The 68,611-nt window shown below is 37.5% G+C and overlaps 9 non-coding genes across 9 annotated transcripts; all 9 read right to left on the bottom strand.

Annotated features, from left to right (window-relative positions):
• Positions 1-8,542: 8,542 nt before the first annotated feature.
• Trnay-gua (transfer RNA tyrosine (anticodon GUA)) lies at positions 8,543-8,630 on the bottom strand. The gene is given in 2 exon segments: positions 8,543-8,578; positions 8,594-8,630. It is a non-coding gene; the product is annotated as a tRNA-Tyr (tRNA).
• Positions 8,631-17,422: 8,792 nt separating this feature from the next.
• On the bottom strand, positions 17,423-17,510 carry Trnay-gua (transfer RNA tyrosine (anticodon GUA)). Its single transcript is given in 2 exon segments — positions 17,423-17,458; positions 17,474-17,510. It is a non-coding gene; the product is annotated as a tRNA-Tyr (tRNA).
• An 8,788-nt stretch (positions 17,511-26,298) lies between these two features.
• On the bottom strand, positions 26,299-26,386 carry Trnay-gua (transfer RNA tyrosine (anticodon GUA)). The gene is given in 2 exon segments: positions 26,299-26,334; positions 26,350-26,386. It is a non-coding gene; the product is annotated as a tRNA-Tyr (tRNA).
• Positions 26,387-35,161: 8,775 nt separating this feature from the next.
• Trnay-gua (transfer RNA tyrosine (anticodon GUA)) lies at positions 35,162-35,249 on the bottom strand. Its single transcript is given in 2 exon segments — positions 35,162-35,197; positions 35,213-35,249. It is a non-coding gene; the product is annotated as a tRNA-Tyr (tRNA).
• An 8,259-nt stretch (positions 35,250-43,508) lies between these two features.
• On the bottom strand, positions 43,509-43,596 carry Trnay-gua (transfer RNA tyrosine (anticodon GUA)). Its single transcript is given in 2 exon segments — positions 43,509-43,544; positions 43,560-43,596. It is a non-coding gene; the product is annotated as a tRNA-Tyr (tRNA).
• A 3,533-nt stretch (positions 43,597-47,129) lies between these two features.
• Positions 47,130-47,217, bottom strand: Trnay-gua (transfer RNA tyrosine (anticodon GUA)). Its single transcript is given in 2 exon segments — positions 47,130-47,165; positions 47,181-47,217. It is a non-coding gene; the product is annotated as a tRNA-Tyr (tRNA).
• A 7,812-nt stretch (positions 47,218-55,029) lies between these two features.
• Trnay-gua (transfer RNA tyrosine (anticodon GUA)) lies at positions 55,030-55,117 on the bottom strand. The gene is given in 2 exon segments: positions 55,030-55,065; positions 55,081-55,117. It is a non-coding gene; the product is annotated as a tRNA-Tyr (tRNA).
• Positions 55,118-58,674: 3,557 nt separating this feature from the next.
• Positions 58,675-58,762, bottom strand: Trnay-gua (transfer RNA tyrosine (anticodon GUA)). Its single transcript is given in 2 exon segments — positions 58,675-58,710; positions 58,726-58,762. It is a non-coding gene; the product is annotated as a tRNA-Tyr (tRNA).
• A 7,132-nt stretch (positions 58,763-65,894) lies between these two features.
• Positions 65,895-65,982, bottom strand: Trnay-gua (transfer RNA tyrosine (anticodon GUA)). The gene is given in 2 exon segments: positions 65,895-65,930; positions 65,946-65,982. It is a non-coding gene; the product is annotated as a tRNA-Tyr (tRNA).
• Between the last annotated feature and the right edge of the window lie 2,629 nt (positions 65,983-68,611).

The following is a 68,611-nucleotide window of genomic DNA, read 5'->3' as shown; positions in this document are numbered from 1 at the left end:
TAAATAAACTCATGATCTGTCACAGTGTCCATGAAGCGCCATTACAATGTCTTTGCATCAACCGTTCAGAGAGACTCCTAGTAGAGTGGATGACATATTCTCTTGGATGAACTCATTCTGGGTGTTGCAAGTTGGAAATCTCTATTCCGGTTGGAATGAGGACTGATTGGAAATGCATCCTCTTTAACAAAGTCATAAAGGAGTTCATACAATTGGAACATTTGACTGGACATTAGTGGTGCCTGATAAAAACACGAACATATACGTTGGATGGAAAGCAAATGGGCGGCAATTCTCATGGTTAAAGAAGAGGATACATTTTGTCGAACAATATTCCCCCAAGAATCCGACAAATTGAAAACCAGTGACACAAAGGATGCATATGGTGCCTAGTGCTTTATGGCAGTTTATAAAGCTGTATATGACTCCCAATAATGGTATTTGGACCGAAGCAAATCTGGAGTCCATAAGCCTTTTTGAAAGGTCACTGATTGGTCCTTAAATTGCCATTGGGTTTTTCAGTGCCATGCCATAGTTATTATATTAACGGAATGCGATGAATCTATTTTGCAAGGAAGCTTGTTAGTACTGTATAACAGTCTGCAACGAGCATAACGTAATATCATCGTGCAGTTTAACTCTTTAAACATTTCATCAATTGTAAGTCGAATTGCAATCAATTCTCGTGTTACGATTGAATTTTGAGGGAATTTGCACAAAATGTCATTCGTATTGTTAACAGTTAAATTTGTATGATTTTGAATCAATCTGAATTTGTATTACTTCAACAGTACTGAAATTCACATTCTAGAAAAATATTAGTGATTCATACTGTACTACAAGCTAGGTGAGCAGGAGAGTTTCATGACGACAAGGTTAGGGTTAATAAGCTTACGTCAGCAAATCGCTCCACAACATATATAGGATGAAGACATATACCAGAGGGCGCTACCTTTGACGGGAACACTGTTTTGGATAAACGGAATTCGTGATAAAACAAGTCTCGTAACTTTCCATATCTCCGGAAAACGAATCTTGCTTGAAGGGTTAAAACTATGTGCCTTGTTATTGCAGCCTTGAAAATGTGTGTGTGTGTGTGTGTGTGTGTGTATAAGCAAAGAGCTTATAAGAAAAGAGCTTGGTCAAAACGCTATAAAGCATATGAAATTAGACATCATCTTGCAGGTAAGATAAATGAAATGTATCTCATTACAGTCTAAAGACATCCTCTTAGTGCCAGAAAGCATTTATATGTTTTTGGAAAACAAAGCTGGAAAGTATTTTATTCTTTCTTGAAGCATTCATTTTTGTTATACTATAATATAAAGTGTGAACTATAATGTTTTATATATTGTTTGTACTTTATTATGAATTGTAATGGTAGATTATTCTTACCAAAAGGCTTCCTGAAAACTTCATGCTCTTTGATTGCTAGTTTAGAAACAAAATACCTTTAACACATTAAACCCTGGCGACGAGTTAACGTGGCAGGAGGTAGTAGCCTACTTCCGAGCTTTGTAGCGTTAAGGTCATGCATGATACACTAAAGTGGTGGTATTATAGAAAGGTAGTCAGATGTACCTCTACAATGATACCAAATAATCTAACACAACTAGGCAGTAGGTTATTGGAAAATCACCTGGAAGTTGATGTCTTAGCATGCATTCAGAAAAAGCTTTCAAAATGTGTTTCCTACTCGAATTTCATGCGAAAACGATTAAAACCTCAAGGGTTTAATGTTACAAAACGTGATATTTCGGTATTTAAGGTAAAGCTTTTAATCACTTGTCATTACGACCAATGATTCTGGTATTACTACTATTGTAAATATATTTTGAATATCTTTGATTTTTACGCCATAGATTAAAAAGACATACATTTCAGAACCGAATGAGGTTGGTCAGCTTTGTATGAGTATCAAAATAGAATATCATTATTTTGATTTTAAAGAGTAATTCTCCATACTGAGCTCTACTTTAATTCAATAAAAAAGTGTACTATAGAATTCTGACTTTCTCTTGCACTTCGAACCCTTTACCTTGAACACCAGCAATGTAACCATCGAAATCGCAAGGAATGACCCATCCGGAAGCTTAGACCGTAATAATACTACTCTCTCTCTCTCTCTCTCTCTCTCTCTCTCTCTCTCTCTCTCTCGCTCTCTCTGAGAGCAGTCCCACGAATAATTGAGACATGATGGAAACAACTGACCTAAATAATGCTTTACACAAATACCCTTACATAAATAATAACTGGGGAAAACATTCTTATTATTAAAGCATCTTTACACAATAACAATAATTGGCACGATAATTGGAAGATTGGTAGAAAAATTTCATCCATGATAACTAGTGAAAATGTCATTAATAATGACCTTAACCTTTGACGCCTTCCCATAAATACATTATGAAGCGTTCGTAGTTTTCTTCTTTGACAATTTGTGCTGATTCTAATGATGTGTAAAAAGAGAAATAGCCAACAATACTATTTTTCATTCCTCGACAATGATGGGAAAACGCCACAAATGAATCAAGGAAGAGCGATCAATGAACGAAGGAAGTTATCGATACTCCATTGTCCTGAATAGAAAAAGCCATAACGTGCCACATTAATTCAATTACCCATTCATTCAATTATCCATGAAATTATAGACTATTATCTAACCAGTTACATTTAATTGTCTATTTCATATTATATTCAAAACTATTCAATAATCGATTCAACATTATTTCAATATTTTCTGCTTCCAAAGAATCGATTGCTTCCCAGATGAATATAACCAGACTTTAAAGAATTAAAACGTAGCTCCCGCGAGCCGCATTCGAACCAATGACCTAAGGTTAGCCATCAACCTCCTTTATCGTCATGTGCTCTACCAACTGAGTTATCACGTGAACCTATTGCAAAAGTATATCACAAATCATTTCTTAAAATATAGTACTTAATGCTCGTGTCTTGCTTTTTCTAACAATGGATGGATTTGTATTGCATCACTGCCTGTTACACATATACGGTTTGTTGAATAGGCGTTAAATATATTGCTACGACAACGAAGACGAATGTCGCCTTTAATACACTGTTCGCTATATCATGCTGAAGAAATGTCGGTAAGTGTCTGTCCCACGAACACACGTAGGAAGTCGATTCGGGCTGGCCTGGGTGGGTAACGAACCCACAGCTATTGGCTTACGAGTCAAACGCATTGACAACTCAGCTACCACGTCAGTAGTGTATTGCGACTGTTTACGGACAGCGGGAAAATACATTACAAATCCCCTTGGGGATGTTTATGGACAAGGTTTTTCAGATCACCCTGGGGCTGTTTACGGACTGACACCAATGTGGCAAGGATGTAACCTCAATACGCACTAATCGAGAGAGAGAGACAGACAGACAGACAGACAGACAGAGAGAGAGAGAGAGAGAAATACAGTAGACATATAGATATAGACATATATAATATATACATAGATTGATGAACATCAATATATCATACCTTAACTATAAAATCGACAACAAATATTTAGGGAAGACAGCAAATCGTTTTTGTCTTCTTTTTTAGTTTCTTCTTTTACTCCACCATTTTCTTAGTATTGTACTCGCTGTTGTGTTCTTCTTTTTTCATTTTTTCCTCCTCCTGTTTTTGTTTCTTGTCTTTCTCGTTCTTTCTTTAATTTTTTCTTTCTTTTCTATTTAATTATTCCTGTCTCTCATCTTCTGTATGTCTTCTTCATTTTCCTTCTCCTCCTTTTCTTATTTAATCAGCTCTCTTAACATATCCTTAAAAATGTCGTGGGCCACTATAGCGTCAATGGTTATTGAAAGGTCGTGGGTCACTATATCGTCAAGGGGAATTTATCATGGTGAATATGAATGGGCTACTATAGCGTGAATGGGAATTGAACATAGGGAGATTGAATGAACCATTTTGGTGTCATCGGGAATCGAACATGGGAATATTGGGGTTGTATACTCGTTATGTGTTAGCTTAAAATGTACAGCTACAACTGGTGGGAAATTTCTTTGAAAAAACCCCCTATTTCTAGCCTCAACTTGTATGACGTTCCTGTTTAAAAATCCTAGTATCTATCTATAGCTACAACCTGTGGAAAAACCCAAGTCTATATTTATAGTTTCCAAAATTCCAGCTTCAATGCTGTCACTCTACTGGACACTAGGGGAATAATGGCAACAGTGTTGCTATAGGCTGACCTGAATATGCGTTACTGTAGGTAGGTAGGTAGATAAAATAAATTTGATAGATATGAAGGGAGTTTTATAGGGAAAGACAAAGACAAATACACACACACACACAAACAAACGTACGGGCGCACGCATACACATAAAAACAAACACACAAACCAAACGCACGCCTGCATACAAAAACATACATCCACAAACGTATGAGTGCGCTCGAACACACACACTACACAAAGGGAAGAAGAAACACAAACCCAAAATATGCCATCCACACGGGGGTGGGGTTGGGGCCGAGTGGCCGAGTGGTCTAAAGCGCTCTCCGTTACGGATCACTGACATCTCACCTCTCTCTGTGTAGGTTCGAGTCTAGGATTCGGCCAATGTGGGTATGTGAGAAATCTTGCCAGTAGCTTGTCGTGGGTCGGTGGTTCTTCCCGGGGGTTTTCCGGATTCTTCCTCCACCATTAATACTGGCCGCCATGCATAGCCTATCGTGTGCTGAAAAATGGCGTTAAACCCCACAACAACAACAACCATCCACACAGAAGGAAGATGAAGAAAAAAACAAATATACTATCTACTATCCACACAAACGTACGTGAACGCATACAAACCCCAAATATACTATCCACACAAACGTACGCGAACGCATACAAACACTATAATATCCACACAAACGTACGCAAACGCATAGAAAACACAGACTCTACTATCTACACAAATGTACGCAAACGAATAGAAGCACTATAATATCCACACAAACGTACGCAAACGCATAGAAAACACACACTCTACTATTCACACTAAAGTAAAGAAAACAAGCCGAAAATATACTATCCACAAACGGGAAGGAGAAAAAACAACTCCCAAAATATATCTCCACACAGAGAAGAGGAAAAAAAAACCATATAAACTATCCACACAGAAGGATGTAGAAAAACAAAAACCCAAATACACTATCGACACAGAGGGAATATGAGAAAGAAAGTCAAATATACTATCCACACAAACGTTCGCGAACGCATACAAACAAATTATCCACTATCCACACAAACGTACGTGAACGTATTCAAACCCTAAATATACTACCCACACAAACGTAAGCGAACGCATACAAACCCCAAATATACTATCCACACAAACGTACGCGAACGCATACAAACACAATATCTACTATCCACACAAACTGACGCGAACGCATACAAACACAATATCTACTAAGCACACAAACTTACATGAACGAAAACAAACCTCAGATGCACAATCCACAGAAACTTACGTGAACACATACAAACACAATATCTAATATCTACACAAATGTACGTGAAGGCATACACACCCAAATATACTAGGCACATTTACGTACGCGAACGCATACACAATATCTACTATACACACAAACGTACGCGAACGCGTACAAACACAATATCTACTAACCACAGAAACTTACGTGAACGTATACAAACCCCTTATGTACAATCCACACAAGCTTACATGAACACATAAAAACACAATATCTAATATCTACACAAATGTACGTGAAGGCATACACACCCAAATATACTAGGCACATTTACGTACGTGAACGCATACACAATATCTACTATCCACACAAACGTACGCGAACGCGTACAAACACAATATCTACTAACCACAGAAACTTACGTGAACGTATACAAACCTCTTATGTACAATCCACACAAGCTTACATGAACACATAAAAACACAATATCTAATATCTACACAAATGTACGTGAAGGCATACACACCCAAATATACTAGCCACATTTACGTCCGCGAACGCATACACAATATCTACTATCCACACAAACGTACGTGAACGCATACAAACACAATATCTACTAATCACACAAACTTACGTGAACGCACATAATCCCCAGATGTACAATCTGCACAAACTTACGTGAACCCTTACAAACACAATATCTACTATCCACACAGGGAAGAGGAAAACAAATCAAACCCCAAATCTACCATCCGCTCAGAAGTGAGAAATAGAAAACAAACCTCATATCTACTATGCACACAGAGGGAAGAAGAAAAAATAACCCAATATACACTATCCACACAGAGGAAAGAAGAAAACAACAAATAGATACTATCCACACAGAGTGAAGAAATAAACCATTATATATACTTTGCACACAGAGTGAAGGAGAAATAATAACCCAATATATACTATGCACACAGAGGGAAGAAGATAACCCATTATTCGATCAGCACAGAGTGAAGACGAATTGTTTCGGAAAGCACCTAAGCCCTCAGCTACAATGACCAACTCTACCAAACACACACACCGACACAGACACTGCAAAACCCATTTAACCCGTTATTCTATGGCGTCAGTGTGTGACTTTAGAAACATTCCAGACTCAAAATGATGGATGGACAGACTGACTGGTTTGTGCCCACTTGCATGCCTAAAGTGCGTGCGTGAAGGAAAACATCCATTCAAATTTAAAGTCTAGCTAAACGTGATGCAGAGGGATAGAGAGAGGTGAAAGAGCACAAATTCATATATTGTCAATCAAAACAAAATACACCATCCTTATTATAAAAAGTCAAGACCAAGAGACACTAACGTTCTCTTTCTGGTCAGGTCTCTTTTAGAAGTTAGTATGAAATTTCACATCAGGGCAACGCATCAAATTGTCAATTTTTCCATTTCCACCTCTTCACTGGCACAAGTTCTTTCTCATCAATGTTTTCTTCTTCCTAACCCCTCTCTTGTGGCCTGAAGTTCCGAATGTATCGATGTATCTATAAAGATTCAGCTATTTTGCAACATACTCAATGGTCTCCGCACTGTCCTTACCTTTCTATGGCCTTTCCACCCATCCAGAGAAAGAGTTAGAGGGTTACAAAAATATTTTTTAAAAATGTACACTTAGTTCTAGAGGAACCTTCAGAACGATTTGTGATGTGCAAGTTAGTGGCTAAACCATTTAGATTCGCCACTGGGATACGATCAGTTTTGTGCAGGAAGTAACACTAATTGCCTCCAACAAACAGAGGTATAAAAACGGGCTAGCGGGCCACGACTTTTATCAGTAGAGATACAACAGGTTCCATGGAAGGAAATCAATGACAGTATTCAAACTGTGGAGGACTACAAAAACTTATTACAAGAACCATGGATTTCATGTGTTGCCTCCCTTGGTATGTAATGGCAACTAACCATTAGCGTGATGCAATGTACATCGGCCAAAAACTGTGTGGCAATTGACCTACAAAGGATACTTTGTAACTTTAACATCGAAAATATGACTATGTACAAGAGCGAAGCCATTACAGGTGTATGTGAGTGAAAGGTATTTGTGCAGGCAGGGACCGGCACTGGAAAATTCCTTATTTATCAGTGCATTCAGGTTGTGTGCTCCACTTTTCTCGATCATGTAGGAACATCGTTTAAATTTGAACAATATAGACAATAATATAATATTAATCTTAGTGTTACATGTACTTTATTCAAGACTTCTTTCAGCAACGGAAACTTAACATTGGGAGACATGTATCAACGACAGAGTTAATCTGATTACTTACCTTACGTCACGATATGAATTAATTATTGGTTTTGGATACATTTGAAGAAAACAAAATGTGGTAGCTCCTGAGGGGAACATTTTACGTTTTTGTACTAATATGTTGGCCGCTGGTCGCTTTAGAGGGGTGGCCGTTCTTGAAGGGTATTTTCGAATACAAATTCGTCGGTGACAAGGGATTATGGCTGTAAGAGCCGGATGGCCGCTGGTCAGGGGGAGCCGTTCAAGAGGTGGACTACTTTAATTGTATTATACTATATTTAAATAGCTGTCAAACTATTCTGTTGTCGTTCCTTGACATGATGTTTTTGGAATCTCCGCTTCGTACTGATTATTTGCTGCATTTTTGTGGGTGGGTAGGTGGAGGTGGTTTTGTTATAGTCTTTTTAAAATGGCACACAATTTCTCAACTATGGAAGTCGGGATAAGTCTCAAAGTTGATTAAATGAGAACACATTGTCGACGTGTCAACATAATGGAACAAGTTTGACTGGACATTATTAGTGGCTGAGAGAAACATGTAGATATGTGCAGGATGCAAAGTAAATAGGCGACAAAATTCTCATAATTAAAGGCGAAGATACAACGTGTCTAACACTATTTCCAAGAACGTGACAATTAGAGAACCAAAGACACATACGATGCATATTTAAGAAAGACCGAGATCCTTAAGTTAGTTATCCATTTAATAATTTTCGGTTATCGATTCAATATTGTTCTAGTATATTCCAGTATTCCTTGTTTCCAGGTTTGATATTTAAAACTACAAAAAACGTAAATCCCGCGAGCCGGATTTGAACCGGCGACCTAAGGATAGCTTTCAACTTTTTCTACAGTCCTCCGCTCTACCAACTGAGCTATCACGGGATCATATGAGAACAACATATGTCATATGAATTATACCTCATACTATTTCCTGAGTTATGTTACGTATTGCATGTTTCTTGTCTTGTCTCGCGAGAACGATCATTGTTGGCTGGTGACACAACTGTTTGACAGTTGATGGATTGGTTCTGCATCGCTGACTAATTCTAAAAATGCATTGCCGTATAATGGCATTATTAGACTGCGTATCTATATTATAATACAAAATATGTATTACAATCTGTATAAATAAACTCATGATCTGTCACAGTGTCCATGAAGCGCCATTACAATGTCTTTGCATCAACCGTTCAGAGAGACTCCTAGTAGAGTGGATGACATATTCTCTTGGATGAACTCATTCTGGGTGTTGCAAGTTGGAAATCTCTATTCCGGTTGGAATGAGGACTGATTGGAAATGCATCCTCTTTAACAAAGTCATAAAGGAGTTCATACAATTGGAACATTTGACTGGACATTAGTGGTGCCTGATAAAAACACGAACATATACGTTGGATGGAAAGCAAATGGGCGGCAATTCTCATGGTTAAAGAAGAGGATACATTTTGTCGAACAATATTCCCCCAAGAATCCGACAAATTGAAAACCAGTGACACAAAGGATGCATATGGTGCCTAGTGCTTTATGGCAGTTTATAAAGCTGTATATGACTCCCAATAATGGTATTTGGACCGAAGCAAATCTGGAGTCCATAAGCCTTTTTGAAAGGTCACTGATTGGTCCTTAAATTGCCATTGGGTTTTTCAGTGCCATGCCATAGTTATTATATTAACGGAATGCGATGAATCTATTTTGCAAGGAAGCTTGTTAGTACTGTATAACAGTCTGCAACGAGCATAACGTAATATCATCGTGCAGTTTAACTCTTTAAACATTTCATCAATTGTAAGTCGAATTGCAATCAATTCTCGTGTTACGATTGAATTTTGAGGGAATTTGCACAAAATGTCATTCGTATTGTTAACAGTTAAATTTGTATGATTTTGAATCAATCTGAATTTGTATTACTTCAACAGTACTGAAATTCACATTCTAGAAAAATATTAGTGATTCATACTGTACTACAAGCTAGGTGAGCAGGAGAGTTTCATGACGACAAGGTTAGGGTTAATAAGCTTACGTCAGCAAATCGCTCCACAACATATATAGGATGAAGACATATACCAGAGGGCGCTACCTTTGACGGGAACACTGTTTTGGATAAACGGAATTCGTGATAAAACAAGTCTCGTAACTTTCCATATCTCCGGAAAACGAATCTTGCTTGAAGGGTTAAAACTATGTGCCTTGTTATTGCAGCCTTGAAAATGTGTGTGTGTGTGTGTGTGTGTGTGTATAAGCAAAGAGCTTATAAGAAAAGAGCTTGGTCAAAACGCTATAAAGCATATGAAATTAGACATCATCTTGCAGGTAAGATAAATGAAATGTATCTCATTACAGTCTAAAGACATCCTCTTAGTGCCAGAAAGCATTTATATGTTTTTGGAAAACAAAGCTGGAAAGTATTTTATTCTTTCTTGAAGCATTCATTTTTGTTATACTATAATATAAAGTGTGAACTATAATGTTTTATATATTGTTTGTACTTTATTATGAATTGTAATGGTAGATTATTCTTACCAAAAGGCTTCCTGAAAACTTCATGCTCTTTGATTGCTAGTTTAGAAACAAAATACCTTTAACACATTAAACCCTGGCGACGAGTTAACGTGGCAGGAGGTAGTAGCCTACTTCCGAGCTTTGTAGCGTTAAGGTCATGCATGATACACTAAAGTGGTGGTATTATAGAAAGGTAGTCAGATGTACCTCTACAATGATACCAAATAATCTAACACAACTAGGCAGTAGGTTATTGGAAAATCACCTGGAAGTTGATGTCTTAGCATGCATTCAGAAAAAGCTTTCAAAATGTGTTTCCTACTCGAATTTCATGCGAAAACGATTAAAACCTCAAGGGTTTAATGTTACAAAACGTGATATTTCGGTATTTAAGGTAAAGCTTTTAATCACTTGTCATTACGACCAATGATTCTGGTATTACTACTATTGTAAATATATTTTGAATATCTTTGATTTTTACGCCATAGATTAAAAAGACATACATTTCAGAACCGAATGAGGTTGGTCAGCTTTGTATGAGTATCAAAATAGAATATCATTATTTTGATTTTAAAGAGTAATTCTCCATACTGAGCTCTACTTTAATTCAATAAAAAAGTGTACTATAGAATTCTGACTTTCTCTTGCACTTCGAACCCTTTACCTTGAACACCAGCAATGTAACCATCGAAATCGCAAGGAATGACCCATCCGGAAGCTTAGGCCGTAATAATACTACTCTCTCTCTCTCTCTCTCTCTCTCTCTCTCTCTCTCTCTCTCTCTCTCGCTCTCTCTGAGAGCAGTCCCACGAATAATTGAGACATGATGGAAACAACTGACCTAAATAATGCTTTACACAAATACCCTTACATAAATAATAACTGGGGAAAACATTCTTATTATTAAAGCATCTTTACACAATAACAATAATTGGCACGATAATTGGAAGATTGGTAGAAAAATTTCATCCATGATAACTAGTGAAAATGTCATTAATAATGACCTTAACCTTTGACGCCTTCCCATAAATACATTATGAAGCGTTCGTAGTTTTCTTCTTTGACAATTTGTGCTGATTCTAATGATGTGTAAAAAGAGAAATAGCCAACAATACTATTTTTCATTCCTCGACAATGATGGGAAAACGCCACAAATGAATCAAGGAAGAGCGATCAATGAACGAAGGAAGTTATCGATACTCCATTGTCCTGAATAGAAAAAGCCATAACGTGCCACATTAATTCAATTACCCATTCATTCAATTATCCATGAAATTATAGACTATTATCTAACCAGTTACATTTAATTGTCTATTTCATATTATATTCAAAACTATTCAATAATCGATTCAACATTATTTCAATATTTTCTGCTTCCAAAGAATCGATTGCTTCCCAGATGAATATAACCAGACTTTAAAGAATTAAAACGTAGCTCCCGCGAGCCGCATTCGAACCAATGACCTAAGGTTAGCCATCAACCTCCTTTATCGTCATGTGCTCTACCAACTGAGTTATCACGTGAACCTATTGCAAAAGTATATCACAAATCATTTCTTAAAATATAGTACTTAATGCTCGTGTCTTGCTTTTTCTAACAATGGATGGATTTGTATTGCATCACTGCCTGTTACACATATACGGTTTGTTGAATAGGCGTTAAATATATTGCTACGACAACGAAGACGAATGTCGCCTTTAATACACTGTTCGCTATATCATGCTGAAGAAATGTCGGTAAGTGTCTGTCCCACGAACACACGTAGGAAGTCGATTCGGGCTGGCCTGGGTGGGTAACGAACCCACAGCTATTGGCTTACGAGTCAAACGCATTGACAACTCAGCTACCACGTCAGTAGTGTATTGCGACTGTTTACGGACAGCGGGAAAATACATTACAAATCCCCTTGGGGATGTTTATGGACAAGGTTTTTCAGATCACCCTGGGGCTGTTTACGGACTGACACCAATGTGGCAAGGATGTAACCTCAATACGCACTAATCGAGAGAGAGAGACAGACAGACAGACAGACAGACAGAGAGAGAGAGAGAGAGAAATACAGTAGACATATAGATATAGACATATATAATATATACATAGATTGATGAACATCAATATATCATACCTTAACTATAAAATCGACAACAAATATTTAGGGAAGACAGCAAATCGTTTTTGTCTTCTTTTTTAGTTTCTTCTTTTACTCCACCATTTTCTTAGTATTGTACTCGCTGTTGTGTTCTTCTTTTTTCATTTTTTCCTCCTCCTGTTTTTGTTTCTTGTCTTTCTCGTTCTTTCTTTAATTTTTTCTTTCTTTTCTATTTAATTATTCCTGTCTCTCATCTTCTGTATGTCTTCTTCATTTTCCTTCTCCTCCTTTTCTTATTTAATCAGCTCTCTTAACATATCCTTAAAAATGTCGTGGGCCACTATAGCGTCAATGGTTATTGAAAGGTCGTGGGTCACTATATCGTCAAGGGGAATTTATCATGGTGAATATGAATGGGCTACTATAGCGTGAATGGGAATTGAACATAGGGAGATTGAATGAACCATTTTGGTGTCATCGGGAATCGAACATGGGAATATTGGGGTTGTATACTCGTTATGTGTTAGCTTAAAATGTACAGCTACAACTGGTGGGAAATTTCTTTGAAAAAACCCCCTATTTCTAGCCTCAACTTGTATGACGTTCCTGTTTAAAAATCCTAGTATCTATCTATAGCTACAACCTGTGGAAAAACCCAAGTCTATATTTATAGTTTCCAAAATTCCAGCTTCAATGCTGTCACTCTACTGGACACTAGGGGAATAATGGCAACAGTGTTGCTATAGGCTGACCTGAATATGCGTTACTGTAGGTAGGTAGGTAGATAAAATAAATTTGATAGATATGAAGGGAGTTTTATAGGGAAAGACAAAGACAAATACACACACACACACACAAACAAACGTACGGGCGCACGCATACACATAAAAACAAACACACAAACCAAACGCACGCCTGCATACAAAAACATACATCCACAAACGTATGAGTGCGCTCGAACACACACACTACACAAAGGGAAGAAGAAACACAAACCCAAAATATGCCATCCACACGGGGGTGGGGTTGGGGCCGAGTGGCCGAGTGGTCTAAAGCGCTCTCCGTTACGGATCACTGACATCTCACCTCTCTCTGTGTAGGTTCGAGTCTAGGATTCGGCCAATGTGGGTATGTGAGAAATCTTGCCAGTAGCTTGTCGTGGGTCGGTGGTTCTTCCCGGGGGTTTTCCGGATTCTTCCTCCACCATTAATACTGGCCGCCATGCATAGCCTATCGTGTGCTGAAAAATGGCGTTAAACCCCACAACAACAACAACCATCCACACAGAAGGAAGATGAAGAAAAAAACAAATATACTATCTACTATCCACACAAACGTACGTGAACGCATACAAACCCCAAATATACTATCCACACAAACGTACGCGAACGCATACAAACACTATAATATCCACACAAACGTACGCAAACGCATAGAAAACACAGACTCTACTATCTACACAAATGTACGCAAACGAATAGAAGCACTATAATATCCACACAAACGTACGCAAACGCATAGAAAACACACACTCTACTATTCACACTAAAGTAAAGAAAACAAGCCGAAAATATACTATCCACAAACGGGAAGGAGAAAAAACAACTCCCAAAATATATCTCCACACAGAGAAGAGGAAAAAAAAACCATATAAACTATCCACACAGAAGGATGTAGAAAAACAAAAACCCAAATACACTATCGACACAGAGGGAATATGAGAAAGAAAGTCAAATATACTATCCACACAAACGTTCGCGAACGCATACAAACAAATTATCCACTATCCACACAAACGTACGTGAACGTATTCAAACCCCAAATATACTACCCACACAAACGTAAGCGAACGCATACAAACCCCAAATATACTATCCACACAAACGTACGCGAACGCATACAAACACAATATCTACTATCCACACAAACTGACGCGAACGCATACAAACACAATATCTACTAAGCACACAAACTTACATGAACGAAAACAAACCTCAGATGCACAATCCACAGAAACTTACGTGAACACATACAAACACAATATCTAATATCTACACAAATGTACGTGAAGGCATACACACCCAAATATACTAGGCACATTTACGTACGCGAACGCATACACAATATCTACTATACACACAAACGTACGCGAACGCGTACAAACACAATATCTACTAACCACAGAAACTTACGTGAACGTATACAAACCCCTTATGTACAATCCACACAAGCTTACATGAACACATAAAAACACAATATCTAATATCTACACAAATGTACGTGAAGGCATACACACCCAAATATACTAGGCACATTTACGTACGTGAACGCATACACAATATCTACTATCCACACAAACGTACGCGAACGCGTACAAACACAATATCTACTAACCACAGAAACTTACGTGAACGTATACAAACCTCTTATGTACAATCCACACAAGCTTACATGAACACATAAAAACACAATATCTAATATCTACACAAATGTACGTGAAGGCATACACACCCAAATATACTAGCCACATTTACGTCCGCGAACGCATACACAATATCTACTATCCACACAAACGTACGTGAACGCATACAAACACAATATCTACTAATCACACAAACTTACGTGAACGCACATAATCCCCAGATGTACAATCTGCACAAACTTACGTGAACCCTTACAAACACAATATCTACTATCCACACAGGGAAGAGGAAAACAAATCAAACCCCAAATCTACCATCCGCTCAGAAGTGAGAAATAGAAAACAAACCTCATATCTACTATGCACACAGAGGGAAGAAGAAAAAATAACCCAATATACACTATCCACACAGAGGAAAGAAGAAAACAACAAATAGATACTATCCACACAGAGTGAAGAAATAAACCATTATATATACTTTGCACACAGAGTGAAGGAGAAATAATAACCCAATATATACTATGCACACAGAGGGAAGAAGATAACCCATTATTCGATCAGCACAGAGTGAAGACGAATTGTTTCGGAAAGCACCTAAGCCCTCAGCTACAATGACCAACTCTACCAAACACACACACCGACACAGACACTGCAAAACCCATTTAACCCGTTATTCTATGGCGTCAGTGTGTGACTTTAGAAACATTCCAGACTCAAAATGATGGATGGACAGACTGACTGGTTTGTGCCCACTTCCATGCCTAAAAGTGCGTGCGTGAAGGAAAACATCCATTCAAATTTAAAGTCTAGCTAAACGTGATGCAGAGGGATAGAGAGAGGTGAAAGAGCACAAATTCATATATTGTCAATCAAAACAAAATACACCATCCTTATTATAAAAAGTCAAGACCAAGAGACACTAACGTTCTCTTTCTGGTCAGGTCTCTTTTAGAAGTTAGTATGAAATTTCACATCAGGGCAACGCATCAAATTGTCAATTTTTCCATTTCCACCTCTTCACTGGCACAAGTTCTTTCTCATCAATGTTTTCTTCTTCCTAACCCCTCTCTTGTGGCCTGAAGTTCCGAATGTATCGATGTATCTATAAAGATTCAGCTATTTTGCAACATACTCAATGGTCTCCGCACTGTCCTTACCTTTCTATGGCCTTTCCACCCATCCAGAGAAAGAGTTAGAGGGTTACAAAAATATTTTTTAAAAATGTACACTTAGTTCTAGAGGAACCTTCAGAACGATTTGTGATGTGCAAGTTAGTGGCTAAACCATTTAGATTCGCCACTGGGATACGATCAGTTTTGTGCAGGAAGTAACACTAATTGCCTCCAACAAACAGAGGTATAAAAACGGGCTAGCGGGCCACGACTTTTATCAGTAGAGATACAACAGGTTCCATGGAAGGAAATCAATGACAGTATTCAAACTGTGGAGGACTACAAAAACTTATTACAAGAACCATGGATTTCATGTGTTGCCTCCCTTGGTATGTAATGGCAACTAACCATTAGCGTGATGCAATGTACATCGGCCAAAAACTGTGTGGCAATTGACCTACAAAGGATACTTTGTAACTTTAACATCGAAAATATGACTATGTACAAGAGCGAAGCCATTACAGGTGTATGTGAGTGAAAGGTATTTGTGCAGGCAGGGACCGGCACTGGAAAATTCCTTATTTATCAGTGCATTCAGGTTGTGTGCTCCACTTTTCTCGATCATGTAGGAACATCGTTTAAATTTGAACAATATAGACAATAATATAATATTAATCTTAGTGTTACATGTACTTTATTCAAGACTTCTTTCAGCAACGGAAACTTAACATTGGGAGACATGTATCAACGACAGAGTTAATCTGATTACTTACCTTACGTCACGATATGAATTAATTATTGGTTTTGGATACATTTGAAGAAAACAAAATGTGGTGGCTCCTGAGGGGAACATTTTACGTTTTTGTACTAATATGTTGGCCGCTGGTCGCTTTAGAGGGGTGGCCGTTCTTGAAGGGTATTTTCGAATACAAATTCGTCGGTGACAAGGGATTATGGCTGTAAGAGCCGGATGGCCGCTGGTCAGGGGGAGCCGTTCAAGAGGTGGACTACTTTAATTGTATTATACTATATTTAAATAGCTGTCAAACTATTCTGTTGTCGTTCCTTGACATGATGTTTTTGGAATCTCCGCTTCGTACTGATTATTTGCTGCATTTTTGTTGGTGGGTAGGTGGAGGTGGTTTTGTTATAGTCTTTTTAAAATGGCACACAATTTCTCAACTATGGAAGTCGGGATAAGTCTCAAAGTTGATTAAATGAGAACACATTGTCGACGTGTCAACATAATGGAACAAGTTTGACTGGACATTATTAGTGGCTGAGAGAAACATGTAGATATGTGCAGGATGCAAAGTAAATAGGCGACAAAATTCTCATAATTAAAGGCGAAGATACAACGTGTCTAACACTATTTCCAAGAACGTGACAATTAGAGAACCAAAGACACATACGATGCATATTTAAGAAAGACCGAGATCCTTAAGTTAGTTATCCATTTAATAATTTTCGGTTATCGATTCAATATTGTTCTAGTATATTCCAGTATTCCTTGTTTCCAGGTTTGATATTTAAAACTACAAAAAACGTAAATCCCGCGAGCCGGATTTGAACCGGCGACCTAAGGATAGCTTTCAACTTTTTCTACAGTCCTCCGCTCTACCAACTGAGCTATCACGGGATCATATGAGAACAACATATGTCATATGAATTATACCTCATACTATTTCCTGAGTTATGTTACGTATTGCATGTTTCTTGTCTTGTCTCGCGAGAACGATCATTGTTGGCTGGTGACACAACTGTTTGACAGTTGATGGATTGGTTCTGCATCGCTGACTAATCCTAAAAATGCATTGCCGTATAATGGCATTATTAGACTGCGTATCTATATTATAATACAAAATATGTATTACAATCTGTATAAATAAACTCATGATCTGTCACAGTGTCCATGAAGCGCCATTACAATGTCTTTGCATCAACCGTTCAGAGAGACTCCTAGTAGAGTGGATGACATATTCTCTTGGATGAACTCATTCTGGGTGTTGCAAGTTGGAAATCTCTATTCCGGTTGGAATGAGGACTGATTGGAAATGCATCCTCTTTAACAAAGTCATAAAGGAGTTCATACAATTGGAACATTTGACTGGACATTAGTGGTGCCTGATAAAAACACGAACATATACGTTGGATGGAAAGCAAATGGGCGGCAATTCTCATGGTTAAAGAAGAGGATACATTTTGTCGAACAATATTCCCCCAAGAATCCGACAAATTGAAAACCAGTGACACAAAGGATGCATATGGTGCCTAGTGCTTTATGGCAGTTTATAAAGCTGTATATGACTCCCAATAATGGTATTTGGACCGAAGCAAATCTGGAGTCCATAAGCCTTTTTGAAAGGTCACTGATTGGTCCTTAAATTGCCATTGGGTTTTTCAGTGCCATGCCATAGTTATTATATTAACGGAATGCGATGAATCTATTTTGCAAGGAAGCTTGTTAGTACTGTATAACAGTCTGCAACGAGCATAACGTAATATCATCGTGCAGTTTAACTCTTTAAACATTTCATCAATTGTAAGTCGAATTGCAATCAATTCTCGTGTTACGATTGAATTTTGAGGGAATTTGCACAAAATGTCATTCGTATTGTTAACAGTTAAATTTGTATGATTTTGAATCAATCTGAATTTGTATTACTTCAACAGTACTGAAATTCACATTCTAGAAAAATATTAGTGATTCATACTGTACTACAAGCTAGGTGAGCAGGAGAGTTTCATGACGACAAGGTTAGGGTTAATAAGCTTACGTCAGCAAATCGCTCCACAACATATATAGGATGAAGACATATACCAGAGGGCGCTACCTTTGACGGGAACACTGTTTTGGATAAACGGAATTCGTGATAAAACAAGTCTCGTAACTTTCCATATCTCCGGAAAACGAATCTTGCTTGAAGGGTTAAAACTATGTGCCTTGTTATTGCAGCCTTGAAAATGTGTGTGTGTGTGTGTGTGTGTGTGTATAAGCAAAGAGCTTATAAGAAAAGAGCTTGGTCAAAACGCTATAAAGCATATGAAATTAGACATCATCTTGCAGGTAAGATAAATGAAATGTATCTCATTACAGTCTAAAGACATCCTCTTAGTGCCAGAAAGCATTTATATGTTTTTGGAAAACAAAGCTGGAAAGTATTTTATTCTTTCTTGAAGCATTCATTTTTGTTATACTATAATATAAAGTGTGAACTATAATGTTTTATATATTGTTTGTACTTTATTATGAATTGTAATGGTAGATTATTCTTACCAAAAGGCTTCCTGAAAACTTCATGCTCTTTGATTGCTAGTTTAGAAACAAAATACCTTTAACACATTAAACCCTGGCGACGAGTTAACGTGGCAGGAGGTAGTAGCCTACTTCCGAGCTTTGTAGCGTTAAGGTCATGCATGATACACTAAAGTGGTGGTATTATAGAAAGGTAGTCAGATGTACCTCTACAATGATACCAAATAATCTAACACAACTAGGCAGTAGGTTATTGGAAAATCACCTGGAAGTTGATGTCTTAGCATGCATTCAGAAAAAGCTTTCAAAATGTGTTTCCTACTCGAATTTCATGCGAAAACGATTAAAACCTCAAGGGTTTAATGTTACAAAACGTGATATTTCGGTATTTAAGGTAAAGCTTTTAATCACTTGTCATTACGACCAATGATTCTGGTATTACTATTATTGTAAATATATTTTGAATATCTTTGATTTTTACGCCATAGATTAAAAAGACATACATTTCAGAACCGAATGAGGTTGGTCAGCTTTGTATGAGTATCAAAATAGAATATCATTATTTTGATTTTAAAGAGTAATTCTCCATACTGAGCTCTACTTTAATTCAATAAAAAAGTGTACTATAGAATTCTGACTTTCTCTTGCACTTCGAACCCTTTACCTTGAACACCAGCAATGTAACCATCGAAATCGCAAGGAATGACCCATCCGGAAGCTTAGGCCGTAATAATACTACTCTCTCTCTCTCTCTCTCTCTCTCTCTCTCTCTCTCTCTCTCTCTCGCTCTCTCTGAGAGCAGTCCCACGAATAATTGAGACATGATGGAAACAACTGACCTAAATAATGCTTTACACAAATACCCTTACATAAATAATAACTGGGGAAAACATTCTTATTATTAAAGCATCTTTACACAATAACAATAATTGGCACGATAATTGGAAGATTGGTAGAAAAATTTCATCCATGATAACTAGTGAAAATGTCATTAATAATGACCTTAACCTTTGACGCCTTCCCATAAATACATTATGAAGCGTTCGTAGTTTTCTTCTTTGACAATTTGTGCTGATTCTAATGATGTGTAAAAAGAGAAATAGCCAACAATACTATTTTTCATTCCTCGACAATGATGGGAAAACGCCACAAATGAATCAAGGAAGAGCGATCAATGAACGAAGGAAGTTATCGATACTCCATTGTCCTGAATAGAAAAAGCCATAACGTGCCACATTAATTCAATTACCCATTCATTCAATTATCCATGAAATTATAGACTATTATCTAACCAGTTACATTTAATTGTCTATTTCATATTATATTCAAAACTATTCAATAATCGATTCAACATTATTTCAATATTTTCTGCTTCCAAAGAATCGATTGCTTCCCAGATGAATATAACCAGACTTTAAAGAATTAAAACGTAGCTCCCGCGAGCCGCATTCGAACCAATGACCTAAGGTTAGCCATCAACCTCCTTTATCGTCATGTGCTCTACCAACTGAGTTATCACGTGAACCTATTGCAAAAGTATATCACAAATCATTTCTTAAAATATAGTACTTAATGCTCGTGTCTTGCTTTTTCTAACAATGGATGGATTTGTATTGCATCACTGCCTGTTACACATATACGGTTTGTTGAATAGGCGTTAAATATATTGCTACGACAACGAAGACGAATGTCGCCTTTAATACACTGTTCGCTATATCATGCTGAAGAAATGTCGGTAAGTGTCTGTCCCACGAACACACGTAGGAAGTCGATTCGGGCTGGCCTGGGTGGGTAACGAACCCACAGCTATTGGCTTACGAGTCAAACGCATTGACAACTCAGCTACCACGTCAGTAGTGTATTGCGACTGTTTACGGACAGCGGGAAAATACATTACAAATCCCCTTGGGGATGTTTATGGACAAGGTTTTTCAGATCACCCTGGGGCTGTTTACGGACTGACACCAATGTGGCAAGGATGTAACCTCAATACGCACTAATCGAGAGAGACAGACAGACAGACAGACAGACAGACAGAGAGAGAGAGAGAGAGAAATACAGTAGACATATAGATATAGACATATATAATATATACATAGATTGATGAACATCAATATATCATACCTTAACTATAAAATCGACAACAAATATTTAGGGAAGACAGCAAATCGTTTTTGTCTTCTTTTTTAGTTTCTTCTTTTACTCCACCATTTTCTTAGTATTGTACTCGCTGTTGTGTTCTTCTTTTTTCATTTTTTCCTCCTCCTGTTTTTGTTTCTTGTCTTTCTCGTTCTTTCTTTAATTTTTTCTTTCTTTTCTATTTAATTATTCCTGTCTCTCATCTTCTGTATGTCTTCTTCATTTTCCTTCTCCTCCTTTTCTTATTTAATCAGCTCTCTTAACATATCCTTAAAAATGTCGTGGGCCACTATAGCGTCAATGGTTATTGAAAGGTCGTGGGTCACTATATCGTCAAGGGGAATTTATCATGGTGAATATGAATGGGCTACTATAGCGTGAATGGGAATTGAACATAGGGAGATTGAATGAACCATTTTGGTGTCATCGGGAATCGAACATGGGAATATTGGGGTTGTATACTCGTTATGTGTTAGCTTAAAATGTACAGCTACAACTGGTGGGAAATTTCTTTGAAAAAACCCCCTATTTCTAGCCTCAACTTGTATGACGTTCCTGTTTAAAAATCCTAGTATCTATCTATAGCTACAACCTGTGGAAAAACCCAAGTCTATATTTATAGTTTCCAAAATTCCAGCTTCAATGCTGTCACTCTACTGGACACTAGGGGAATAATGGCAACAGTGTTGCTATAGGCTGACCTGAATATGCGTTACTGTAGGTAGGTAGGTAGATAAAATAAATTTGATAGATATGAAGGGAGTTTTATAGGGAAAGACAAAGACAAATACACACACACACACAAACAAACGTACGGGCGCACGCATACACATAAAAACAAACACACAAACCAAACGCACGCCTGCATACAAAAACATACATCCACAAACGTATGAGTGCGCTCGAACACACACACTACACAAAGGGAAGAAGAAACACAAACCCAAAATATGCCATCCACACGGGGGTGGGGTTGGGGCCGAGTGGCCGAGTGGTCTAAAGCGCTCTCCGTTACGGATCACTGACATCTCACCTCTCTCTGTGTAGGTTCGAGTCTAGGATTCGGCCAATGTGGGTATGTGAGAAATCTTGCCAGTAGCTTGTCGTGGGTCGGTGGTTCTTCCCGGGGGTTTTCCGGATTCTTCCTCCACCATTAATACTGGCCGCCATGCATAGCCTATCGTGTGCTGAAAAATGGCGTTAAACCCCACAACAACAACAACCATCCACACAGAAGGAAGATGAAGAAAAAAACAAATATACTATCTACTATCCACACAAACGTACGTGAACGCATACAAACCCCAAATATACTATCCACACAAACGTACGCGAACGCATACAAACACTATAATATCCACACAAACGTACGCAAACGCATAGAAAACACAGACTCTACTATCTACACAAATGTACGCAAACGAATAGAAGCACTATAATATCCACACAAACGTACGCAAACGCATAGAAAACACACACTCTACTATTCACACTAAAGTAAAGAAAACAAGCCGAAAATATACTATCCACAAACGGGAAGGAGAAAAAACAACTCCCAAAATATATCTCCACACAGAGAAGAGGGAAAAAAAACCATATAAACTATCCACACAGAAGGATGTAGAAAAACAAAAACCCAAATACACTATCGACACAGAGGGAATATGAGAAAGAAAGTCAAATATACTATCCACACAAACGTTCGCGAACGCATACAAACAAATTATCCACTATCCACACAAACGTACGTGAACGTATTCAAACCCCAAATATACTACCCACACAAACGTAAGCGAACGCATACAAACCCCAAATATACTATCCACACAAACGTACGCGAACGCATACAAACACAATATCTACTATCCACACAAACTGACGCGAACGCATACAAACACAATATCTACTAAGCACACAAACTTACATGAACGAAAACAAACCTCAGATGCACAATCCACAGAAACTTACGTGAACACATACAAACACAATATCTAATATCTACACAAATGTACGTGAAGGCATACACACCCAAATATACTAGGCACATTTACGTACGCGAACGCATACACAATATCTACTATCCACACAAACGTACGCGAACGCGTACAAACACAATATCTACTAACCACAGAAACTTACGTGAACGTATACAAACCCCTTATGTACAATCCACACAAGCTTACATGAACACATAAAAACACAATATCTAATATCTACACAAATGTACGTGAAGGCATACACACCCAAATATACTAGGCACATTTACGTACGTGAACGCATACACAATATCTACTATCCACACAAACGTACGCGAACGCGTACAAACACAATATCTACTAACCACAGAAACTTACGTGAACGTATACAAACCTCTTATGTACAATCCACACAAGCTTACATGAACACATAAAAACACAATATCTAATATCTACACAAATGTACGTGAAGGCATACACACCCAAATATACTAGCCACATTTACGTCCGCGAACGCATACACAATATCTACTATCCACACAAACGTACGTGAACGCATACAAACACAATATCTACTAATCACACAAACTTACGTGAACGCACATAATCCCCAGATGTACAATCTGCACAAACTTACGTGAACCCTTACAAACACAATATCTACTATCCACACAGGGAAGAGGAAAACAAATCAAACCCCAAATCTACCATCCGCTCAGAAGTGAGAAATAGAAAACAAACCTCATATCTACTATGCACACAGAGGGAAGAAGAAAAAATAACCCAATATACACTATCCACACAGAGGAAAGAAGAAAACAACAAATAGATACTATCCACACAGAGTGAAGAAATAAACCATTATATATACTTTGCACACAGAGTGAAGGAGAAATAATAACCCAATATATACTATGCACACAGAGGGAAGAAGATAACCCATTATTCGATCAGCACAGAGTGAAGACGAATTGTTTCGGAAAGCACCTAAGCCCTCAGCTACAATGACCAACTCTACCAAACACACACACCGACACAGACACTGCAAAACCCATTTAACCCGTTATTCTATGGCGTCAGTGTGTGACTTTAGAAACATTCCAGACTCAAAATGATGGATGGACAGACTGACTGGTTTGTGCCCACTTCCATGCCTAAAAGTGCGTGCGTGAAGGAAAACATCCATTCAAATTTAAAGTCTAGCTAAACGTGATGCAGAGGGATAGAGAGAGGTGAAAGAGCACAAATTCATATATTGTCAATCAAAACAAAATACACCATCCTTATTATAAAAAGTCAAGACCAAGAGACACTAACGTTCTCTTTCTGGTCAGGTCTCTTTTAGAAGTTAGTATGAAATTTCACATCAGGGCAACGCATCAAATTGTCAATTTTTCCATTTCCACCTCTTCACTGGCACAAGTTCTTTCTCATCAATGTTTTCTTCTTCCTAACCCCTCTCTTGTGGCCTGAAGTTCCGAATGTATCGATGTATCTATAAAGATTCAGCTATTTTGCAACATACTCAATGGTCTCCGCACTGTCCTTACCTTTCTATGGCCTTTCCACCCATCCAGAGAAAGAGTTAGAGGGTTACAAAAATATTTTTTAAAAATGTACACTTAGTTCTAGAGGAACCTTCAGAACGATATGTCATGTGCAAGTTAGTGGCTAAACCATTTAGATTCGCCACTGGGATACGATCAGTTTTGTGCAGGAAGTAACACTAATTGCCTCCAACAAACAGAGGTATAAAAACGGGCTAGCGGGCCACGACTTTTATCAGTAGAGATACAACAGGTTCCATGGAAGGAAATCAATGACAGTATTCAAACTGTGGAGGACTACAAAAACTTATTACAAGAACCATGGATTTCATGTGTTGCCTCCCTTGGTATGTAATGGCAACTAACCATTAGCGTGATGCAATGTACATCGGCCAAAAACTGTGTGGCAATTGACCTACAAAGGATACTTTGTAACTTTAACATCGAAAATATGACTATGTACAAGAGCGAAGCCATTACAGGTGTATGTGAGTGAAAGGTATTTGTGCAGGCAGGGACCGGCACTGGAAAATTCCTTATTTATCAGTGCATTCAGGTTGTGTGCTCCACTTTTCTCGATCATGTAGGAACATCGTTTAAATTTGAACAATATAGACAATAATATAATATTAATCTTAGTGTTACATGTACTTTATTCAAGACTTCTTTCAGCAACGGAAACTTAACATTGGGAGACATGTATCAACGACAGAGTTAATCTGATTACTTACCTTACGTCACGATATGAATTAATTATTGGTTTTGGATACATTTGAAGAAAACAAAATGTGGTGGCTCCTGAGGGGAACATTTTACGTTTTTGTACTAATATGTTGGCCGCTGGTCGCTTTAGAGGGGTGGCCGTTCTTGAAGGGTATTTTCGAATACAAATTCGTCGGTGACAAGGGATTATGGCTGTAAGAGCCGGATGGCCGCTGGTCAGGGGGAGCCGTTCAAGAGGTGGACTACTTTAATTGTATTATACTATATTTAAATAGCTGTCAAACTATTCTGTTGTCGTTCCTTGACATGATGTTTTTGGAATCTCCGCTTCGTACTGATTATTTGCTGCATTTTTGTGGGTGGGTAGGTGGAGGTGGTTTTGTTATAGTCTTTTTAAAATGGCACACAATTTCTCAACTATGGAAGTCGGGATAAGTCTCAAAGTTGATTAAATGAGAACACATTGTCGACGTGTCAACATAATGGAACAAGTTTGACTGGACATTATTAGTGGCTGAAAGAAACATGTAGATATGTGCAGGATGCAAAGTAAATAGGCGACAAAATTCTCATAATTAAAGGCGAAGATACAACGTGTCTAACACTATTTCCAAGAACGTGACAATTAGAGAACCAAAGACACATACGATGCATATTTAAGAAAGACCGAGATCCTTAAGTTAGTTATCCATTTAATAATTTTCGGTTATCGATTCAATATTGTTCTAGTATATTCCAGTATTCCTTGTTTCCAGGTTTGATATTTAAAACTACAAAAAACGTAAATCCCGCGAGCCGGATTTGAACCGGCGACCTAAGGATAGCTTTCAACTTTTTCTACAGTCCTCCGCTCTACCAACTGAGCTATCACGGGATCATATGAGAACAACATATGTCATATGAATTATACCTCGTACTATTTCCTGAGTTATGTTACGTATTGCATGTTCCTTGTCTTGTCTCGCGAGAACGATCATTGTTGGCTGGTGACACAACTGTTTGACAGTTGATGGATTGGTTCTGCATCGCTGACTAATCCTAAAAATGCATTGCCGTATAATGGCATTATTAGACTGCGTATCTATATTATAATACAAAATATGTATTACAATCTGTATAAATAAACTCATGATCTGTCACAGTGTCCATGAAGCGCCATTACAATGTCTTTGCATCAACCGTTCAGAGAGACTCCTAGTAGAGTGGATGACATATTCTCTTGGATGAACTCATTCTGGGTGTTGCAAGTTGGAAATCTCTATTCCGGTTGGAATGAGGACTGATTGGAAATGCATCCTCTTTAACAAAGTCATAAAGGAGTTCATACAATTGGAACATTTGACTGGACATTAGTGGTGCCTGATAAAAACACGAACATATACGTTGGATGGAAAGCAAATGGGCGGCAATTCTCATGGTCAAAGAAGAGGATACATATTGTCGAACAATATTCCCCCAAGAATCCGACAAATTGAAAACCAGTGACACAAAGGATGCATATGGTGCCTAGTGCTTTATGGCAGTTTATAAAGCTGTATATGACTCCCAATAATGGTATTTGGACCGAAGCAAATCTGGAGTCCATAAGCCTTTTTGAAAGGTCACTGATTGGTCCTTAAATTGCCATTGGGTTTTTCAGTGCCATGCCATAGTTATTATATTAACGGAATGCGATGAATCTATTTTGCAAGGAAGCTTGTTAGTACTGTATAACAGTCTGCAACGAGCATAACGTAATATCATCGTGCAGTTTAACTCTTTAAACATTTCATCAATTGTAAGTCGAATTGCAATCAATTCTCGTGTTACGATTGAATTTTGAGGGAATTTGCACAAAATGTCATTCGTATTGTTAACAGTTAAATTTGTATGATTTTGAATCAATCTGAATTTGTACTACTTCAATAGAACTGAAATTCACATTCTAGAAAAATATTAGTGATTCATACTGTACTACAAGCTAGGTGAGCAGGAGAGTTTCATGACGACAAGGTTAGGGTTAATAAGCTTACGTCAGCAAATCGCTCCACAACATATATAGGATGAAGACATATACCAGAGGGCGCTACCTTTGACGGGAACACTGTTTTGGAAAAACGGAATTCGTGATAAAACCAGTCTCGTAACTTTCCATATCTCCGGAAAACGAATCTTGCTTGAAGGGTTAAAACTATGTGCCTTGTTATTGCAGCCTTGAAAATGTGTGTGTGTGTGTGTGTGTGTGTGTGTGTGTGTGTGTGTGTATAAGCAAAGAGCTTATAAGAAAAGAGCTTGGTCAAAACGCTATAAAGCATATGAAATTAGACATCATCTTGCAGGTAAGATAAATGAAATGTATCTCATTACAGTCTAAAGACATCCTCTTAGTGCCAGAAAGCATTTATATGTTTTTGGAAAACAAAGCTGGAAAGTATTTTATTCTTTCTTGAAGCATTCATTTTTGTTATACTATAATATAAAGTGTGAACTATAATGTTTTATATATTGTTTGTACTTTATTATGAATTGTAATGGTAGATTATTCTTACCAAAAGGCTTCCTGAAAACTTCATGCTCTTTGATTGCTAGTTTAGAAACAAAATACCTTTAACACATTAAACCCTGGCGACGAGTTAACGTGGCAGGAGGTAGTAGCCTACTTCCGAGCTTTGTAGCGTTAAGGTCATGCATGATACACTAAAGTGGTGGTATTATAGAAAGGTAGTCAGATGTACCTCTACAATGATACGAAATAATCTAACACAACTAGGCAGTAGGTTATTGGAAAATCACCTGGAAGTTGATGTCTTAGCATGCATTCAGAAAAAGCTTTCAAAATGTGTTTCCTACTCGAATTTCATGCGAAAACGATTAAAACCTCAAGGGTTTAATGTTACAAAACGTGATATTTCGGTATTTAAGGTAAAGCTTTTAATCACTTGTCATTACGACCAATGATTCTGGTATTACTACTATTGTAAATATATTTTGAATATCTTTGATTTTTACGCCATAGATTAAAAAGACATACATTTCAGAACCGAATGAGGTTGGTCAGCTTTGTATGAGTATCAAAATAGAATATCTATATTTTGATTTTAAAGAGTAATTCTCCATACTGAGCTCTACTTTAATTCAATAAAAAAGTGTACTATAGAATTCTGACTTTCTCTTGCACTTCGAACCCTTTACCTTGAACACCAGCAATGTAACCATCGAAATCGCAAGGAATGACCCATCCGGAAGCTTAGGCCGTAATAATACTACTCTCTCTCTCTCTCTCTCTCTCTCTCTCTCTCTCTCTCTCTCTCGCTCTCTCTGAGAGCAGTCCCACGAATAATCGAGACATGATGGAAACAACTGACCTAAATAATGCTTTACACAAATACCCTTACATAAATAATAACTGGGGAAAACATTCTTATTATTAAAGCATCTTTACACAATAACAATAATTGGCACGATAATTGGAAGATTGGTAGAAAAATTTCATCCATGATAACTAGTGAAAATGTCATTAATAATGACCTTAACCTTTGACGCCTTCCCATAAATACATTATGACAATTTGTGCTGATTCTAATGATGTGTAAAAAGAGAAATAGCCAACAATACTATTTTTCATTCCTCGACAATGATGGGAAAACGCCACAAATGAATCAAGGAAGAGCGATCAATGAACGAAGGAAGTTATCGATACTCCATTGTCCTGAATAGAAAAAGCCATAACGTGCCACATTAATTCAATTACCCATTCATTCAATTATCCATGAAATTATAGACTATTATCTAACCAGTTACATTTAATTGTCTATTTCATATTATATTCAAAACTATTCAATAATCGATTCAACATTATTTCAATATTTTCTGCTTCCAAAGAATCGATTGCTTCCCAGATGAATATAACCAGACTTTAAAGAATTAAAACGTAGCTCCCGCGAGCCGCATTCGAACCAATGACCTAAGGTTAGCCATCAACCTCCTTTATCGTCATGTGCTCTACCAACTGAGTTATCACGTGAACCTATTGCAAAAGTATATCACAAATCATTTCTTAAAATATAGTACTTAATACTCGTGTCTTCCTTTTCTAACAATGGATGGATTTGTATTGCATCACTGCCTGTTACACATATACGGTTTGTTGAATAGGCGTTAAATATATTGCTACGACAACGAAGACGAATGTCGCCTTTAATACACTGTTCGCTATATCATGCTGAAGAAATGTCGGTAAGTGTCTGTCCCACGAACACACGTAGGAAGTCGATTCGGGCTGGCCTGGGTGGGTAACGAACCCACAGCTATTGGCTTACGAATCAAACGCATTGACAACTCAGCTACCACGTCAGTAGTGTATTGCGACTGTTTACGGACAGCGGGAAAATACATTACAAATCCCCTTGGGGATGTTTATGGACAAGGTTTTTCAGATCACCCTGGGGCTGTTTACGGACTGACACCAATGTGGCAAGGATGTAACCTCAATACGCACTAATCGAGAGAGACAGACAGACAGACAGACAGAGAGAGAGAGAGAGAGAGAGAGAAATACAGTAGACATATAGATATAGACATATATAATATATACATAGATTGATGAACATCAATATATCATACCTTAACTATAAAATCGACAACAAATATTTAGGGAAGACAGCAAATCGTTTTTGTCTTCTTTTTTAGTTTCTTCTTTTACTCCACCATTTTCTTAGTATTGTACTCGCTGTTGTGTTCTTCTTTTTTCATTTTTTCCTCCTCCTGTTTTTGTTTCTTGTCTTTCTCGTTCTTTCTTTAATTTTTTCTTTCTTTTCTATTTAATTATTCCTGTCTCTCATCTTCTGTATGTCTTCTTCATTTTCCTTCTCCTCCTTTTCTTATTTAATCAGCTCTCTTAACATATCCTTAAAAATGTCGTGGGCCACTATAGCGTCAATGGTTATTGAAAGGTCGTGGGTCACTATATCGTCAAGGGGAATTTATCATGGTGAATATGAATGGGCTACTATAGCGTGAATGGGAATTGAACATAGGGAGATTGAATGAACCATTTTGGTGTCATCGGGAATCGAACATGGGAATATTGGGGTTGTATACTCGTTATGTGTTAGCTTAAAATGTATAGCTACAACTGGTGGGAAATTTCTTTGAAAAAACCCCCTATTTCTAGCCTCAACTTGTATGACGTTCCTGTTTAAAAATCCTAGTATCTATCTATAGCTACAACCTGTGGAAAAACCCAAGTCTATATTTATAGTTTCCAAAATTCCAGCTTCAATGCTGTCACTCTACTGGACACTAGGGGAATAATGGCAACAGTGTTGCTATAGGCTGACCTGAATATGCGTTACTGTAGGTAGGTAGGTAGATAAAATAAATTTGATAGATATGAAGGGAGTTTTATAGGGAAAGACAAAGACAAATACACACACACACACAAACAAACGTACGGGCGCACGCATACACATAAAAACAAACACACAAACCAAACGCACGCCTGCATACAAAAACATACATCCACAAACGTATGAGTGCGCTCGAACACACACACTACACAAAGGGAAGAAGAAACACAAACCCAAAATATGCCATCCACACGGGGGTGGGGTTGGGGCCGAGTGGCCGAGTGGTCTAAAGCGCTCTCCGTTACGGATCACTGACATCTCACCTCTCTCTGTGTAGGTTCGAGTCTAGGATTCGGCCAATGTGGGTATGTGAGAAATCTTGCCAGTAGCTTGTCGTGGGTCGGTGGTTCTTCCCGGGGGTTTTCCGGATTCTTCCTCCACCATTAATACTGGCCGCCATGCATAGCCTATCGTGTGCTGAAAAATGGCGTTAAACCCCACAACAACAACAACCATCCACACAGAAGGAAGATGAAGAAAAAAACAAATATACTATCTACTATCCACACAAACGTACGTGAACGCATACAAACCCCAAATATACTATCCACACAAACGTACGCGAACGCATACAAACACTATAATATCCACACAAACGTACGCAAACGCATAGAAAACACAGACTCTACTATCTACACAAATGTACGCAAACGAATAGAAGCACTATAATATCCACACAAACGTACGCAAACGCATAGAAAACACACACTCTACTATTCACACTAAAGTAAAGAAAACAAGCCGAAAATATACTATCCACAAACGGGAAGGAGAAAAAACAACTCCCAAAATATATCTCCACACAGAGAAGAGGGAAAAAAAACCATATAAACTATCCACACAGAAGGATGTAGAAAAACAAAAACCCAAATACACTATCGACACAGAGGGAATATGAGAAAGAAAGTCAAATATACTATCCACACAAACGTTCGCGAACGCATACAAACAAATTATCCACTATCCACACAAACGTACGTGAACGTATTCAAACCCCAAATATACTACCCACACAAACGTAAGCGAACGCATACAAACCCCAAATATACTATCCACACAAACGTACGCGAACGCATACAAACACAATATCTACTATCCACACAAACTGACGCGAACGCATACAAACACAATATCTACTAAGCACACAAACTTACATGAACGAAAACAAACCTCAGATGCACAATCCACAGAAACTTACGTGAACACATACAAACACAATATCTAATATCTACACAAATGTACGTGAAGGCATACACACCCAAATATACTAGGCACATTTACGTACGCGAACGCATACACAATATCTACTATCCACACAAACGTACGCGAACGCGTACAAACACAATATCTACTAACCACAGAAACTTACGTGAACGTATACAAACCCCTTATGTACAATCCACACAAGCTTACATGAACACATAAAAACACAATATCTAATATCTACACAAATGTACGTGAAGGCATACACACCCAAATATACTAGGCACATTTACGTACGTGAACGCATACACAATATCTACTATCCACACAAACGTACGCGAACGCGTACAAACACAATATCTACTAACCACAGAAACTTACGTGAACGTATACAAACCTCTTATGTACAATCCACACAAGCTTACATGAACACATAAAAACACAATATCTAATATCTACACAAATGTACGTGAAGGCATACACACCCAAATATACTAGCCACATTTACGTCCGCGAACGCATACACAATATCTACTATCCACACAAACGTACGTGAACGCATACAAACACAATATCTACTAATCACACAAACTTACGTGAACGCACATAATCCCCAGATGTACAATCTGCACAAACTTACGTGAACCCTTACAAACACAATATCTACTATCCACACAGGGAAGAGGAAAACAAATCAAACCCCAAATCTACCATCCGCTCAGAAGCGAGAAATAGAAAACAAACCTCATATCTACTATGCACACAGAGGGAAGAAGAAAAAATAACCCAATATACACTATCCACACAGAGGAAAGAAGAAAACAACAAATAGATACTATCCACACAGAGTGAAGAAATAAACCATTATATATACTTTGCACACAGAGTGAAGGAGAAATAATAACCCAATATATACTATGCACACAGAGGGAAGAAGATAACCCATTATTCGATCAGCACAGAGTGAAGACGAATTGTTTCGGAAAGCACCTAAGCCCTCAGCTACAATGACCAACTCTACCAAACACACACACCGACACAGACACTGCAAAACCCATTTAACCCGTTATTCTATGGCGTCAGTGTGTGACTTTAGAAACATTCCAGACTCAAAATGATGGATGGACAGACTGACTGGTTTGTGCCCACTTCCATGCCTAAAAGTGCGTGCGTGAAGGAAAACATCCATTCAAATTTAAAGTCTAGCTAAACGTGATGCAGAGGGATAGAGAGAGGTGAAAGAGCACAAATTCATATATTGTCAATCAAAACAAAATACACCATCCTTATTATAAAAAGTCAAGACCAAGAGACACTAACGTTCTCTTTCTGGTCAGGTCTCTTTTAGAAGTTAGTATGAAATTTCACATCAGGGCAACGCATCAAATTGTCAATTTTTCCATTTCCACCTCTTCACTGGCACAAGTTCTTTCTCATCAATGTTTTCTTCTTCCTAACCCCTCTCTTGTGGCCTGAAGTTCCGAATGTATCGATGTATCTATAAAGATTCAGCTATTTTGCAACATACTCAATGGTCTCCGCACTGTCCTTACCTTTCTATGGCCTTTCCACCCATCCAGAGAAAGAGTTAGAGGGTTACAAAAATATTTTTTAAAAATGTACACTTAGTTCTAGAGGAACCTTCAGAACGATATGTCATGTGCAAGTTAGTGGCTAAACCATTTAGATTCGCCACTGGGATACGATCAGTTTTGTGCAGGAAGTAACACTAATTGCCTCCAACAAACAGAGGTATAAAAACGGGCTAGCGGGCCACGACTTTTATCAGTAGAGATACAACAGGTTCCATGGAAGGAAATCAATGACAGTATTCAAACTGTGGAGGACTACAAAAACTTATTACAAGAACCATGGATTTCATGTGTTGCCTCCCTTGGTATGTAATGGCAACTAACCATTAGCGTGATGCAATGTACATCGGCCAAAAACTGTGTGGCAATTGACCTACAAAGGATACTTTGTAACTTTAACATCGAAAATATGACTATGTACAAGAGCGAAGCCATTACAGGTGTATGTGAGTGAAAGGTATTTGTGCAGGCAGGGACCGGCACTGGAAAATTCCTTATTTATCAGTGCATTCAGGTTGTGTGCTCCACTTTTCTCGATCATGTAGGAACATCGTTTAAATTTGAACAATATAGACAATAATATAATATTAATCTTAGTGTTACATGTACTTTATTCAAGACTTCTTTCAGCAACGGAAACTTAACATTGGGAGACATGTATCAACGACAGAGTTAATCTGATTACTTACCTTACGTCACGATATGAATTAATTATTGGTTTTGGATACATTTGAAGAAAACAAAATGTGGTGGCTCCTGAGGGGAACATTTTACGTTTTTGTACTAATATGTTGGCCGCTGGTCGCTTTAGAGGGGTGGCCGTTCTTGAAGGGTATTTTCGAATACAAATTCGTCGGTGACAAGGGATTATGGCTGTAAGAGCCGGATGGCCGCTGGTCAGGGGGAGCCGTTCAAGAGGTGGACTACTTTAATTGTATTATACTATATTTAAATAGCTGTCAAACTATTCTGTTGTCGTTCCTTGACATGATGTTTTTGGAATCTCCGCTTCGTACTGATTATTTGCTGCATTTTTGTGGGTGGGTAGGTGGAGGTGGTTTTGTTATAGTCTTTTTAAAATGGCACACAATTTCTCAACTATGGAAGTCGGGATAAGTCTCAAAGTTGATTAAATGAGAACACATTGTCGACGTGTCAACATAATGGAACAAGTTTGACTGGACATTATTAGTGGCTGAAAGAAACATGTAGATATGTGCAGGATGCAAAGTAAATAGGCGACAAAATTCTCATAATTAAAGGCGAAGATACAACGTGTCTAACACTATTTCCAAGAACGTGACAATTAGAGAACCAAAGACACATACGATGCATATTTAAGAAAGACCGAGATCCTTAAGTTAGTTATCCATTTAATAATTTTCGGTTATCGATTCAATATTGTTCTAGTATATTCCAGTATTCCTTGTTTCCAGGTTTGATATTTAAAACTACAAAAAACGTAAATCCCGCGAGCCGGATTTGAACCGGCGACCTAAGGATAGCTTTCAACTTTTTCTACAGTCCTCCGCTCTACCAACTGAGCTATCACGGGATCATATGAGAACAACATATGTCATATGAATTATACCTCGTACTATTTCCTGAGTTATGTTACGTATTGCATGTTCCTTGTCTTGTCTCGCGAGAACGATCATTGTTGGCTGGTGACACAACTGTTTGACAGTTGATGGATTGGTTCTGCATCGCTGACTAATCCTAAAAATGCATTGCCGTATAATGGCATTATTAGACTGCGTATCTATATTATAATACAAAATATGTATTACAATCTGTATAAATAAACTCATGATCTGTCACAGTGTCCATGAAGCGCCATTACAATGTCTTTGCATCAACCGTTCAGAGAGACTCCTAGTAGAGTGGATGACATATTCTCTTGGATGAACTCATTCTGGGTGTTGCAAGTTGGAAATCTCTATTCCGGTTGGAATGAGGACTGATTGGAAATGCATCCTCTTTAACAAAGTCATAAAGGAGTTCATACAATTGGAACATTTGACTGGACATTAGTGGTGCCTGATAAAAACACGAACATATACGTTGGATGGAAAGCAAATGGGCGGCAATTCTCATGGTCAAAGAAGAGGATACATATTGTCGAACAATATTCCCCCAAGAATCCGACAAATTGAAAACCAGTGACACAAAGGATGCATATGGTGCCTAGTGCTTTATGGCAGTTTATAAAGCTGTATATGACTCCCAATAATGGTATTTGGACCGAAGCAAATCTGGAGTCCATAAGCCTTTTTGAAAGGTCACTGATTGGTCCTTAAATTGCCATTGGGTTTTTCAGTGCCATGCCATAGTTATTATATTAACGGAATGCGATGAATCTATTTTGCAAGGAAGCTTGTTAGTACTGTATAACAGTCTGCAACGAGCATAACGTAATATCATCGTGCAGTTTAACTCTTTAAACATTTCATCAATTGTAAGTCGAATTGCAATCAATTCTCGTGTTACGATTGAATTTTGAGGGAATTTGCACAAAATGTCATTCGTATTGTTAACAGTTAAATTTGTATGATTTTGAATCAATCTGAATTTGTACTACTTCAATAGTACTGAAATTCACATTCTAGAAAAATATTAGTGATTCATACCGTACTACAAGCTAGGTGAGCAGGAGAGTTTCATGACGACAAGGTTAGGGTTAATAAGCTTACGTCAGCAAATCGCTCCACAACATATATAGGATGAAGACATATACCAGAGGGCGCTACCTTTGACGGGAACACTGTTTTGGAAAAACGGAATTCGTGATAAAACCAGTCTCGTAACTTTCCATATCTCCGGAAAACGAATCTTGCTTGAAGGGTTAAAACTATGTGCCTTGTTATTGCAGCCTTGAAAATGTGTGTGTGTGTGTGTGTGTGTGTGTGTGTGTGTGTGTGTGTGTGTGTGTGTGTGTGTGTATAAGCAAAGAGCTTATAAGAAAAGAGCTTGGTCAAAACGCTATAAAGCATATGAAATTAGACATCATCTTGCAGGTAAGATAAATGAAATGTATCTCATTACAGTCTAAAGACATCCTCTTAGTGCCAGAAAGCATTTATATGTTTTTGGAAAACAAAGCTGGAAAGTATTTTATTCTTTCTTGAAGCATTCATTTTTGTTATACTATAATATAAAGTGTGAACTATAATGTTTTATATATTGTTTGTACTTTATTATGAATTGTAATGGTAGATTATTCTTACCAAAAGGCTTCCTGAAAACTTCATGCTCTTTGATTGCTAGTTTAGAAACAAAATACCTTTAACACATTAAACCCTGGCGACGAGTTAACGTGGCAGGAGGTAGTAGCCTACTTCCGAGCTTTGTAGCGTTAAGGTCATGCATGATACACTAAAGTGGTGGTATTATAGAAAGGTAGTCAGATGTACCTCTACAATGATACGAAATAATCTAACACAACTAGGCAGTAGGTTATTGGAAAATCACCTGGAAGTTGATGTCTTAGCATGCATTCAGAAAAAGCTTTCAAAATGTGTTTCCTACTCGAATTTCATGCGAAAACGATTAAAACCTCAAGGGTTTAATGTTACAAAACGTGATATTTCGGTATTTAAGGTAAAGCTTTTAATCACTTGTCATTACGACCAATGATTCTGGTATTACTACTATTGTAAATATATTTTGAATATCTTTGATTTTTACGCCATAGATTAAAAAGACATACATTTCAGAACCGAATGAGGTTGGTCAGCTTTGTATGAGTATCAAAATAGAATATCATTATTTTGATTTTAAAGAGTAATTCTCCATACTGAGCTCTACTTTAATTCAATAAAAAAGTGTACTATAGAATTCTGACTTTCTCTTGCACTTCGAACCCTTTACCTTGAACACCAGCAATGTAACCATCGAAATCGCAAGGAATGACCCATCCGGAAGCTTAGGCCGTAATAATACTACTCTCTCTCTCTCTCTCTCTCTCTCTCTCTCTCTCTCTCTCTCTCGCTCTCTCTGAGAGCAGTCCCACGAATAATTGAGACATGATGGAAACAACTGACCTAAATAATGCTTTACACAAATACCCTTACATAAATAATAACTGGGGAAAACATTCTTATTATTAAAGCATCTTTACACAATAACAATAATTGGCACGATAATTGGAAGATTGGTAGAAAAATTTCATCCATGATAACTAGTGAAAATGTCATTAATAATGACCTTAACCTTTGACGCCTTCCCATAAATACATTATGAAGCGTTCGTAGTTTTCTTCTTTGACAATTTGTGCTGATTCTAATGATGTGTAAAAAGAGAAATAGCCAACAATACTATTTTTCATTCCTCGACAATGATGGGAAAACGCCACAAATGAATCAAGGAAGAGCGATCAATGAACGAAGGAAGTTATCGATACTCCATTGTCCTGAATAGAAAAAGCCATAACGTGCCACATTAATTCAATTACCCATTCATTCAATTATCCATGAAATTATAGACTATTATCTAACCAGTTACATTTAATTGTCTATTTCATATTATATTCAAAACTATTCAATAATCGATTCAACATTATTTCAATATTTTCTGCTTCCAAAGAATCGATTGCTTCCCAGATGAATATAACCAGACTTTAAAGAATTAAAACGTAGCTCCCGCGAGCCGCATTCGAACCAATGACCTAAGGTTAGCCATCAACCTCCTTTATCGTCATGTGCTCTACCAACTGAGTTATCACGTGAACCTATTGCAAAAGTATATCACAAATCATTTCTTAAAATATAGTACTTAATACTCGTGTCTTCCTTTTCTAACAATGGATGGATTTGTATTGCATCACTGCCTGTTACACATATACGGTTTGTTGAATAGGCGTTAAATATATTGCTACGACAACGAAGACGAATGTCGCCTTTAATACACTGTTCGCTATATCATGCTGAAGAAATGTCGGTAAGTGTCTGTCCCACGAACACACGTAGGAAGTCGATTCGGGCTGGCCTGGGTGGGTAACGAACCCACAGCTATTGGCTTACGAATCAAACGCATTGACAACTCAGCTACCACGTCAGTAGTGTATTGCGACTGTTTACGGACAGCGGGAAAATACATTACAAATCCCCTTGGGGATGTTTATGGACAAGGTTTTTCAGATCACCCTGGGGCTGTTTACGGACTGACACCAATGTGGCAAGGATGTAACCTCAATACGCACTAATCGAGAGAGACAGACAGACAGACAGACAGAGAGAGAGAGAGAGAGAGAGAGAAATACAGTAGACATATAGATATAGACATATATAATATATACATAGATTGATGAACATCAATATATCATACCTTAACTATAAAATCGACAACAAATATTTAGGGAAGACAGCAAATCGTTTTTGTCTTCTTTTTTAGTTTCTTCTTTTACTCCACCATTTTCTTAGTATTGTACTCGCTGTTGTGTTCTTCTTTTTTCATTTTTTCCTCCTCCTGTTTTTGTTTCTTGTCTTTCTCGTTCTTTCTTTAATTTTTTCTTTCTTTTCTATTTAATTATTCCTGTCTCTCATCTTCTGTATGTCTTCTTCATTTTCCTTCTCCTCCTTTTCTTATTTAATCAGCTCTCTTAACATATCCTTAAAAATTTCGTGGGCCACTATAGCGTCAATGGTTATTGAAAGGTCGTGGGTCACTATATCGTCAAGGGGAATTTATCATGGTGAATATGAATGGGCTACTATAGCGTGAATGGGAATTGAACATAGGGAGATTGAATGAACCATTTTGGTGTCATCGGGAATCGAACATGGGAATATTGGGGTTGTATACTCGTTATGTGTTAGCTTAAAATGTATAGCTACAACTGGTGGGAAATTTCTTTGAAAAAACCCCCTATTTCTAGCCTCAACTTGTATGACGTTCCTGTTTAAAAATCCTAGTATCTATCTATAGCTACAACCTGTGGAAAAACCCAAGTCTATATTTATAGTTTCCAAAATTCCAGCTTCAATGCTGTCACTCTACTGGACACTAGGGGAATAATGGCAACAGTGTTGCTATAGGCTGACCTGAATATGCGTTACTGTAGGTAGGTAGGTAGGTAAAATAAATTTGATAGATATGAAGGGAGTTTTATAGGGAAAGACAAAGACAAATACACACACACACACAAACAAACGTACGGGCGCACGCATACACATAAAAACAAACACACAAACCAAACGCACGCCTGCATACAAAAACATACATCCACAAACGTATGAGTGCGCTCGAACACACACACTACACAAAGGGAAGAAGAAACACAAACCCAAAATATGCCATCCACACGGGGGTGGGGTTGGGGCCGAGTGGCCGAGTGGTCTAAAGCGCTCTCCGTTACGGATCACTGACATCTCACCTCTCTCTGTGTAGGTTCGAGTCTAGGATTCGGCCAATGTGGGTATGTGAGAAATCTTGCCAGTAGCTTGTCGTGGGTCGGTGGTTCTTCCCGGGGGTTTTCCGGATTCTTCCTCCACCATTAATACTGGCCGCCATGCATAGCCTATCGTGTGCTGAAAAATGGCGTTAAACCCCACAACAACAACAACCATCCACACAGAAGGAAGATGAAGAAAAAAACAAATATACTATCTACTATCCACACAAACGTACGTGAACGCATACAAACCCCAAATATACTATCCACACAAACGTTCGCGAACGCATACAAACACTATAATATCCACACAAACGTACGCAAACGCATAGAAAACACAGACTCTACTATCTACACAAATGTACGCAAACGAATAGAAGCACTATAATATCCACACAAACGTACGCAAACGCATAGAAAACACACACTCTACTATTCACACTAAAGTAAAGAAAACAAGCCGAAAATATACTATCCACAAACGGGAAGGAGAAAAAACAACTCCCAAAATATATCTCCACACAGAGAAGAGGAAAAAAAACCCATATAAACTATCCACACAGAAGGATGTAGAAAAACAAAAACCCAAATACACTATCGACACAGAGGGAATATGAGAAAGAAAGTCAAATATACTATCCACACAAACGTTCGCGAACGCATACAAACAAATTATCCACTATCCACACAAACGTACGTGAACGTATTCAAACCCCAAATATACTACCCACACAAACGTAAGCGAACGCATACAAACCCCAAATATACTATCCACACAAACGTACGCGAACGCATACAAACACAATATCTACTATCCACACAAACTGACGCGAACGCATACAAACACAATATCTACTAAGCACACAAGCTTACATGAACGAATACAAACCTCAGATGCACAATCCACAGAAACTTACGTGAACACATACAAACACAATATCTAATATCTACACAAATGTACGTGAAGGCATACACACCCAAATATACTAGGCACATTTACGTACGCGAACGCATACACAATATCTACTATCCACACAAACGTACGCGAACGCGTACAAACACAATATCTACTAACCACAGAAACTTACGTGAACGTATACAAACCCCTTATGTACAATCCACACAAGCTTACATGAACACATAAAAACACAATATCTAATATCTACACAAATGTACGTGAAGGCATACACACCCAAATATACTAGGCACATTTACGTACGTGAACGCATACACAATATCTACTATCCACACAAACGTACGCGAACGCGTACAAACACAATATCTACTAACCACAGAAACTTACGTGAACGTATACAAACCTCTTATGTACAATCCACACAAGCTTACATGAACACATAAAAACACAATATCTAATATCTACACAAATGTACGTGAAGGCATACACACCCAAATATACTAGCCACATTTACGTCCGCGAACGCATACACAATATCTACTATCCACACAAACGTACGTGAACGCATACAAACACAATATCTACTAATCACACAAACTTACGTGAACGCACATAATCCCCAGATGTACAATCTGCACAAACTTACGTGAACCCTTACAAACACAATATCTACTATCCACACAGGGAAGAGGAAAACAAATCAAACCCCAAATCTACCATCCACTCAGAAGTGAGAAATAGAAAACAAACCTCATATCTACTATGCACACAGAGGGAAGAAGAAAAAATAACCCAATATACACTATCCACACAGAGGAAAGAAGAAAACAACAAATAGATACTATCCACACAGAGTGAAGAAATAAACCATTATATATACTTTGCACACAGAGTGAAGGAGAAATAATAACCCAATATATACTATGCACACAGAGGGAAGAAGATAACCCATTATTCGATCAGCACAGAGTGAAGACGAATTGTTTCGGAAAGCACCTAAGCCCTCAGCTACAATGACCAACTCTACCAAACACACACACCGACACAGACACTGCAAAACCCATTTAACCCGTTATTCTATGGCGTCAGTGTGTGACTTTAGAAACATTCCAGACTCAAAATGATGGATGGACAGACTGACTGGTTTGTGCCCACTTGCATGCCTAAAGTGCGTGCGTGAAGGAAAACATCCATTCAAATTTAAAGTCTAGCTAAACGTGATGCAGAGGGATAGAGAGAGGTGAAAGAGCACAAATTCATATATTGTCAATCAAAACAAAATACACCATCCTTATTATAAAAAGTCAAGACCAAGAGACACTAACGTTCTCTTTCTGGTCAGGTCTCTTTTAGAAGTTAGTATGAAATTTCACATCAGGGCAACGCATCAAATTGTCAATTTTTCCATTTCCACCTCTTCACTGGCACAAGTTCTTTCTCATCAATGTTTTCTTCTTCCTAACCCCTCTCTTGTGGCCTGAAGTTCCGAATGTATCGATGTATCTATAAAGATTCAGCTATTTTGCAACATACTCAATGGTCTCCGCACTGTCCTTACCTTTCTATGGCCTTTCCACCCATCCAGAGAAAGAGTTAGAGGGTTACAAAAATATTTTTTAAAAATGTACACTTAGTTCTAGAGGAACCTTCAGAACGATTTGTGATGTGCAAGTTAGTGGCTAAACCATTTAGATTCGCCACTGGGATACGATCAGTTTTGTGCAGGAAGTAACACTAATTGCCTCCAACAAACAGAGGTATAAAAACGGGCTAGCGGGCCACGACTTTTATCAGTAGAGATACAACAGGTTCCATGGAAGGAAATCAATGACAGTATTCAAACTGTGGAGGACTACAAAAACTTATTACAAGAACCATGGATTTCATGTGTTGCCTCCCTTGGTATGTAATGGCAACTAACCATTAGCGTGATGCAATGTACATCGGCCAAAAACTGTGTGGCAATTGACCTACAAAGGATACTTTGTAACTTTAACATCGAAAATATGACTATGTACAAGAGCGAAGCCATTACAGGTGTATGTGAGTGAAAGGTATTTGTGCAGGCAGGGACCGGCACTGGAAAATTCCTTATTTATCAGTGCATTCAGGTTGTGTGCTCCACTTTTCTCGATCATGTAGGAACATCGTTCAAATTTGAACAACTTAATTTTGATTGGATGCGGTGGCTTGCCGCCGCATCAAATGAAATTCACAGACCGGAAGCACATAAATATCTGCTCGATATGCCATGGTGAAGATATGAGTGCTGGAACCTTGGCTAGCGAAACTGAGACTCCTGAAGGTGCGGTAAAAAAATAAAAAAATAAAAAATCTGAAAACATACCTCCGACCAGTTTGTTTTTTATATATACTTTCTTTCTTTGTTTTGTTTTATTCTTCATGCTATATTATTCCATTATCATTAGTTAAGGGAATATATAAGGGACCGTACAATCGATCGTTTCAAACGTCAATATAATTTGCATCTGAAATACAAAAAGTAATCCCGCGAGCCGGATTTGAACCAGCGACCTAAGGATAGCAATATTTCTTCTCTACAGTCCTCCGCTCTACCAACTGAGCTATCACGGGATATGGCTATTACACTGTCGTGATCTACAGTGTTTATTATTTGTTTCTATTTCGGTTGGGGGCAATAGAGAGTGACCATTACATCTCCTGTCGCCTATGCTTGACAGTTCATGGATTGGTATTGGTTGCAATATAGTGGACTGATAATTTCTTCGATACGCTTAGAATATATTAATATTACTTCTGGGACGACTACATTAAAGTCTAGGACCACTTTAAGGACGATGACGACGATGACGACGAAACGGCGCACATCGGACTGACACATTGGCTTCAAAATAGAAACTATAATAACTACAGGGGCTCGTTACAAAGAAAATCTGGAGTATCCATCCATGAATCAAGGGATTGGGATTCTAACTTGTAACAATATAACACAAGCGAAGACACGGGGCCGCACCATCGCTAGTTCCAACACTGCTAGTCTATCCTAATTGCGTCTGCTAATTTCTAACTTAAGCCAGTCCTAATCAAGAATAGTTCAATATTCAAAACAGCTCGACACACTTCGTTCAGTTTGTGACATAATGGAGAAAATGCAATAATTGTTCGCCGATTTGTACGTTTGGACAAATGCAGGCAAGAAGTGCCGTTATGCATTCTGATAGTCTTGGATTTCACCATTGACCGAAAGGTAAGATCCGAACAACCCAAAGCCCGCAGTAAATATCGTTAATGTACATTGTGATGCGTTTTAATTTTGGTGACAAAACAAATATTGATTTTGGCAAATTTGGTGCTAATTGCTTGTAACATTGTTGCACAGTGCATTGTTAACTCCTGAAACATTCTGATTGCTTGAAAATACATGTCAATACTTATTAATTGATTATAAAATAACAACTCAAAAATGAAACCCCGAGACCATAACTTTCCCAAAATTATTCTTTCATTAACATTCATTGATCAGTAAAATAATATATAACTACACATTTTATGATATTCCGGTAGCTTTACTTCGAATCGTATAAACATTTTATAGACATTGCCATGTTTGCAAAGGCAATGCCAGATAATACTGCCGTTATCGTCTAAGTGTATTAATTCCTTTACAAGCTTGATGAAAGCAATTTGACGAGATGTGATCGGAAGTCTGATCGAGTTGCGCGTAAAGTTGTTATTCATTAAGATGACGAAGAGAAGGGGGAGCAAAGTGTTTTCCAAATGGTTAGGAATTTGTACGGAAGATTGATGAAGGTCTGTAATTTGACAGGTAAGCTTTGTTGTCAGGTAAGGTTAACTTTAAATGGCTCATATGCTTCTTAATAGTGTTTTTTTTTATAACAGAAAAGCATTGATATATGCCACACACACACACACACACACTCAGATATATATATATATATATATATATATATATATATATATAATTTCAAAATAATTATATCTCCACATTTTCGAACCATTAAAAAGAAAGATAGCCATTTCAAGTTGGTGAATGTGGAATAATTTTTTTATTAAGTTAATTAGTAATTGCCTATGTAATTTCATTCCGTATCAGTTGCTGGAATTTCAACAAATGATAAAAAGCCCTCATTGATGGATGGCCGGTCAAAATAAAAACTACATCGTTAGATTAACTTTGTTTTAGAAAATATCGAAGCAGCTCCAAGATATCAAATAAAAAAATGTCCTCTCGTGGTCTTAAACTGTGAACCTATAATATAATGGGTATCTTAAAACTGTGCATCTATATTATAATATTACAGTGGTCCCCTTCTTATACGACCACCCCTTCTGCACAGGGAAAGTGACATTATAAGACGGGTGGCCTTTCCAGAGGGGTACTACATTTTGTTGTGAGAAGTATATGTAATGTACGTAGTAGGAAAGCTACATACTTCAAAGCATTTAATATCTTCATTTAATATCTTCGTTTAAAAGTAAAATTAGGTATTAAAATGTTCTTCTTGTTATAATAATAGACTTATTTCAACTGAATATACATTAATTGTTCTTATTCTTGGCGTAGGCGTAAAATGCAAGCATATATTGTTGTCAGGCACATTGCAAAACCATTCAGAAACGTCATTTGAATCTTGGTACATACATAATTATCTTTCCATTTGCTCCATTTTCTCACTGCTGCTGAATGACCTCATTATCGGTTATGATATTGTTTATTCCATTCTTTTCAACGTAATTTTTTTTATTTGAGTCTTTTCTACATAAAATTGTTCGGCAAGTCCCCCCTCCACACCTGACCTGATATCATCGAGTAGAATAACCGACTTTATTCTAAAATAATACGTATCCGTTTATGTGATGACATGTTAATGTTTACTAATGATTTATTCAGATGTTGCTAACTGTATGCGATTTAATTTTGCAGACGAAACTTTTGTCGAGTGAACGAAATGGCTTCTTCTAAAAGGAAGCGATAAATGTGTTGTCACGTGATTTTTCGGTCTTTGTTACCCGTTTTTTTTTTTCAAGGCCAAGGTTAATCTCTATGTGTGTGTGGGGTGTGTGTTAATGCACAAAATATAATTTTAGCCTATGCTTACCTTGTGATGATCTTGACAATTACGTCCGGTTGTAATCATCAAAGATAAAAAGTCGACAGATGTGCGAATACCAAAATTCTATCATAACATTTTTGAGCCCATTTCCATTAAATATCGGCTTTTATAGACAATATTATAATATTAATCTTACTGTTACATGTACTTTATTCAAGACTTCTTTCAGCAACGGAAACTTAACAGTGGGAGATATGTATCAACGACAGAGTTAATCTGATTACTTACCTTACGTCACGATATGAATTAATTATTGGTTTTGGATACATTTGAAGAAAAAAAAATGTGGCAGCTCCTGAGGGGAACATTTTACGTTTTTGTACTAATATGTTGGCCGCTGGTCGCTTTAGAGGGGTGGCCGTTCTTGAAGGGTATTTTCGAATACAAATTCGTCGTTGACAAGGGATTATGGCTGTAAGAGCCGGATGGCCGCTGGTCAGGGGGAGCCGTTCAAGAGGTGGACTACTTTAATTGTATTATACTATATTTAAATAGCTGTCAAACTATTCTGTTGTCGTTCCTTGACATGATGTTTTTGGAATCTCCGCTTCGTACTGATTATTTGCTGCATTTTTGTGGGTGGGTAGGTGGAGGTGGTTTTGTTATAGTCTTTTTAAAATGGCACACAATTTCTCAACTATGGAAGTCGGGATAAGTCTCAAAGTTGATTAAATGAGAACACATTGTCGACGTGTCAACATAATGGAACAAGTTTGACTGGACATTATTAGTGGCTGAGAGAAACATGTACATATGTGCAGGATGCAAAGTAAATAGGCGACAAAATTCTCATAATTAAAGGCGAAGATACAACGTGTCTAACACTATTTCCAAGAACGTGACAATTAGAGAACCAAAGACACATACGATGCATATTTAAGAAAGACCGAGATCCTTAAGTTAGTTATCCATTTAATAATTTTCGGTTATCGATTCAATATTGTTCTAGTATATTCCAGTATTCCTTGTTTCCAAGTTTGATATTTAAAAACTACAAAAAAAAAACGTAAATCCCGCGAGCCGGATTTGAACCGGGGACTTAAGGATAGCTTTCAACTTTTTCTACAGTCCTCCGCTCTACCAACTGAGCTATCACGGGATCATATGAGAACAACATATGTCATATGAATTATACCCCATACTATTTCCTGAGTTATGTTACGTATTGCATGTTTCTTGTCTTGTCTCGCGAGAACGATCATTGTTGGCTGGTGACACAACTGTTTGACAGTTGATGGATTGGTTCTGCATCGCTGACTAATCCTAAAAATGCATTGCCGTATAATGGCATTATTAGACTGCGTATCTATATTATAATACAAAATATGTATTACAATCTGTATAAATAAACTCATGATCTGTCACAGTGTCCATGAAGCGCCATTACAATGTCTTTGCATCAACCGTTCAGAGAGACTCCTAGTAGAGTGGATGACATATTCTCTTGGATGAACTCATTCTGGGTGTTGCAAGTTGGAAATCTCTATTCCGGTTGGAATGAGGACTGATTGGAAATGCATCCTCTTTAACAAAGTCATAAAGGAGTTCATGCAATTGGAACATTTGACTGGACATTAGTGGTGCCTGATAAAAACACGAACATATACGTTGGATGGAAAGCAAATGGGCGGCAATTCTCATGGTCAAAGAAGAGGATACATATTGTCGAACAATATTCCCCCAAGAATCCGACAAATTGAAAACCAGTGACACAAAGGATGCATATGGTGCCTAGTGCTTTATGGCAGTTTATAAAGCTGTATATGACTCCCAATAATGGTATTTGGACCGAAGCAAATCTGGAGTCCATAAGCCTTTTTGAAAGGTCACTGATTGGTCCTTAAATTGCCATTGGGTTTTTCAGTGCCATGCAATAGTTATTATATTAACGGAATGCAATGAATCTATTTTGCAAGGAAGCTTGTTAGTACTGTATAACAGTCTGCAACGAGCATAACGTAATATCATCGTGCAGTTTAACTCTTTAAACATTTCATCAATTGTAAGTCGAATTGCAATCAATTCTCGTGTTACGATTGAATTTTGAGGGAATTTGCACAAAATGTCATTCGTATTGTTAACAGTTAAATTTGTATGATTTTGAATCAATCTGAATTTGTATTATTTCAACAGTACTGAAATTCACATTCTAGAAAAATATTAGTGATTCATACTGTACTACAAGCTAGGTGAGCAGGAGAGTTTCATGACGACAAGGTTAGGGTTAATAAGCTTACGTCAGCAAATCGCTCCACAACATATATAGGATGAAGACATATACCAGAGGGCGCTACCTTTGACGGGAACACTGTTTTGGAAAAACGCAATTCGTGATAAAACAAGTCTCGTAACTTTCCATATCTCCGGAAAACGAATCTTGCTTGAAGGGTTAAAACTATGTGCCTTGTTATTGCAGCCTTGAAAATGTGTGTGTGTGTGTGTGTGTGTGTGTGTGTGTATAAGCAAAGAGCTTATAAGAAAAGAGCTTGGTCAAAACGCTATAAAGCATATGAAATTAGACATCATCTTGCAGGTAAGATAAATGAAATGTATCTCATTACAGTCTAAAGACATCCTCTTAGTGCCAGAAAGCATTTATATGTTTTTGGAAAACAAAGCTGGAAAGTATTTTATTCTTTCTTGAAGCATTCATTTTTGTTATACTATAATATAAAGTGTGAACTATAATGTTTTATATATTGTTTGTACTTTATTATGAATTGTAATGGTAGATTATTCTTACCAAAAGGCTTCCTGAAAACTTCATGCTCTTTGATTGCTAGTTTAGAAACAAAATACCTTTAACACATTAAACCCTGGCGACGAGTTAACGTGGCAGGAGGTAGTAGCCTACTTCCGAGCTTTGTAGCGTTAAGGTCATGCATGATACACTAAAGTGGTGGTATTATAGAAAGGTAGTCAGATGTACCTCTACAATGATACCAAATAATCTAACACAACTAGGCAGTAGGTTATTGGAAAATCACCTGGAAGTTGATGTCTTAGCATGCATTCAGAAAAAGCTTTCAAAATGTGTTTCCTACTCGAATTTCATGCGAAAACGATTAAAACCTCAAGGGTTTAATGTTACAAAACGTGATATTTCGATATTTAAGGTAAAGCTTTTAATCACTTGTCATTACGACCAATGATTCTGGTATTACTACTATTGTAAATATATTTTGAATATCTTTGATTTTTAAGCCATAGATTAAAAAGACATACATTTCAGAACCGAATGAGGTTGGTCAGCTTTGTATGACTATCAAAATAGAATATCTATATTTTGATTTTAAAGAGTAATTCTCCATACTGAGCTCTACTTTAATTCAATAAAAAAGTGTACTATAGAATTCTGACTTTCTCTTGCACTTCGAACCCTTTACCTTGAACACCAGCAATGTAACCATCGAAATCACAAGAAATGACCCATCCGGAAGCTTAGGCCGTAATAATACTACTCTCTCTCTCTCTCTCTCTCTCCCTCTCTCTCTCTCTCTCTCTCTCTCTCTCTCTCTCTCTGAGAGCAGTCCCACGAATAATTGAGACATGATGGAAACAACTGACCTAAATAATGCTTTACACAAATACCCTTACATAAATAATAACTGGGGAAAGCATTCTTATTATTAAAGCATCTTTACACAATAACAATAATTGGCACGATAATTGGAAGATTGGTAGAAAAATTTCATCCATGATAACTAGTGAAAATGTCATTAATAATGACCTTAACCTTTGACGCCTTCCCATAAATACATTATGAAGCGTTCGTAGTTTTCTTCTTTGACAATTTGTGCTGATTCTAATGATGTGTAGAAAGAGAAATAGCCAACAATACTATTTTTCATTCCTCGACAATGATGGGAAAACGCCACAAATGAATCAAGGAAGAGCGATCAATGAACGAAGGAAGTTATCGATACTCCATTGTCCTGAATAGAAAAAGCCATAACGTGCCACATTAATTCAATTACCCATTCATTCAATTATCCATTAAATTATAGACTATTATCTAACCAGTTACATTTAATTGTCTATTTCATATTATATTCAAAACTATTCAATAATCGATTCAACATTATTTCAATATTTTCTGCTTCCAAAGAATCGATTGCTTCCCAGATGAATATAACCAGACTTTAAAGAATTAAAACGTAGCTCCCGCGAGCCGCATTCGAACCAATGACCTAAGGTTAGCCATCAACCTCCTTTATCGTCATGTGCTCTACCAACTGAGCTATCACGTGAACCTATTACAAAAGTATATCACAAATCATTTCTTAAAATATAGTACTTAATGCTCGTGTCTTGCTTTTTCTAACAATGGATGGATTTGTATTGCATCACTGCCTGTTACACATATACGGTTTGTTGAATAGGCGTTAAATATATTGCTACGACAACGAAGACGAATGTCGCGTTTAATACACTGTTCGCTATATCATGCTGAAGAAATGTCGGTAAGTGTCTGTCCCACGAACACACGTAGGAAGTCGATTCGGGCTGGCCTGGGTGGGTAACGAACCCACAGCTATTGGCTTACGAGTCAAACGCATTGACAACTCAGCTACCACGTCAGTAGTGTATTGCGACTGTTTACGGACAGCGGGAAAATACATTACAAATCCCCTTGGGGATGTTTATGGACAAGGTTTTTCAGATCACCCTGGGGCTGTTTACGGACTGACACCAATGTGGCAAGGATGTAACCTCAATACGCACTAATCGAGAGAGAGAGACAGACAGACAGACAGACAGAGAGAGAGAGAGAGAGAGAAATACAGTAGACATATAGATATAGACATATATAATATATACATAGATTGATGAACATCAATATATCATACCTTAACTATAAAATCGACAACAAATATTTAGGCAAGACAGCAAATCGTTTTTGTCTTCTTTTTTAGTTTCTTCTTTTACTCCACCATTTTCTTAGTATTGTAATCGCTGTTGTGTTCTTCTTTTTTCATTTTTTCCTCCTCCTGTTTTTGTTTCTTGTCTTTCTCGTTCTTTCTTTAATTTTTTCTTTCTTTTCTATTTAATTATTCCTATCTCTCATCTTCTGTATGTCTTCTTCATTTTCCTTCTCCTCCTTTTCTTCTTTAATCAGCTCTCTTAATATATCCTTAAAAAAATCGTGGGCCACTATAGCGTCAATGGTTATTGAAAGGTCGTGGGTCACTATATCGTCAAGGGGAATTTATCATGGTGAATATGAATGGGCTACTATAGCGTGAATGGGAATTGAACATAGGGAGATTGAATGAACCATTTTGGTGTCATCGGGAATCGAACATGGGAATATTGGGGTTGTATACTCGTTATGTGTTAGCTTAAAATGTATAGCTACAACTGGTGGGAAATTTCTTTGAAAAAACCGCCTAATTCTAGCCTCAACTTGTATGACGTTCCTGTTTAAAAATCCTAGTATCTATCTATAGCTACAACCTGTGGAAAACCCCAAGTCTATATTTATAGTTTCCAAAATTCCAGCTTCAATGCTGTCACTCTACTGGACACTAGGGGAATAATGGCAACAGTGTTGCTAGAGGCTGACCTGAATATGCGTTACTGTAGGTAGGTAGGTAGGTAAAATAAATTTGATAGATATGAAGGGAGTTTTATAGGGAAAGACAAAGACAAATACACACACACACACACAAACAAACGTACGGGCGCACGCATACACATAAAAACAAACACACAAACCAAACGCACGCCTGCATATAAAAACATACATCCACAAACGTATGAGTGCGCTCGAACACACACACTACACAAAGGGAAGAAGAAACACAAACCCAAAATATGCCATCCACACGGGGGTGTTGTTGGGGCCGAGTGGCCAAGTGGTCTAAAGCGCTCTCCGTTACGGATCACTGACATCTCACCTCTCTCTGCGTAGGTTCGAGTCTAGGATTCGGCCAATGTGGGTATGTGAGAAATCTTGCCAGTAGCTTGTCGTGGGTCGGTGGTTCTTCCCGGGGGTTTTCCGGATTCTTCCTCCACCATTAATACTGGCCGCCATGCATAGCCTATCGTGTGCTGAAAAATGGCGTTAAACCCCACAACAACAACAACCATCCACACAGAAGGAAGATGAAGAAAAAAACAAATATATTATCTACTATCCACACAAACGTACGTGAACGCATACAAACCCCAAATATACTATCCACACAAACGTACGCGAACGAATACAAACACTATAATATCCACACAAACGTACGCAAACGCATAGAAAACACAGACTCTACTATCTACACAAATGTACGCAAACGAATAGAAACACTATAATATCCACACAAACGTACGCAAACGCATAGAAAACACACACTCTACTATTCACACTAAAGTAAAGAAAACAAGCCGAAAATATACTATCCACAAACGGGAAGGAGAAAAAACAACTCCCAACATATATCTCCACACAGAGAAGAGGAAAAAAAAACCCATATAAACTATCCACACAGAAGGATGTAGAAAAACAAAAACCCAAATACACTATCGACACAGAGGGAATATGAGAAAGAAAGTCAAATATACTATCCACACAAACGTTCGCGAACGCATACAAACAAATTATCTACTATCCACACAAACGTACGTGAACGTATTCAAACCCCAAATATACTATCCACACAAACGTAAGCGAACGCATACAAACCTCAAATATACTATCCACACAAACGTACGCGAACGCATACAAACACAATATCTACTATCCACACAAACTTACGCGAACGCATACAAACACAATATCTACTAAGCACACAAACTTACGTGAACGAATACATACCTCAGATGCACAATCCACAGAAACTTACGTGAACACACACAAACACAATATCTAATATCGACACAAATGTACGTGAAGGCATACACACCCAAATATACTAGCCACATTTACGTCCGCGAACGCATACACAATATCTACTATCCACACAAACGTACGTGAACGCATACAAACACAATATCTACTAATCACACAAACTTACGTGAACGCACATAATCCCCAGATGTACAATCTGCACAAACTTACGTGAACCCTTACAAACACAATATCTACAATCCACACAGGGAAGAGGAAAACAAATCAAACCGCAAATCTACCATCCGCTCAGAAGTGAGAAAAAGAAAACAAACCTCATATCTACTATGCACACAGAGGGAAGAAGAAAAAATAACCCAATATACACTATCCACACAGAGGAAAGAAGAAAACAACAAATAGATACTATCCACACAGAGTGAAGAAATAAACCATTATATATACTTTGCACACAGAGTGAAGGAGAAATAATAACCCAATATATACTATGCACACAGAGGGAAGAAGATAACCCATTATTCGATCAGCACAGAGTGAAGACGAATTGTTTCGGAAAGCACCTAAGCCCTCAGCTACAATGACCAACTCTACCAAACACACACACCGACACAGACACTGCAAACCCATTTAACCCGTTATTCTATGGCGTCAGTGTGTGACTTTAGAAACATTCCAGACTCAAAATGATGGATGGACAGATTGAATGGTTTGTGCCCACTTGCATGCCTAAAGTGCGTGCGTGAAGGAAAACATCCATTCAAATTTAAAGTCTAGCTAAACGTGATGCAGAGGGATAGAGAGAGGTGAAAGAGCACAAATTCATATATTGTCAATCAAAACAAAATACACCATCCTTATTATAAAAAGTCAAGACCAAGAGACACTAACGTTCTCTTTCTGGTCAGGTCTCTTTTAGAAGTTAGTATGAAATTTCACATCAGGGCAACGCATCAAATTGTCAATTTTTCCATTTCCACCTCTTCACTGGCACAAGTTCTTTCTCATCAATGTTTTCTTCTTCCTAATCCCTCTCTTGTGGCCTGAAGTTCCGAATGTATCGATGTATCTATAAAGATTCCGCTATTTTGCAACATACTCAATGGTCTCCGCACTGTCCTTACCTTTCTATGGCCTTTCCACCCATCCAGAGAAAGAGTTAGAGGGTTACAAAAATATTTTTTAAAAATGTACACTTAGTTCTAGAGGAACCTTCAGAACTGTTTGTGATGTGCAAGTTAGTGACTAAACCATTTAGATTCGCCACTGGGATACAATCAGTTTTGTGCAGGAAGTAACACTAATTGCCTCCAGCAAACAGAGGTATAAAAACGGGCTAGCGGGCCACGACTTTTATCAGTAGAGATACAACAGGTTCCATGGAAGGAAATCAGTGACAGCATTCAAACTGTGGAGGACTACAAAAACTTATTACAAGAACTATGGATTTCATGTGTTGCCTCCCTTGGTATGTAATGGCAACTAACCAATAGCGTGATGCAATGTACATCGGCCAAAAACTGTGTGGCAATTGACCTACAAAGGATACTTTGTAACTTTAACATCGAAAATATGACTATGTACAAGAGCGAAGCCATTACAGGTGTATGTGAGTGAAAGGTATTTGTGCAGGCAGGGACCGGCACTGGAAAATTCCTTATTTATCAGTGCATTCAGGTTGTGTGCTCCACTTTTCTCGATCACGTAGGAACATCGTTCAAATTTGAACAACTTAATTTTGATTTGATGCGGTGGCTTGCCGCCGCATCAAATGAAATTCACAGACCGGAAGCACATAAATATCTGCTCGATATGCCATGGTGAAGATATGAGTGCTGGAACCTTGGCTAGCGAAACTGAGACTCCTGAAGGTGCGGTAAAAAAATAAAAAAATAAAAAATCTGAAAACATACCTCCGACCAGTTTGTTTTTTATATATACTTTCTTTCTTTGTTTTGTTTTATTCTTCATGCTATATTATTCCATTATCATTAGTTAAGGGAATATATAAGGGACCGTACAATCGATCGTTTCAAACGTCAATATAATTTGCATCTGAAACACAAAAAGTAATCCCGCGAGCCGGATTTGAACCAGCGACCTAAGGATAGCAATATTTCTTCTCTACAGTCCTCCGCTCTACCAACTGAGCTATCACGGGATATGGCGATTACACTGTCGTGATCTACAGTGTTTATTATTTGTTTCTATTTCGGTTGGGGGCAATAGAGAGTGACCATTACATCTCCTGTCGCCTATGCCTGACAGTTCATGGATTGGTATTGGTTGCAATATAGTGGACTGATAATTTCTTCGATACGCTTAGAATATATTAATATTACTTCTGGGACGACTACATTAAAGTCTAGGACCACTTTAAGGACGATGACGACGATGACGACGAAACGGCGCACATCGGACTGACACATTGGCTTCAAAATAGAAACTATAATAACTACAGGGGCTCGTTACAAAGAAAATCTGGAGTATCCATCCATGAATCAAGGGATTGGGATTCTAACTTGTAACAATATAACACAAGCGAAGACACGGGGCCGCACCCTCGCTAGTTCCAACACTGCTAGTCTATCCTATTTGCGTCTGCTAATTTCTAACTTAAGCCAGTCCTAATCAAGAATAGTTCAATATTCAAAACAGCTCGACACACTTCGTTCAGTCTGTGACATAATGGAGAAAATGCAATAATTGTTCGCCGATTTGTACGTTTGGACAAATGCAGGCAAGAAGTGCCGTTATGCATTCTGATAGTCTTGGATTTCACCATTGACCGAAAGGTAAGATCCGAACAACCCAAAGCCCGCAGTAAATATCGTTAATGTACATTGTGATGCGTTTTAATTTTGGTGACAAAACAAATATTGATTTTGGGAAATTTGGTACTAATTGCTTGTAACATTGTTGCACAGTGCATTGTTAACTCCTGAAACATTCTGATTGCTTGAAAATACATGTCAATACTTATTAATTGATTATAAAATAACAACTCAAAAATGAAACCCCGAGACCATAACTTTCCCAAAATTATTCTTTCATTAACATTCATTGATCAGTAAAATAATATACAACTACACATTTTATGATATTCCAGTAGCTTTACTTCGAATCGTATAAACATTTTATAGACATTGTCATGTTTGCAAAGGCAATGCCAGATAATACTGCCGTTATCGTCTAAGTGTATTAATTCCTTTACATGCTTGATGAAAGCAATTTGACGAGATGTGATCGGAAGTCTGATCGAGTTGCGTGTAAAGTTGTTATTCATTAAGATGACGAAGAGAAGGGGGAGCAAAGTGTTTTCCAAATGGTTAGGAATTTGTACGGAAGATTGATGAAGGTCTGTAATTTGACAGGTAAGCTTTGTTGTCAGGTAAGGTTAACTTTAAATGGCTCATATGCTTCTTAATAGTGTTTTTTTTTATAACAGAAAAGCATTGATATATGCCCCCCCACACACACTCATATATATATATATATATATATATATATATATATATATATATATATATATATATATATATATATATATATATAATTTCAAAATAATTATATCTCCACATTTTCGAACCATTAAAAAGAAAGATAGCCATTTCAAGTTGATGAATGTGGAATAATTTTTTTATTAAGTTAATTAGTAATTGCCTATGTAATTTCATTCCGTATCAGTTGCTGGAATTTCAACAAATGATAAAAAGCCCTCATTGATGGATGGCCGGTCAAAATAAAAACTACATCGTTAGATTAACTTTGTTTTAGAAAATATCGAAGCAGCCCCAAGATATCAAATAAAAAAATGTCCTCTCGTGGTCTTAAACTGTGAACCTATAATATAATGGGTATCTTAAAACTGTGCATCTATATTATAATATTACAGTGGTCCCCTTCTTATACGACCACCCCTTCTGCACAGGGAAAGTGACATTATAAGACGGGTGGCCTTTCCAGAGGGGTACTACATTTTGTTGTGAGAAGTATATGTAATGTACGTAGTAGGAAAGCTACATACTTCAAAGCATTTAATATCTTCATTTAATATCTTCGTTTAAAAGTAAAATTGGTATTAAAATGTTCTTCTTGTTATAATAATAGACTTATTTCAACTGAATATACATTAATTGTTCTTATTCTTGGCGTAGGCGTAAAATGCAAGCAGATATTGTTGTCAGGCACATTGCAAAACCATTCAAAAACGTCATTTAAATCTTGGTACATACATAATTATCTTTCCATTTGCTCCATTTTCTCACTGCTGCTGAATGACCTCATTATCGATTATGATGTTGTTTATTCCATTCTTTTCAACGTAATTTTTTTTTCATTTGAGTCTTTTCTACGTAAAATTGTTCGGCAAGTCCCCCCTCCACACCTGACCTGATATCATCGAGTAGAATAACCGACTTTATTCTAAAATAATACGTATCCGTTTATGTGATGACATGTTAATGTTTACTAATGATTTATTCAGATGTTGCTAACTGTATGCGATTTAATTTTGCAGACGAAACTTTTGTCGAGTGGACGAAATGCCTTCTTCTAAAAGGAAGCGATAAATGTGTTGTCACGTGATTTTTCGGTCTTTGTTACCCGTTTTTTTTTTTTCAAGGCCAAGGTTAATCTCTATGTGTGTGTGGGGTGTGTGTTAATGCACAAAATATAATTTTAGCCTATGCTTACCTTGTGATGATCTTGACAATTACGTCCGGTTGTAATCATCAAAGATAAAAAGTCGACAGATGTGCGAATACCAAAATTCTATCATAACATTTTTGAGCCCATTTCCATTAAATATCGGCTTTTATAGACAATAATATAATATTAATCTTACTGTTACATGTACTTTATTCAAGACTTCTTTCAGCAACGGAAACTTAACATTGGGAGACATGTATCAACGACAGAGTTAATCTGATTACTTGCCTTACGTCACGATATGAATTAATTATTGGTTTCGGATAAATTTGAAGAAAAAAAAATGTGGTAGCTCCTGAGGGGAACATTTTACGTTTTAGTACTAATATGTTGGCCGCTGGTCGCTTTAGAGGGGTGGCCGTTCTTGAAGGGTATTTTCGAATACAAATTCGTCGGTGACAAGGGATTATGGCTGTAAGAGCCGGATGGCCGCTGGTCAGGGGGAGCCGTTCAAGAGGTGGACTACTTTAATTGTATTATACTATATTTAAATAGCTGTCAAATTATTCTGTTGTCGTTCCTTGACATGATGTTTTTGGAATCTCCGTTTCGTACAGATTATTTGCTGCATTTTTGTGGGTGGGTAGGTGGAGGTGGTTTTGTTATAGTCTTTTTAAAATGGCACACAATTTCTCAACTATGGAAGTCGGGATAAGTCTCAAAGTTGATTAAATGAGAACACATTGTCGACGTGTCAACATAATGGAACAAGTTTGACTGGACATTATTAGTGGCTGAGAGAAACATGTACATATGTGCAGGATGCAAAGTAAATAGGCGACAAAATTCTCATAATTAAAGGCGAAGATACAACGTGTCTAACACTATTTCCAAGAACGTGACAATTAGAGAACCAAAGACACATACGATGCATGTTTAAGAAAGACCGAGAGCCTTAAGTTAGTTATCCATTTAATAATTTTCGGTTATCGATTCGATATTGTTCTCGTATATTCCAGTATTCCTTGTTTCCAGGTTTGATATTTAAAAACTACAAAAAAACGTAAATCCCGCGAGCCGGATTTGAACCGGCGACCTAAGGATAGCTTTCAACTTTTTCTACAGTCCTCCGCTCTACCAACTGAGCTATCACGGGATCATATGAGAACAACATATGTCATATGAATTATACCTCATACTATTTCCTGAGTTATGTTACGTATTGCATGTTTCTTGTCTTGTCTCGCGAGAACGATCATTTTTGGCTGGTGACACAACTGTTTGACAGTTGATGGATTGGTTCTGCATCGCTGACTAATCCTAAAAATGCATTGCCGTATAATGGCATTATTAGACTGCGTATCTATATTATAATACAAAATATGTATTACAATCTGTATAAATAAACTCATGATCTGTCACAGTGTCCATGAAGCGCCATCACAATGTCTTTGCATCAACCGTTCAGAGAGACTCCTAGTAGAGTGGATGACATATTCTCTTGGATGAACTCATTCTGGGTGTTGCAAGTTGGAAATCTCTATTCCGGTTGGAATGAGGATTGATTGGAAATGCATCCTCTTTAACAAAGTCATAAAGGAGTTCATACAATTGGAACATTTGACTGGACATTAGTGGTGCCTGATAAAAACACGAAGATATACGTTGGATGGAAAGCAAATGGGCGGTAATTCTCATGGTCAAAGAAGAGGATACATATTGTCGAACAATATTCCCCCAAGAATCCGACAAATTGAAAACCAGTGACACAAAGGATGCATATGGTGCCTAGTGCTTTATGGCAGTTTATAAAGCTGTATATGACTCCCAATAATGGTATTTGGACCGAAGCAAATCTGGAGTCCATAAGCCTTTTTGAAAGGTCACTGATTGGTCCTTAAATTGCCATTGGGTTTTTCAGTGCCATGCAATAGTTATTATATTAACGGAATGCGATGAATCTATTTTGCAAGGAAGCTTGTTAGTACTGTATAACAGTCTGCAACGAGCATAACGTAATATCATCGTGCAGTTTAACTCTTTAAACATTTCATCAATTGTAAGTCGAATTGCAATCAATTCTCGTGTTACGATTGAATTTTGAGGGAATTTGCACAAAATGTCATTCGTATTGTTAACAGTTAAATTTGTATGATTTTGAATCAATCTGAATTTGTATTACTTCAACAGTACTGAAATTCACATTCTAGAAAAATATTAGTGATTCATACTGTACTACAAGCTAGGTGAGCAGGAGAGTTTCATGACGACAAGGTTAGGGTTAATAAGCTTACGTCAGCAAATCGCTCCACAACATATATAGGATGAAGACATATACCAGAGGGCGCTACCTTTGACGGGAACACTGTTTTGGAAAAAGGGAATTCGTGATAAAACAAGTCTCTAACTTTCCATATCTCCGGAAAACGAATCTTGCTTGAAGGGTTAAAACTATGTGCCTTATTATTGCAGCCTTGAAAATGTGTGTGTGTGTGTGTGTGTGTGTGTGTATAAGCAAAGAGCTTATATATATATATATATATATATATATATATATATATATATATATATATATATATATATATATAAGAAAAGAACTTGGTCAAAACGCTATAAAGCATATGAAATTAGACATCATCTTGCAGGTAAGATAACACATTAAACCCTGGCGACGAGTTAACGTGGCAGGAGGTAGTAGCCTACTTCCGAGCTTTGTAGCGTTAAGGTCATGCATGATGTACTATAGAATTCTGACTTTCTCTTGCACTTCGAACCCTTTACCTTGAACACCAGCAATGTAACCATCGAAATTCCAAGGAATGACCCATCCGGAAGATTAGGCCGTAATAATACTACTCTCTCTCTCTCTCTCTCTCCCTCTCTCTCTCTCTCTCTCTCTCTGAGAGCAGTCCCACGAATAATTGAGACATGAGGGAAATAACTGACCTAAATAATGCTTTACACAAATACCCTTACATAAATAATAACTGTGGAAAACATTCTTATTATTAAAGCATCTTTACACAATAACAATAATTGGCACGATAATTGGAAGATTGGTAGAAAAATTTCATCCATGATAACTAGTGAAAATGTCATTAATAATGACCTTAACCTTTGACGCCTTCCCATAAATACATTATGAAGCGTTCGTAGTTTTCTTCTTTGACAATTTGTGCTGATTCTAATGATGTGTAAAAAGAGAAATAGCCAACAATACTATTTTTCATTCCTCGACAATGATGGGAAAACGCCACAAATGAATCAAGGAAGAGCGATCAATGAACGAAGGAAGTTATCGATACTCCATTGTCCTGAATAGAAAAAGCCATAACGTGCCACATTAATTCAATTACCCATTCATTCAATTATGCATTAAATTACAGACTATTATCTAACCAGTTACATTTAATTATCTATTTCATATTATATTCAAAACTATTCAATAATCGATTCAACATTATTTCAATATTTTCTGCTTCCAAAGAATCGATTGCTTCCCAGATGAATATAACCAGACTTTAAAGAATTAAAACGTAGCTCCCGCGAGCCGCATTCGAACCAATGACCTAAGGTTAGCCATCAACCTCCTTTATCGTCATGTGCTCTACCAACTGAGCTATCACGTGAGCCTATTACAAAAGTATATCACAAATCATTTCTTAAAATATAGTACTTAATGCTCGGGTCTTGCTTTTTCTAACAATGGATGGATTTGTATTGCACCACTGCTTGATACACATATACGGTTTGTTGAATAGGCGTTAAATATATTGCTACGACAACGAAGACGAATGTCGCCTTTAATACACTGTTCGCTATATCATGCTGAAGAAATGTCGGTAAGTGTCTGTCCCACGAACACACGTAGGAAGTCGATTCGGGCTGGCCTGGGTGGGTAACGAACCCACAGCTATTGGCTTACGAGTCAAACGCATTGACAACTCAGCTACCACGTCAGTAGTGTATTGCGACTGTTTACGGACAGCGGGAAAATACATTACAAATCCCCTTGGGGATGTTTATGGACAAGGTTTTTCAGATCACCCTGGGGCTGTTTACGGACTGACACCAATGTGGCAAGGATGTAACCTCAATACGCACTAATCGAGAGAGAGAGAGAGACAGACAGACAGACAGAGAGAGAGAGAGAGAGAGAGAGAGAGAGAGAAATACAGTAGACATATAGATATAGACATATATAATATATACATAGATTGATGAACATCAATATATCATACCTTAACTATAAAATCGACAACAAATATTTAGGCAAGACAGCAAATCGTTTTTGTCTTCTTTTTTAGTTTCTTCTTTTACTCCACCATTTTCTTAGTATTGTAGTCGCTGTTGTGTTCTTCTTTTTTCATTTTTTCCTCCTCCTGTTTTTGTTTCTTGTCTTTCTCGTTCTTTCTTTAATTTTTTCTTTCTTTTCTATTTAATTATTCCTATCTCTCATCTTCTGTATGTCTTCTTCATTTTCCTTCTCCTCCTTTTCTTCTTTAATCAGCTCTCTTAACATATCCTTAAAAATGTCGTGGGCCACTATAGCGTCAATGGTTATTGAAAGGTCGTGGGTCACTATATCGTCAAGGGGAATTTATCATGGTGAATATGAATGGGCTACTATAGCGTGAATGGGAATTGAACATAGGGAGATTGAATGAACCATTTTGGTGTCATCGGGAATCAAACATGGGAATATTGGGGTTGTATACTCGTTATGTGTTAGCTTAAAATGTATAGCTACAACTGGTGGGAAATTTCTTTGAAAAAACCCCTTATTTCTAGCCTCAACTTGTATGACGTTCCTGTTTAAAAATCCTAGTATCTATCTATAGCTACAACCTGTGGAAAACCCCAAGTCTATATTTATAATTTCCAAAATTCCAGCTTCAATGCTGTCACTCTACTGGACACTAGGGGAATAATGGCAACAGTGTTGCTAGAGGCTGACCTGAATATGCGTTACTGTAGGTAGGTAGGTAGGTAAAATAAATTTGATAGATATGAAGGGAGTTTTATAGGGAAAGACAAAGACAAATACACACACACACACACAAACAAACGTACGGGCGCACGCATACACATAAAAGCAAACACACAAACCAAACGCACGCCTGCATACAAAAACATACATCCACAAACGTATGAGTGCGCTCGAACACACACACTACACAAAGGGAAGAAGAAACACAAACCCAAAATATGCCATCCACACGGGGGTGTTGTTGGGGCCGAGTGGCCGAGTGGTCTAAAGCGCTCTCCGTTACGGATCACTGACATCTCACCTCTCTCTGCGTAGGTCCGAGTCTAGGATTCGGCCAATGTGGGTATGTGAGAAATCTTGCCAGTAGCTTGTCGTGGGTCGGTGGTTCTTCCCGGGGGTTTTCCGGATTCTTCCTCCACCATTAATACTGGCCGCCATGCATAGCCTATCGTGTGCTGAAAAATGGCGTTAAACCCCACAACAACAACAACCATCCACACAGAAGGAAGATGAAGAAAAAAACAAATATACTATCTACTATCCACACAAACGTACGTGAACGCATACAAACCCCAAATATACTATCCACACAAACGTACGCGAACGCACACAAACACTATAATATCCACACAAACGTACGCAAACGCATAGAAAACACAGACTCTACTATCTACACAAATGTACGCAAACGAATAGAAGCACTATAATATCCACACAAACGTACTCAAACGCATAGAAAACACACACTCTACTATTCACACTAAAGTAAAGAAAACAAGCCGAAAATATACTATCCACAAACGGGAAGGAGAAAAAACAACTCCCAAAATATATCTCCACACAGAGAAGAGGAAAAAAAAACCATATAGACTATCCACACAGAAGGATGTAGAAAAACAAAAACCCAAATACACTATCGACACAGAGGGAATATGAGAAAGAAAGTCAAATATACTATCCACACAAACGTTCGCGAACGCATACAAACAAATTATCTACTATCCACACAAACGTACGTGAACGTATTCAAACCCCAAATATACTATCCACACAAACGTAAGCGAACGCATACAAACCCCAAATATACTATCCACACAAACGTACGCGAACGCATACAAACACAATATCTACTATCCACACAAACGTGCGCGAACGCGTACAAACACAATATCTACTAACCACACAAACTTACGTGAACGTATACAAACCCCTTATGTACAATCCACACAAGCTTACATGAACACATAAAAACACAATATCTAATATCTACACAATGTACGTGAAGGCATACACACCCAAATATACTAGCCACATTTACGTCCGCGAAACGCATACACAATATCTACTATCCACACAAACGTACGTGAACGCATACAAACACAATATCTACTAATCACACAAACTTACGTGAACGCACATAATCCCCAGATGTACAATCCGCACAAACTTACGTGAACCCTTACAAACACAATATCTACAATCCACACAGGGAAGAGGAAAACAAATCAAACCCCAAATCTACCATCCGCTCAGAAGTGAGAAATAGAAAACAAACCTCATATCTACTATGCACACAGAGGGAAGAAGAAAAAATAACCCAATATACACTATCCAAAACAACAAATAGATACTATCCACACAGAGTGAAGAAATAAACCATTGTATATACTTTGCACACAGAGTGAAGGAGAAATAATAACCCAATATATACTATGCACACAGAGGGAAGAAGATAACCCATTATTCGATCAGCACAGAGTGAAGACGAATTGTTTCGGAAAGCACCTAAGCCCTCAGCTACAATGACCAACTCTACTAAACACACACACCGACACAGACACTGCAAAACCCATTTAACCCGTTATTCTATGGCGTCAGTGTGTGACTTTAGAAACATTCCAGACTCAAAATGATGGATGGACAGACTGGCTGGTTTGTGCCCACTTGCATGCCTAAAGTGCGTGCGTGAAGGAAAACATCCATTCAAATTTAAAGTCTAGCTAAACGTGATGCAGAGGGATAGAGAGAGGTGAAAGAGCACAAATTCATATATTGTCAATCAAAACAAAATACACCATCCTTATTATAAAAAGTCAAGACCAAGAGACACTAACGTTCTCTTTCTGGTCAGGTCTCTTTTAGAAGTTAGTATGAAATTTCACATCAGGGCCAACGCATCAAATTGTCAATTTTTCCATTTCCACCTCTTCACTGGCACAAGTTCTTTCTCATCAATGTTTTCTTCTTCCTAATCCCTCTCTTGTGGCCTGAAGTTCCGAATGTATCGATGTATCTATAAAGATTCCGCTATTTTGCAACATACTCAATGGTCTCCGCACTGTCCTTACCTTCCTATGGCCTTTCCACCCATCCAGAGAAAGAGTTAGAGGGTTACAAAAATATTTTTTTTTAAATGTACACTTAGTTCTAGAGGAACCTTCAGAACGATTTGTGATGTGCAAGTTAGTGACTAAACCATTTAGATTCGCCACTGGGATACAATCAGTTTTGTGCAGGAAGTAACACTAATTGCCTCCAGCAAACAGAGGTATAAAAACGGGCTAGCGGGCCACGACTTTTATCAGTAGAGATACAACAGGTTCCATGGAAGGAAATCAATGACAGTGTTCAAACTGTGGAGGACTACAAAAACTTATTACAAGAACCATGGATTTCATGTGTTGCCTCCCTTGGTATGTAATGGCAACTAACCATTAGCGTGATGCAATGTACATCGGCCAAAAACTGTGTGGCAATTGACCTACAAAGGATACTTTGTAACTTTAACATCGAAAATATGACTATGTACAAGAGCGAAGCCATTACAGGTGTATGTGAGTGAAAGGTATTTGTGCAGGCAGGGACCGGCACTGGAAAATTCCTTATTTATCAGTGCATTCAGGTTGTGTGCCCCACTTCTCTCGATCATGTAGGAACATCGTTCAAATTTGAACAGCTTAATTTTGATTGGATGCGGTGGCTTGCCGCCGCATCAAATGAAATTCACAGACCGGAAGCACATAAATATCTGCTCGATATGCCATGGTGAAGATATGAGTGCTGGAACCATGGCTAGCGAAACTGAGACTCCTGAAGGTGCGGTAAAAAAATAAAAAAATAAAAAATCTGAAAACATACCTCCGACCAGTTTGTTTTTTATATATACTTTCTTTCTTTGTTTTGTTTTATTCTTCATACTATATTATTCCATTATCATTAGTTAAGGGAATATATAAGGGACCGTACAATCGATTGTTTCAAACGTCAATATAATTTGCATCTGAAACACAAAATGTAATCCCGCGAGCCGGATTTGAACCAGCGACCTAAGGATAGCAATATTTCTTCTCTACAGTCCTCCGCTCTACCAACTGAGCTATCACGGGATATGGCGATTACACTGTCGTGATCTACAGTGTTTATTATTTGTTTCTATTTCGGTTGGGGGCAATAGAGAGTGACCATTACATCTCCTGTCGCCTATGCCTGACAGTTCATGGATTGGTATTGGTTGCAATATAGTGGACTGATAATTTCTTCGATACGCTTAGAATATATTAATATTACTTCCGGGACGACGACATTAAAGTCTAGGACCACTTTAAGGACGATGACGACGATGACGTCCAAACGGCACACATCGGACTGACACATTGGCTTCAAAATAGAAACTATAATAACTACAGGGGCTCGTTACAAAGAAAATCTGGAGTATCCATCCATGAATCAAGGGATTGGGATTCTAACTTGTAACAATATAACACAAGCGAAGACACGGGGCCGCACCCTCGCTAGTTCCAACACTGCTAGTCTATCCTAATTGCGTCTGCTAATTTCTAACTTAAGCCAGTCCTAATCAAGAATAGTTCAATATTCAAAACAGCTCGACACACTTCGTTCAGTCTGTGACATAATGGAGAAAATGCAATAATTGTTCGCCGATTTGTACGTTTGGACAAATGCAGGCAAGAAGTGCCGTTATGCATTCTGATAGTCTTGGATTTCACCATTGACCGAAAGGTAAGATCCGAACAACCCAAAAGCCCGCAGTAAATATCTTTAATGTACATTGTGGTGCGTTTTAATTTTGGTGACAAAACAAATATTGATTTTGGCAAATTTGGTGCTAATTGCTTGTAACATTGTTGCACAGTGCATTGTTAACTCCTGAAACATTCTGATTGCTTGAAAATACATGTCAATACTTATTAATTGATTATAAAATAACAACTCAAAAATGAAACCCCGAGACCATAACTTTCCCAAAATTATTCTTTCATTAACATTCATTGATCAGTAAAATAATATACAACTACACATTTTATGATATTCCAGTAGCTTTACTTCGAATCGTATAAACATTTTATAGACATTGTCATGTTTGCAAAGGCAATGCCAGATAATACTGCCGTTATCGTCTAAGTGTATTAATTCCTTTACAAGCTTGATGAAAGCAATTTGACGAGATGTGATCGGAAGTCTGATCGAGTTGCGCGTAAAGTTGTTATTCATTAAGATGACGAAGAGAAGGGGGAGCAAAGTGTTTTCCAAACGGTTAGGAATTTGTACGGAAGATTGATGAAGGTCTGTAATTTGACAGGTAAGCTTTATTGTCAGGTAAGGTTAACTTTAAATGGCTCATATGCTTCTTAATAGTGTTTTTTTTTTATAACAGAAAAGCATTGATATATGCCCCCCCCACACACTCAGATATATATATATATATATATATATATATATATATATATATAATTTCAAAATAATTATATCTCCACATTTTCGAACCATTAAAAAGAAAGATAGCCATTTCAAGTTGATGAATGTGGAATAATTTTTTTATTAAGTTAATTAGTAATTGCCTATGTAATTTCATTCCGTATCAGTTGCTGGAATTTCAACAAATGATAAAAAGCCCTCATTGATGGATGGCCGGTCAAAATAAAAACTACATCGTTAGATTAACTTTGTTTTAGAAAATATCGAAGCAGCCCCAAGATATCAAATAAAAAAAATGTCCCCTCGTGGTCTTAAACTGTGAACCTATAATATAATGGGTATCTTAAAACTGTGCATCTATATTATAATATTACAGTGGTCCCCTTCTTATACGACCACCCCTTCTGCACAGGGAAAGTGACATTATAAGACGGGTGGCCTTTCCAGAGGGGTACTACATTTTGTTGTGAGAAGTATATGTAATGTACGTAGTAGGACAGCTACATACTTCAAAGCATTTAATATCTTCATTTAATATCTTCGTTTAAAAGTAAAATTAGGTATTAAAATGTTCTTATTGTTATAATAATAGACTTATTTCAACTGAATATACATTAATTGTTCTTATTCTTGGCGTAGGCGTAAAATGCAAGCAGATATTGTTGTCAGGCACATTGCAAAACCATTCAAAAACGTCATTTAAATCTTGGTACATACATAATTATCTTTCCATTTGCTCCATTTTCTCACTGCTGCTGAATGACCTCATTATCGGTTATGATATTGTTTATTCCTTTCTTTTCAACGTAATTTTTTTTTTATTTGAGTCTTTTCTACATAAAATTGTTCGGCAAGTCCTCCCTCCACACCTGACCTGATATCATCGAGTAGAATAACCGACTTTGTTCTAAAATAATACGTATCCGTTTATGTGATGACATGTTAATGTTTACTAATGATTTATTCAGATGTTGCTAACTGTATGCGATTTAATTTTGCAGACGAAACTTTTGTCGAGTGGACGAAATGCCTTCTTCTAAAAGGAAGCGATAAATGTGTTGTCACGTGATTTTTCGGTCTTTGTTACCCGTTTTTTTTTTTCAAGGCCAAGGTTAATCTCAATGTGTGTGTGGGGTGTGTGTTAATGCACAAAATATAATTTTAGCCTATGCTTACCTTGTGATGATCTTGACAATTACGTCCGGTTGTAATCATCGAAGATAAAAAGTCGACAGATGTGCGAATACCAAAATTCTATCATAACATTTTTGAGCCCATTTCCATTAAATATCGGCTTTT

The sequence above is a fragment of the Sinohyriopsis cumingii genome, chromosome 3 (genome assembly GCF_028554795.1).
Source record: "Sinohyriopsis cumingii isolate HCF-2022 chromosome 3, ASM2855479v2, whole genome shotgun sequence".
Taxonomy (NCBI): Eukaryota; Metazoa; Mollusca; class Bivalvia; order Unionida; family Unionidae; genus Sinohyriopsis; species Sinohyriopsis cumingii.
Note: the sequence above shows the minus strand (reverse complement) of the source record. Positions and strands in the feature narration are given on the sequence as shown.